Source organism: Mobula birostris, chromosome 11 (assembly GCF_030028105.1).
Source record: "Mobula birostris isolate sMobBir1 chromosome 11, sMobBir1.hap1, whole genome shotgun sequence".
Classification (NCBI taxonomy): domain Eukaryota; kingdom Metazoa; phylum Chordata; class Chondrichthyes; order Myliobatiformes; family Myliobatidae; genus Mobula; species Mobula birostris.
In genome coordinates this window covers 33941730-34002677 of record NC_092380.1, presented here as the reverse complement: position 1 = coordinate 34002677, position 60948 = coordinate 33941730, and the positions used below count along the sequence as shown (strand labels likewise).

The following is a 60948-nucleotide window of genomic DNA, read 5'->3' as shown; positions in this document are numbered from 1 at the left end:
AAACATCTTCTCCACATCCACTCTGTCTAGGCCGCTCAATGTTAGGTAGCTTCTAAACTCTGTTGTGCACCTTGGTCTGAAGGAGTGTGTTTGGTTTGGCATTATACATGTATATGGCTGAATTACTATACACCTGAACTTGAACTTCCTGGTTATACAACTTCTAATTATAATAGAACTGACTGGTTAGGGAAACGTCCCCTCAACAAGCTGCCTGAGGCAAAGGGACTGCAATCCCAGTGTTTCAAAGCAATTTGTTTGTAAGAAGTTGTTACTATCTTTGAAAAGGTAGCAAGAATGAGTAGGTAAGGAATTCAGCTTAGGTCCCACCAAATGCTGGACATATCTTAGGGAGGGGAATAAATACAGCATCAGCATGTGCTACATCTGACATCTGCTGGCCAGCTGGAAAACTGCAGCAGGAAAGCCGTGGAAGTCATTGGGCTACATAGAAGTCAAGAATAACGCACACAAAATGCTGGAGGGCCTCACCTGGTCCAGCAGCGTCTGTGGAAGGGAACAACAAGTTGACATTTCCGGCCAACATCCTTCATCAGGACCAGAAGGGATGGGGGAAGAATACAGATGCACTGTATTGGAGTTGGAATTGGTTTATTATTGTCACCTACCGAGAAGCAGTGAAACTCTAGTTTGAATGTCATCTGTATGGACCATCCAATTCATCCTAACTTCAAGACAGTACCAAAGGAAATCAAAGTAAAAACAAATTTATTATCAAAGAGTGCAGATGTTCAGGATTCAAGATTCAAGAATGTTCTATGTCAGTACACACTTATACAAAATTCAAAGTTTAAGGTAACTTTATTATTAAAGTACATATCGTGTATGTTATCATATACAACCCTGAGATTCATTTTTTGTGGGCATACTCAATTAAACTTTTGATCTACCTTTTGATTGCTCTGCTATGGAGAGGGGAGACTGCCTTTTGATCACCGATGGGATCACTCTGCTACAAAGAGGGGAGACTGACTTTTGAGCACTGGGGGATTGCTCCACTATGGAGAGGGGAGACTGGATCATTGGTGGGATCGCTCTGCTACTGGAGGGGGGAACTGGACTTTTGATCACTGGTGGAATCACTCTGCTATGGAGAGGGAAAGGCTCCATGGAACCAGTTGAATCCTGACATCATGCTTTCTGTCTGCACTTTGCATGTTCTCCCTATGACCATGTGGGTGCTCTTCTTTCCTCCCACATCCACAGATGCACCACCCTCTGGCTAAAGAACTTCCTCCTCATCTCCATTCTAAATGGATGTCCCTCTATTTTGAGGCTGGGCCCTCTGGTCTTAGACTCCCCCACCATAGGAAGATCTTCCCTACATCTACTCTACCTAGGCCTTTCAGCATTTGATAAGTTTCAATGAAATACCCCCTCACAAGTTCCAACAAGTACAGGCCATCAAACACTCCTCATATGATAAGCCTTTCAATCCCAGAATCATTCTCATGAACTTCTTTTGAACCCTCTCCAGTGTCAGCACATCCTTTCTAAGATAAGAGGCCCAAATCTGCTCACAATACTCCAAGTGAGGCCTCACCAGTGCTTTATAAAGTCACATCATTATATCCTTGCTTTATATTCTAGTCCTCTTGAAATGAATACTAACATTGTATTTGCCTTCCTTACTGCTGACTCAACCTGCAAATTAACCTTCAGGGAATCCTGCACAAGAACTCCCAAGTCCCCTTGCACTTCAGATTTTTGAATTTTGTCCCCGTTTAGAAAATAGTCTATGCTTTTGTTCCTTCTACCAAATGCATGACCATGCACTTCCCAATACTGTATTCCATCTGTATCTTCTTTGCCATTCTTCTAATCTGTCTAAGTCCTTCTGTAGCCTCTCCACTTCCTCAAAACTACCTGCCCCTCCACCTATCTTCATATCGTCTGCAAACTTTGCAATAAAGCTATCAATTCCATCATCCAAATCATTGACATATAACATAAAAAGAATCGGTCCCAACACAGACTCCTGTGGAACACCACTAGTCACCGGCAGCCAGCCAGAAAAGGCTCCCTTTGTTCCCACTCTTTACCTCCTGCTAATCAACCAATCTTTTATCCATGCTTGTATCTTTCTTTCCAGTAATACTTTGGGCTCTTATCTTGTTAAGCAACCTGATGTGCAGCCCCTTGTCAAAGGCCTTCTGAAAATCCAAGTACACAACATCCACCAATTCTCCTTTGTCTATCCTGTTTGTTATTTCCTCAAAGAATTCCATTAGGTCTGTCAGGCAAGATTTTCCCTTAAGGAAACCATGCTGACTTTGGCCTATGTTATCAACTTGCCTCCGAGTAGGCTGAGATTTCATTCTTAATAATTGACTCCAACATCTTCCCAACCACTGAGGTCAGGCTAACAGGCCTATAATTTCCTTTCTTCTGTCTCCCTCCCTTCTTTAAGAGTGGAGTGACATTTACAATTTTCCAGTCCTCCAGCATTTTGTGTGTGTTTCTTCTGTTCAGAACCTGGGCTCAAACTACGAAAGGTTAATTAAAATCACAGAAAGGTACAGCATGAAACAGACCCTTCAGCTCATCGAGCTTGTACCAGTTGTCAAAAACATATTCGCACCAAGCCTACATTAATCCCACATACTCATCAGCATCTGCCAGATTCTGCCACTCATCTACACACACAAGGCCACTTAACCCAATGATCTGCAGGTCTCTGGGATGTGGGAGGAAGCATGGCAGCCTGGAGGAAAGCCACATGGTCACAGGGAGAATGTGCAAACTCCACACAGACAGCTCTGGGCTCACCAGGGCCGTGAAACAGCAGCTCTACTGGCTTTCGCACTGCGGCTGCAACCCATATTTATTTATTAGTTTTTAATTTGGTGGTACAGCACAGTAACGGGCTATTTCGTCCCAGTGAGTCTGTGCTGCCCAATTACACCCATGTGACCAATTAACTTACTAACCTGTACGTCTTTGGACCACGGGAGGAAACTGGAGCGCCCAGACGGTCACGGGGGTTGGGGAGAGATGTATAAACTCCTACGAGAGTGCTGGGAACTGAATCCTGTTGCTGGTGCTGTAAAACTGTTACACGTTCAGAGCTCTCAGAGGAGGTGGAGAGAGGGAGAACTTATTCCTGACAGTCAAAGCTGCAACACAAAATGCAAAGTCTCCAACTAAAATCACAAGGGGATTGTAGATATCAAAGTGGTTCTCCTCAACATCCGATACCTGAGCAGCTAATCGGGAGGCGGCGCGGTAGTGTAGCGGTTAACGTAATGTTATTACAGTGCCGATGACCTGGGTTCATTCCCCTGCTGTCTGCATGGAATGTGTACGTTCTCCCTGTGACTGTGTGGGCTTCTTCCAGCAGCTCCAGTTTCCTCCCACGTTCCACAGGTTAATAGTTAATTAGACAACACGGGCTCGCTGGGCTGTTAAGGCCTGTTACTATGCTGTATCTTGTAATAAAATAAAACTACTTAGAAAGACAACGTGGCTTGTAATATATCAGTGGACTAAAAGTTCAAAGTAAGTCTATTATCAAAGCACATCTTTGTCACCATATACAACCCGGAGATTCCTTTTCTTGTAGGCATACGCAGTAAATGCAAGAAACATAAAAGAATAATGAAAGATCACACCCAACAGAGCAGAGAAACAGACCATGTACAAAAGACAACAAGCTGAAAATATACAAGAAAAAAGAATAACAATAAATAAATAAGCAGTAAGTATCGAGAACATAAGATGAAGAGTCCTTGAAAGTGAGTCCATAGGTTGTGGGAACATTTCAGTGATGGGGGCAAGTGAAGTTGAGTGAAGTTATCCCCTTTGGTTCAGGAGCCTGATAACTGAGGGGAAATAACTGTTCCTGAATCTGGTGGTGTGGGTCCTGAGGCTCCTGTATCTTCTTCCTGATGGCAGCAGCAAGAAGAGAGCATGGCCTGGGTAGCGGGAGTCCCTGATATTGGATACTGCGCTCTGTGTAAATGAGCTTGATGATGGGTGGGGGGAAGACTTTACCCGTGTCCTGTACTGGGAATGCCAGAAAGTGTTTACGGCAATGAAAACTTAAAGGAGCTCAGGAACTTGGAGCAACGCTGTTCATTTTATTGTGCAGCACCAGTGCCCAGGAAAGTGTGTGACCCTCTGCTCTATGGAGGCTTGCTGGGGACACTGAGACAAACAGCAACTGCTGCGTGGCAGTCATCGAAAGGAGCCCGTCATCGAGTGACACGGCACAGAAACAGCGCAACTGCCCCATGCTGACCACAGCATTCTCCCCGAGAGTCCAGATTGCCCGTGTTCAGCCCATAAACCTTCAACCTTTTCCCTACCGTGTACCTAGCCAAATACCTCTTAAATGTTGCAACTGTGCCTACTTCGACCACTTCCTCATTCCAGCTACTCTGTGTATAGAACTCTCCTCTCAGGCTTCTTTTAAATATCTCCCCTCCTGTAGCCATGAGCATCTGGTTTTGGATGCCCAAACCTTGGGGAGAGGACTATGACTATCATCCTTATCCACACCCCTCATGATTTTATAAACTACTATGAAGTCACTATGACTACTATGAAGGGGTGTATGGGGTGTCAAGGAGGGTTAGCACCTCTGGTGGGGGAACATGTCGTGTCCTTTTCAAGGTGGTTAGTCCACCTTTGGTCCCCACCTGGCACTCTGCTCTCACCTGTGGCTCCCCGTAGCTGTTTGCATGTGACAGTGGCCACACCCCAGGCAAGGGCTTTGACAAGCCGGCTAAACTGGGTGAAGGTAGCCGACAGGTCTCAAACACTCAGTGAGATAGGGAGCTGTCTATCCCAGCATGTGAAGACAGACTCCGGCAGATTGAGCGGACGAGACCAATGGAAGGTCCAACGGTCAAGAAGGCGGTCTCTGCAAGTGTTGTGGAACGTGTAGAGCAGGACAAGATACGGACGAAGTCCTGGTCATCCACTGCACCTAGTCCCATCTCCAGCCGTCTTGACTCTGTCTTGCCACTGGATCCAGATGGGAATTGAGGCTGACGCTGGGCAACTCTCCCTCACTTAAATCCAAACCACGCGCTAGTCTCAACACCATCATAGTGGTGTCAAGGTCCTCATCGACGTTGATGATGGACAATGGATGAACTCACCCCTCATTCTCATACACTCCAGGAAATAAAGATGCAGTGTGGCCCACTCTCCCTTCCAGTCCAGGGAATAGCCTCGTAGATCATGCCTGCACCTCTCCAGCTCGGCAAAGGGTGACTGAAACTGTAAACAATCTCGACCTGCAGCCTCGCCAGGCAGCCTGTATAACTGCAACACAATGTCCCAATCCCTGAACTCAGTGCCTTTAACTGACTGATCTTCCCATGTAAGGAGAGTGCCGCTGGCTGGCACATTCCGGGCTGCAGGAGTACATGCTGAGCGACGCACTGAAGCTCGGTGCAGTGGGAAAACCTGCAGTGCTGGGACTCAGCAGGCACTGAACACTGAGCGTAACCACTCTGAGCTGACTGAAAATTCAAAGTAAAGTTATTTTTAACTACATATATGTCACCATTTGCTACCTTGAGATTCTACGATATCCAGACTCATGTTCAAGGACGGTACAAGTCACCTTCTCAGTATTACCACCACTATACACACACGTTACCTCAGGTCAATTTATGTAGGTACAATCAGTCTATGTACGCATATAAATTATACACACTGGAGAAAATCTGCAGACGCTGGAAATTAAAGCTATTGTGCTTTTTAGGATTGCTTTTATATTTATTGTGTTTTTTTGGGTTTTTGCTTATTGTGTTCTTTACGCTAATTGCTTGTTTTAATGCTGCATCAGATCTGAAGTAACAATCATTTTGTTCTCCTTTACACTCGCGTTCTGCAGAATAACAAGGAACAAGCTCGAATCTTGAAACTCAATCTTGATTTTTTTTATTTACATAATTTGACTTCTTTCGCACATTGGCTGTCAGTCTTTTGTGATGTGTAGTCTTTCTGAAAATTCCATTGCATCTCTTTTTTTTGTAAATTGCCTGCAAGAAAATGAACCTCATGGTAGTACATGGCAACACATATGTACTTTAATAACAAATATTAATTTAACTTTAACAACCTCTCAAACACTTGAGGGGTGCAACATCTGGGAAACTTAAGTGGGAGTTCCTCATTGAAATTAACTTCAGCTGGAGAAGGCGGAGGGTGGAGGGGACTGATTCCATATGTTATTTTAAAAGGGATTGGACAGGAACTTATGGTAACATAGAAGAAGACCACTCTGTCCATTAGAACCAAGGCGTCTTCTGGGGTAAATCACCTTGCCCCTCTCCTTATTTCCCATAAGACAAAGGAGTAGAATTAGTCCATTCAGTCTATCACATCTGCTGCACCATTATCTCTCTAAACCCCATTATCCTGTCTTCGCCCAGTTACCTTTGACACCCTTACTAATCAAGAACCTATCGACCTCCACTTTAAATACACTCAGTGGCCACTTTGTTAGGTATATCTTGTGTGTATGAGTGAATGTTTGTAATCTTCTGCTGCTGTAAATTATCCACTACAAGGTTCAGAGATGCTTTTCTGCATACCATTGTTGTAACATGTGGTTATTCCAATTACAGTTGCCTTCCTGTCAGCTTGAACCAGTCTGGGCATTTTCCTCTGACCTCTCTTATTAACAAGGTGTTTTTGCCCACAGAACTGCTATGCACTGGATTTTTTTTTTGTTTTTTACACCATTCTGTTGTGTGTGAAAATCCCAGGAGGTCGGCAGTTTCTGAGATACTCAAACCACCTCACCTAGCACCAAGAATCATTCCACAGTCAAAGTCTTAATTCACATTTCTTCCCAATTCTGATGTTTGGTCTGAACAACAACTGAACCTCTTGACCATGTCTGCATGCTTTTACGCATTGAGTTGCTGCCACATGATTGGCTGAATAGATATCTGCATTAATGAGCAGGTAACAGGTGTACCGAAAGCAGCCGCTGAGTGTGTGCGTAATTTTATAATCCATTTTATTCATGGGTGCAATGTCTGGGAATATTGTGAGGGAATACATGCTGAATTCCTCATTCAATTGACTTTACTGGAAGAGGTGCAGGGGGCTGATTCCGTAAGTAACTTTAAAAGGGAGTTGGACAGGAATTTATGGCAACATAGTAGGAGTCCATTCAGCCCATTGGAACCATGGTGACTCCTGGGATACAATTCCCTAACAAATCTCTTCATTTTCCATAAGACATAAGAGCAGAATCAGGCTATTTGGCCCATCAGGTCTGTTCCACCATTCTATCATATCTGTTTTAATATCTCTCTCAACCCCATTCTCCTGCCTTCTCCTTTGATACCCTGACTAACTAAGAGCCTAAAAATCTCTGCTTTAAGTGCACTCAATGACCTGGCCTCTACAGTGCTCTTTGAATTGCAATGAGTTCCACAGATTCTCCTCCCTCCAGCTAAAGAAATTCCTTTTCATTTCTGTTCTAAAGGGATGCCCTGGTATTCTGAGGCTGTGCCCTCCGGACCTAGAGTCCCCCGATGTTGTCAAAGTACAGTAGTGTGCAAAGTCTTACGCATATAGATACAGCTAGAATGCTCAAGACCTTTGCACACTACTGTATTTGTCAGCATAGAGTGGAGAGTGAATTTGTAAATCTGGCGGGAGCAAAGGATGTGGGGATTGGCGAGGGTGGAGCGCCGTGGGACAGGTGGCAGAGAAAGAGTGCCAGGAGCAGGGGTGGCACGGGTGCAGACACACCCAGCCCTGAGATGCCAGGCAAGGTCACTTGATTCCAAACAATTGGTTTATTGATCATTACAGGATGTCTCTCTGGTGCTTCCTGCTCCTTCCCCTCTCCATTTCCCTTTTCCCAACCATGATTCCCCTCTCCCTGCACCCTTCTGACACTCAGCCCACAATAGAGACCTACCCATATCAGAATCAGGTTTGTCATCACTCACATTGCTGTGTATTTAATATTTAAGTATTTGAGTAATCTTGTATATGTGTGTGTGTGTATATATATATATATATATATATATATACATATATATATATATATAAAAATAGAAAGAGAAAGAGGTAGGTAGATATATACATATAGTTTGATTAACCATTTTTGTCCATTTAAATAATTATTTATGGATTATGTGTAAAAATACATGAATCGCATTCGTCATCACGCTACACATGATACATGCGCGCCTCGCTTAAAGTAAACTCAGAGTTAGACTCGCATTTCCAGACTCCTGAGTCTTCCTTTGAATTAATTTAATGTGTTGAAGTTATAAAACAAAACACTGGCGACAATATATTTTTAAAACAATTTGCCAGAAGATGTTGTGGATGAGGAAACCAAAAGGAGAGATCAGGTCATAATGAGAGCAAAAGAAGGATCAATAAGAGGATACTCCAGTGAACTAAATGCACCTTCCAAAGATCAAGATGCACAAACTAGAAGAAAAAGGAAGAAGAAGAAAGATGGCTGCTACTGATAGAATCACTTCCTGCAGTCTCAGAATCAATTCCTACAACCACCACGGAGAAGGCCCCAGAACCTGAGACTGTTTCACAGCCACAAATCTCATTTAAATATTTCATTATGGGTTATATATAATGTGACGAAAGAGGGTTACAAAAGTACACATAGACTAAGATGTTAACTGTCCTGTGCTAGCACCAGTGGGATCAACAGTTGATCTGCCACCTGTCTTCAGGAGAGAGAGATAAGTAAGACAATGGAGCAGCATTTGGAAATGTTAATGAAGAGACGAGAGAGTTTAACGGAAGGAGACACCGGTCTGAGTATTGTCAAGACCAGCTCCTTTTAAACCCTGAACTGTTTGAAGTGTGATGGACAGGCGATACCCCAGCAGGGGGATAAAAAGGGGCAGGTTCACTAAGACACCACACACGACACCACGAGGTAACGAGACCCTGGAAGCGGTGCGCCCCCACAAGTCGGTGGGAGTTTTGGAGGTCTGACGCGGGACCAGCCATAGACGCACAGGGTAGAAAGATACGGTCGGCGGGAACCTGGTGTGTGTCCGCTCTTGCCTGGGTGCTGGGTTCACCGCTGAAGAACGATTGTGTCTGGAACGGAGGGGTCACAGTCGGTGACCTCAGAAGACATTACAAAGGGCTCGCCCGAAAGCTAACTGCGAGGAATATCAAAGGTCTGTTGAATCCGATTTGAATATCAGCATTCGTTCTCTCTCTCTCCAACAGCATGACGGCGATTACTGCGAACTGAACTAAACTGAACTCTGTCACTTGTGATTGATCATCTTACCCCTAGACTGTGATAGAGCTTGATTGACCCTATTATCCTAGTTCTGTGTACGTGTGTTTATTCATTGCTAACCTGTTGCATTTATATCCTTACTATTAGAGTACTGTGTTGCTTATTTCTTTAATAAAACTTTCTTAGTTCCAGTAATCCAGACTCCAAATGAGTGGTCCATTTCTGCTGGTTTGGCAACCCAGTTACGGGGTACATAACAATAAAAATATGTGAATTACATACGTCATCATACTACCACATGATAAGTACACACCTCATGTAAGGTAAACTTGAAGTTAGACCCATATTCCTGACTCCCATGTTTTTCTTTGAATCAGTTTAATGTTTTGAAGTTGCTAAACATGACACAGATATGTCATGATTTTGTTTTCCAGCAGCAGTGCAGTACAATACGTGAAATTATTACAGTACTGTGAAGAAGTCTTAGGTATATATAGGTCTAAGATTTTTGCACAGTACTGTATGTATACTACATGCAAATTGAAGATTCACCTTCTTGCAGGCAGTCACCAAACAAAGAAACACGATAGAATCCACAAAAAAAACCCACAGAACAAAACCAAACAAACAGCCAATGTGCAAAAAAAGAACAAATCATGCCAACAGTAAAAAAGTAAGTAAATAATACACAGAACATGAACCACAACATCAATGAAAATGTTATAAACCACAGATTCTGTAAATTTGAAATAAATACAGAAAATTCTGGAAGTGCTCGGTAGTCAGGCAGCACCTGCTGAGAGAGAAAGAGTTCACATATCAGGTCTGAGAACCTAGAGTAGAACTAACAACGAGAAAACATGTTCATTTTTAATGGCAGGGGTGGGGAAGGGTAACTGAAGGGAATCTCTCTGATAGGGTGGGCAACATTGGTTAACTAGCAATTGAAAATGAACTTGTATTTCTGAGTGCGGGGTAAATATACTGTATGTCCTAGGGCAATTCCCTGCTCATTGATCTGAGGGAACAAATGGGATCTATGTTTCAAAGACAGCCCCTCTGCCAGTGCAGCACTCTCTCAGTACCAGATGCGTGACTTGGGCTGGACCTTTGCATTTAAGTCTGCAGAGAGCCTTGAACTTGCCATGTTTTGACAGAGCCTGGGAGTATCCTGTTGAGCCAGAATCTACACAATAACCTGTTGGTTGAAAGGACGTCCCAATTTATCTGCCAGTTTCCTGTTATTTGAGCTTTTATAGTCGTGAATCCCATTTCCCACCAGAAACTCATCCAATCTATAAGATTACGTAGGATACATTTCTACACCTGCACTATACAGAGTATTGCACCACTGTCTGGTGTGGAGGCTCCAATGCAGACGGTCAGACGAAGCTGCAGACAGTCAGACGAAGCTGCAGATGGTTGTAGACTGAGCTAGCTCCATCATGGGCACCATGGAGAACATCTCCAAAAGACAGTCCCACAAGAATTGATTTGATGCATGTTGCTGTATGTTTCAATGTACATGTGACAAATAAAGCTATTCTAATATACTGTATAGACTGAGTCAGCAGCCAAAGGTGAATTTCTTCCCCAACTCCTACTGACACAAAATAAAAACCAAAATAGAACTGAATTTTTACCCCAATTCCCAAACCATCCACAAGTTGAGCTTCCTCATCTCCAAGATGGGTCAATTCCTTACTTCCAACACAGGGTACACTCCCTAATCCCAACGGGCTGTCTCACCTCAAACCTGCTGAGACCCAGCACTGCCCCACTTGTCTCACCGTACTGGGGAGTGCACAGATCGAGTCCGTTTTTGCCAGGACACGAGCAGCTGCAGGGTTCTGATGTGTGAGTTGGTGAGCATGACTTTGTAAGAGTACGCAGCTAATTATGAGCTGGTGATTTATTCAGTGACCTAGTTCCTCTGTTTTCTTCCACAGCACCACATGAGCTGGGACCTCAGGGATGTGAGATGTGTGAAGCATTACCAGAATACTTTTCATAGTAAATTACCCAAGAGCAACAAAGGAATTACTCCCTAAACAGTCCCCTGCAGCTCCTAAGCCCAAGAGATTCTGCAGATGCTGGAAATCCTGAGCAACGTGCACAGATTGCTGGAGAAACTCAGCAAGTCAGGCAGTGTCTGTGGAGGGGAATACACAGTCAACGTTTCAGGACGAAGCCCTTCATCAGGACTGGAAAAGAAGGTTGTACAAGTTAAATTCCTAAATTTAGGGAAAGTTGATTTTGATGGCATTAAACAGAAATGCCAATTGGGCGAGATTGTTTGCAGGTAAAGGGAGATCTTGGCAGGTGGTAAGCACAAGAGATTCTACCGGTGCCGGAAATCTTGAGTAACACACACAAAATTCTGGAGCATTTCTTCTCTTCACCTGCCTGTCATCTCCCTCTTATGCCCCTCCTCCTTGCCTTTCTCCCATGGTGCACCATCCTCTCCTAAAATATAAAAAACAATGATGAAATGCTGTAAAAGGCACTGGTGGGGCCTCACTTGTGAGCAGTTTTGAGCCCCTTGTTTAAGAAAGGATGTGCTGGCGTTGGCGAGGCTTCTTAGGAAGATCAGGAGAATGATTCTAGGAATGAAAGGCTTATCGCATAAGGAGCAGTTGATGGCTGTGGGACTTACTGAGATTTAGAAGAAAAAGGATGTTTCCAATAATGGTAGAGTCTAGGGGATCTTAATGAAAACTATCAATTGTTGAAAGGCCTAGACAGAGTGGATGGGGAGAGGATGTTTCCTATAGTGGGGGAGTCGAGAAACAGAGGGAACAACCTCAGAATAGAGGGGCATCCATTTAGAATGAGATAAGGAGGAGTTTCTTTAGCCCGAGGGAGGTGCATCTGTGGAATTTGTTGCCAGGTCATTGGGTATATTTAAGGCAGAGCTTGATAGTGTCTTAATTGGTCAGGGTGTGGAAAGTTAAGGTGGCCATTCATGGGTCCAGGCAGCTGGAGGTCGAGTGTTCTGCCTGAGCTGACTGCAAACCCCTCTGACCCGTTGTACCATTGAGAGCATACTCACCAACTGCATCTCAGTGTGGTATGGCAATTGTCCCCTATCAGACCGCAAAGCACTCCAGCATGTGGTGAAAGCTGCCCAGCGGACTATTGGCACCCAATTGCACACCATTGAGAACAACTACCATAAACGCTGCCTGGGCAGGGCGAAAAGCATTATCAAGGATGCATCTCACCCTAACCATGGACTTTATACTCTCCTCCCATCTGGTAGGTGATACAGGAGCCTCCGTTCCCACACCAGCAGGCACAGGAAGAGCTTCTTCCCTGAGGCTGTGAACCTGCTGAACCTCACATCACAGCGCTAAGCAGTATTGCACCCATATTGTACTGTCTCAGTACTTTCATATTTGTGTGCTGTAGAACTTTCTTTTTATTCGTAGTTATTTTGTAAATAACACTATTCTTTGTATTTCTGGTCAGATGCTAACTGCATTTCATTGTCTTTGTATCTGTACTCGGCACAATGACAATAAAGTTGAATCTAATCTCATCTTCCAGGGTTATGTCAGTGCTAGTGTATCCCTGGAGAATGAGAATGAGCAGGCAATGTCCATGGGGGATTTCCGGGATCAATGGGCTCCAACGTGCAGAGATGTCGGTGTTGTAAGTTGAAACTAATGACTATAAACAGTGTGAATTGTGGAATACTGTAATATGGGGCAGTGCAGTAGCATAGCGGTCAGTGCAATGGCTTTACAGAGCCAGTGATCACCCATCGGGGTTCTGTTCCCAACGCTGCCTAGAAGGAGTTTGTACATTCTCCCCATGACCATGTAGGTTTCCTCCGGCTGCTTCAGTTTCCTCCTGCATTTCCTCCAGCACTGCGCATTACACTCCATAGAGAGGCATAGTTAGAGTAGACAGTGGCAATGGCCAAACATTTATGGCAGGCAGAGGAAAAGTTTAAGACAAATGTCAGAAGTAGGTTTTTCTTACACAGAGAGTGGTGAGTTCATGAGATGCACTGCCAGGGATGGTGGTGGATGCAACAGGGACACTTAAATTACTCTGAGATACATGGAAAAATACGGTTAGGGTTACAGTTTGGAAGTTGTGAGTATGCTCTGTTGCCACCAGAAGCGTGGTGACACTTGTGGGCTGCCCATAAGACCATGAGACATGAGCAGAATTAGGCCATTTTGCCCATCGAGCCTATTTGCACACTGTTTGTTGTCTTTTGCACGTTGGTTGTTTGTCAGTCTTTCTATACAAATGAAATCTTGGTTTACTCACTTGCAGGCCACAGTCAGTTCAGATGGCCAACAACATCTCCTCCACAATCACCGAAGTTTAAAGTTCAAAGTAAATACGTGTCACCATATACAACCCTGAGATTCATCTTCCTGAGAGCATTTACAGTAAGTACAAGAAGCACAATAGAAATTAATAGAAGATCTCACCCAACAGGACGTACAACCAGTGTGCAAAAGACAGCAAGCTGCAAATACAAAAAAATAAATAAATAAGCAATAAATAGTAAGAACTATTTACTGTGGATACAATGGGGTCTTTTAAGAGACTTTTGGATAGGTACATGGAGCTTAGAAAAATAGAGGGTTATAGGTAAGCCTAGTAATTTCTAAGGTAGGGACATGTTCGGCACAACTTTGTGGGCTGAAAGGCCTGTATTGTGCTGTAGGTTTTCTATGTTTCTATGTTTCTAACATGAGATGAAGAGTCCTTAAAGTGAGTCCATAGGTTGTGGGAACAGTTCAGTGATGAGGTGAGTGAAGTTATCCCTCGGATTCAAGAGCCTGATGGTTGAGGAGTAATAACTGTTCCTGAACCTGCTGGTATGAGTCCTGAAGATCCTGTATGTTCTTCTTAATGGCAGCAGGGAGAAGAGACCGTGGCTGGGTGGTAGGGGTACTTGATGATACAACTTTAGATACTATTGAGGGGGATGACCTGCCAGGGGGAGCCACAGTGACCGGGTCTCTGGCACTGTGTCTGGTGCTGTGGCTCAGAGGTGAAGAGGACTGCAGTGTTGATAGGAGATTCTTTAGTCAGAGGAACAGAGTCAAGATCCTGTGGAAGTAATAGAAACATACAGATGGTATGTTGCCTCCCAGGTGCCAGGATCAGGGATGTTTCGAATCAGGTCCATCGCATTCTCAAGGGTAAGGATGAGCAGCCAGAAGTCTTGATACATTTTGGCACCAATGACATAGATGGTCAAGGTGAGGAGTTCCTGAAGAGAGATTTTGGGGAGCTAGGTAGAAAGCTGAGAAACAGGACATTCAGAGTAGTAATCTCTGGATTGCTGCTTATGCCACATGCCAGTGAGGATAAGAATAGGATGATTTGGCAGGTAAATGTGTGGCTGAGGAACTGGTGCAGGGAGCAGGAGTTCAGATTTCTGGATCTTTGGGATCTCTTCTGAGGAAGATACAAAAGGGACAGGTTACACCTGAACACAGGGGATTCCAATATCCTTGAGGGCAGCTGGCTAGTTATTCAGGTGGGTTTAAATGAATTTGGCAGGGTGAAGGGAACTGGAGTGATAGTGCTGAAGATGAGGTAGTTGGTTTACAAACAGGCAGTGTGTAGTGAGACTCCTAGCAAGGAGAGGCTGATGATAGGGCAAAACTGCAGTCAACAGGATGAGTTGCAATGTAAAAGGTGGACAAAATTGAAAAGGATGAATACAAGACTGAAGGTGTTATATTTGAATGCACACAGTATAGGGACTAAGATTTGTTAGCACAGTTACAGATTGGCTAGATGTCACTGAATCATGGCTGAAAGAAGATTATAGCTGGGAGCCTAATATCCAAGGATACACATTGTATTGAAAGGACAGGCAGGAAGACAGAGGGGATGCCATTGCTCTGTTGGTAAAAAAATGAGATCAAATCGTTTGAATGAAGTGACATAGGGTCGAAACATGTTGAATCATTGTGGATGGAGCTAAGAAACTACAAGAGTAAAAAGATCCTGATGGGAATTGTATACAGACCTCCAAATGGTACTAAGGATGTGGTCTACAAATTACAATGGAAGAAAGAAAATGCATGCCAAAAGGGCAATGTTACAATAGTCATGGGGGATTTCAATATGCAGGTAGCTTAGGAAAATCAGGTTGTTGCTGGATTCCAATAGGGGGAATTTCTAGAGTGCCTATCAGATGGCTTTTTAGAGTAGCTCATGGCTAAGCCCACGAGGGGATCAGCTGTTTTGGATTGGGTGTTGTGCAATGAATCGGAATTGATTAGAGAGCTTAAGGTAAAAGAACACTTCTGACCAAGTGATCATAATATGATCAAATTTACCCTGAATTTTGAGAGGGAGAAGCTAATGTCAGATATATCAGTATTACAGTGGAGTGAAGGGAATTACAGTGGCATGAGAGAGGAGTTGGCCAGAATTGGCTGGAAAAGAACACTGGCAGGGATGACAGCAGAGCAGCAATGGCTGGAATTTCTAGAAGAAATTCGAAAGGTACAGGATATATACATCCCAAAGAGGAAGAAGTATACTAAAGGCAAGATGACACACCCATGACTAACAAGTGAAGTCAAAGCCAACATAAAAGCCAAAGAGAGGGCATATAATAGTACAAACATTAGTGGGAAGTTAGAGGATTGGGAAGTTTTGAAATACCAAAAGAAAGGAACTAAAAATATCATTAAGAAGGTAAAGATGGAACACAAAAGTTTTCCAGCCAATAATATTAAAGAAGGTATCAAAAGCTTCTTCAGATACATAAAGTGTAAAAGAGAGGCGAGAGTAGATATTGGACAGCTGGAAAACAATGCTGGAGAGGTAGTAATGGGGGACGACGAAATGGCGAACAAACTGAATAAGTATTTTGCATCAGTCTTCATTTGTGGAAGACACTAGCAGTATGGAGTTAGGGGTCAAGAAGTGTGTGAAATTACCATTACCAGGGAGAAGGTTCCTGGGAAACTGAGAGGTCTGAAGGTAGATACGTCACCTGGACCAGATGGTGTACTCCCCAGAGTTCTGAAAGAGGCTGTTGAAAAGATTGTGGAAGCACTAGTAATGATCTTTCAAGAACCACTAGATTCGGGAATGGTTCCAGAAGAATGGAAAATTGCAAATGTCACTCCACTCTTCAAGAAGGGAGAGAGACAGAGAAAGGAAACTATAGGCCAGTTAATCTGACCTCAGTGGTTGGGAAGATGTTGGAGTTGATTGGTAAGGATGAACGATGGAGGAACTTGATGAAATAGGCCATAGTCAGCATGGTTTCCTCAAGTGAAAATCTTGCCTGACAAATCTGTTCTTTGAAGAAATAACAAGCAAAATAGACAAAGGAGAATCAGTTGATGTTGTGTATTTTGATTTTCAGAAGGCCTTTGACAAGGTGCCACACATGAGGCTGCTTAACAAGCTACAAGCCTATGGTATTACAGGGAAGATTCTAGCATGGATAAAGCAGTGCCTGACTGGCAGGAGGCAAAGAGTGGGAATAAATGGAGCCTTTTCTAGTTGGCTGCTGGTGACTAGTGATGTTCCACAGGGGTCTGACTTGGGACCGATTCTTTTTACATTATATGTCAATGATCTGGATGATGGAATTGATGGCTTTGTTGCAAAGTTTGCAGATTATACAAAGATACGTGGAGGGGCTGATAGCTTTGAGGAAGTACAGAGGCTACAGAAAGACTTACATTCGGAGCAACACACATCAAAGTTGCTGGTGAACGCAGCAGGCCAGGCAGCATCTGTAGGAAGAGGTGCAGTCGACGTTTCAGGCCGAGACCCTTCGTCAGGACTAACTGAACGAAGAGTGAGTAAGGGATTTGAAAGTTGGATGGGGAGGGGGAGATCCAAAATGATAGGAGAAGACAGGAGGGGGAGGGATAGAGCCAAGAGCTGGACAGGTGATTGGCAAAGGGGATACGAGAGGATCACGGGACAGGAGGTCCGGGAAGAAAGACAAGGGGGGGGGGGACCCAGAGGATGGGCAAGAGGTATATTCAGAGGGACAGAGGGAGAAAAAGGAGAGTGAGAGAAAGAATGTGTGCATAAAAATGAGTAACAGATGGGATACGAGGGGGAGGTGGGGCCTTAGCGGAAGTTAGAGAAGTCGATGTTCATGCCATCAGGTTGGAGGCTACCCAGACAGAATATAAGGTGTTGTTCCTCCAACCTGAGTGTGGCTTCATCTTTACAGTAAAGGAGGCCGTGGATGGACATGTCAGAATGAGAATGGGATGTGGAATTAAAATGTGTGGCCACTGGGAGATCCTGCTTTCTCTGGCGGACAGAGCGTAGATGTTCAGCAAAGTGGTCTCCCAGTCTTCGTCGGGTCTCGCCAATATATAAAAGTTCACATCGGGAGCACCGGACGCAGTATATCACCCCAGTCGACTCACAGGTGAAGTGTTGCCTCACCTGGAAGGACTGTTTGGGGTCCTGAATGGTGGTAAGGGAGGAAGTGTAAGGGCATGTGTAGCACTTGTTCCGCTTACACGGATAAGTGCCAGGAGGGAGATCAGTGGGGAGGGATGGGGGGGACGAATGGACAAGGGAGTTGTGTAGGGAGCGATCCCTGCGGAATGCAGAGAGAGGGTGGGAGGGAAAGATGTGCTTAGTGGTGGGATCCCGTTGGAGGTGGCGGAAGTTACGGAGAATAATATGTTGGACCCGGAGGCTGGTGGGGTGGTAGGTGAGGACCAGGGGAACCCTATTCCTAGTGGGGTGGCGAGAGGATGGAGTGAGAGCAGATGTACGTGAAATGGGGGAGATGCGTTTAAGAGCAGAGTTGATAGTGGAGGGAGGGAAGCCCCTTTCTTTAAAAAAGGAAGACATCTCCCTCGTCCTAGAATGAAAAGCCTCATCCTGAGAGCAGATGCGTCGGAGACGGAGGAATTGCGAGAAGGGGATGGCGTTTTTGCAAGAGACAGGGTGAGAAGAGGAATAGTCCAGATAGCTGTGAGAGTCAGTAGGCTTATAGTAGACATCAGTGGATAAGCTGTCTCCAGAGACAGAGACAGAAAGATCTAGAAAGGGGAGGGAGGTGTCGGAAATGGACCAGGTAAACTTGAGGGCAGGGTGAAAGTTGGAGGCAAAGTTAATAAAGTCAACGAGTTCTGCATGCGTGCAGGAGGCAGCGCCAATGCAGTCGTCGATGTAGCGAAGGAAAAGTGGGGGACAGATACCAGAATAGGCACGGAACATAAATTGTTCCACAAACCCAACAAAAAGGCGGGCATAGCTAGGACCCATACGGGTGCCCATAGCTACACCTTTAGTTTGGAGGAAGTGGGAGGAGCCAAAGGAGAAATTATTAAGAGTAAGGACTAATTCCGCTAGACAGAGCAGAGTGGTGGTAGAGGGGAACTGATTAGGTCTGGAATCCAAAAAGAAGCGTAGAGCTTTAAGACCTTCCTGATGGGGGATGGAAGTATATAAGGACTGGACATCCATGGTGAAAATAAAGCGGTGGGGGCCAGGGAACTTAAAATCATCGAAAAGTTTAAGAGCGTGAGAAGTGTCACGAACATAGGTCGGAAGGGATTGAACAAGGGGTGATAAAACAGTGTCGAGCTATGCAGAGATGAGTTCGGTGGGGCAGGAGCAAGCTGAGACAATAGGTCGGCCAGGACAGGCAGGTTTGTGGATCTTGGGTAGGAGGTAGAAACGGGAAGTGCGGCGTGTGGGAACTATAAGGTTGGTAGCAGTGGATGGGAGATCCTCTGAACGGATAAAGTCGGTGATGGTGTGGGAGACAATGGCCTGGTGCTCCCCCATTCGCCCCCCCATTCCTCCCCACTGATCTCCCTCCTGGCACTTATCCGTGTAAGCGGAACAAGTGCTACACATACCCTTACACATCCTCCCTTACCACCATTCAGGGCCCCAAACAGTCCTTCCAGGTGAGGCAACACTTCACCTGTGAGTCGACTGGGGTGATATACTGCGTCCGGTGCTCCCGATGTGGACTTTTATATATTGGCGAGACCCGACGCAGACTGGGAGACCGCTTTGCTGAACATCTACGCTCTGTCCGCCGGAGAAAGCAGGATCTCCCAGCGGCCACACATTTTAATTCCACATCCCATTCCCATTCTGACATGTCCATCCACGGCCTCCTCTACTGTAAAGATGAAGCCACACTCAGGTTGGAGGAACAACACCTTATATTCTGTCTGGGTAGCCTCCAACCTGATGGCATGAACATCGACTTCTCTAACTTCCGCTAAGGCCCCACCTCCCCCTCGTATCCCATCTGTTACTCATTTTTATGCACACATTCTTTCTCTCACTCTCCTTTTTCTCCCTCTTTCCCTCTGAATATACCTCTTGCCCATCCTCTGGGTCCCTCCCCCTTGTCTTTCTTCCCGGACCTCCTGTCCCATGATCCTCTCGTATCCCCTTTTGCCAATCACCTGTCCAGCTCTTGGCTCCATCCCTCCCCCTCCTGTCTTCTCCTATCATTTTGGATCTCCCCCTCCCCCTCCAACTTTCAAATCCCTTACTCACTCTTCGTTCAGTTAGTCCTGACGAAGGGTCTCGGCCTGAAACATCGATTGCACCTCTTCCTACAGATGCTGCCTGGCCTGCTGCGTTCACCAGCAACTTTGATGTGTGTTGCTTGAATTTCCAGCATCTGCAGAATTCCTGTTGCTTACATTCGGAGAATGGGCAAAGAAGTGGCAGCTAGAATACAATGTTGGGAAGTGTATGGTCAGGCATTTTGGTGGAAGAAATGAAAGGGTTGACTATTTTTTAAATGGAGAGAAAATGCAAAAATCTGAGGTGCAAAGCGATTTGGGAGTCCTTGTGCAGGATTCCCTAAAGGTTAATTTGCAGGTTGAGTCTGTAGTGAGGAAGGCAAATGCAATGTTAGTATTCATTTCAAGAGGACTAGAATATAAAAGCAAGGATGTAATGTTGAAGCTTTATAAAGCACTGGTGAGGCCTCACTGGGAGTATTGAGAGCAGGTTTGGACCCCTTATCTTAGAAAGACTGTGCTGAAACTGGAGGGATTCAAAGGAGGTTCACAAAAAGGATTTAGGGTTTGAACAGCTTGTCATATGAAGAGTGTTTGTTGACTCTGGGCTTGTATTCACTGGAATTCAGAAGAATGAGGGATGACCTCACTGAGACACTGAAACCTAACAAGTGGTGTAAGGCCTTGATGGATTGGGAGAGCTCACAGCCTCAGAATAGAGGGGTGTCCTTTTAGAACGGAGATAAGCAGAAATTTCTTTAGGCAGAGAGTGGTGAATCTGTGGAATTCATTGCCACAGACAACTGTGGAGGCCACGTCTGTATGTATATTTAAGGCAGAGGTTGATAGATCCTTGATTGGTTAGGACATGAAGGGATATGGGGAGAAGGCAGGAGACTGAGGTTGAGAGGAAAAATAGTTCAGCCCTGATGAAATGGCAGAGCAGACTCGATGGGCCAAATGGCCTCATTCTGCTCCTATGTCTTATGGCCTTGTGGTCTAATGCTCTCCTCTGACAACACTCCGTGTAGATATGCTCAGTGATGGGAAGGGCTTTACCCATGATCGACTGGGCTTTTTGTATGATTTTCCATTCAAGAACATTGGAGTTTCCACACCAGGCTGGGATGCAGCCAGTCAATATACTCTCCAGCACACATAGATAGAACTTTGTTAATGTTTTACATGTCATGTCGAATATTTGCAAACTTTTAAAGAAGTAAAGGTAGTGTTGTACTTTTTTCATAGTGGTACTTATGTGCTAGACCCAGTCAGGAACCTTGAGATGATACTCAGAGGAACTTAAAGCTGCTGACCCTCTCTACCTCTGATCCCCTGATCAGGACTGGCTCATGACCTTTGGTTTCCTTCTCCTGAAGTCCTTGGTCTTCCTGACATTGAGTGATAGATTTCGTCCACCATCAACTCTGCTTTCACCCGCATCTCTTCCATTTTGCACAAATCTGCCCTTACCCCATCCTCCTGCCACCACACCAAGGTAGTCTTCCTCATCTGCCACCCTGCTAGCCTGCACGTCCAGCACATAATTCTCAGTAACCTCCGCCATCTCCAACAGGAATCGACTACCAAGCACATCTTTCCCACCCGCTGCCCCACTTTCTGCTTTCAGCAGGGATTGTTCCATATTCAACTCCCTTGCTCACTTGTCCCTCCCCACTGATCTCCCTCCTGGTACTTATGCTTACAAGCAGAGCATCTATGCTCCATCTGCCGGAAAAAGCGGGATTTCCTGGTGGCCACCCATTTTAATTCTACTTCCCATTCCCATTCCGACATGTCAGTCCATGGCCTCCTCTAATGTTGTGATGAGGCCACACTCAGGTTGGAGGAGAAACACCTTATATTCTGTCTGAGTAGCCTCCAAGGCATGAACATCAATTTCTTGAACTTCTGGTGATTACCTCCTCCAACCACCCTGATTAGAGTGGTGGGCTAAGCATGCATCCTTGAGGTGTGTCAGTGTTGATTGTCGGCAAGGAGATGTTATTTCCAATCTGCACAGACTGAGGAAATCAAGGATTCGGTTACAGAGGGAGGTACAGAGCTTGTACAGCTAGTACAAGCTCTGGTTTTGGAACGTGTTGATAGTGCTGAGAGTATGATAGTGCTGAACACTGAGTTGTAATCAATAAACGGCAGCCTGGAGTAGGTATTGCTATTGTCCAAGTGATCTAAGAAGATCTCTCTTAGATTTTTGCGAAGACTCAGCAAGTCATCCAAAACTCTGACAAACTTCTGTAGATGCACATTGACTGGTTGCAACATGGCCTGGTATGGAAACACCAATGCCCTTGAGCTGAAAGGCATTCAAAAAGTGGCAGTTCATCAAAGCTAAAGCCCTCCCCTGTAATGAGCTCTTCAGGCCTACTTGGGGAGCCAGAGAGTATTGGACTCCGAGGACTTTAGAGCACCTGAACTGGTTAGTTGTTGTTTAATGAGATTCATTATTCATTTAGAGTTCCTTGTGTTTTCCTGAGCGAATTTCCTGGTCTCCTTGTGCTTTCTGTATAAAGTTTATTTTGATAGGCTCAGAGATACCATGTTACTTGTATTATTTAAACAGGTGCACGATTAGGGAGTCCTAGTTTTCATAATCTTATGTCTCACGGTGTTGCTCAGCTGAACCACCAATGTTCGGTTAGAATTCTTATGAATAAACTTTGTTTGCCATCTCTTCATCGGAGTCTGTCTTTCCTCTGCCTTTGGGTTGACATTGCCGGTGCAGATCATGACACTCCCCATTATTTAGCACATCTATGATGAGTGCTGTCACAGGAAAGCAGCATCCATCAGCAATGACCCCCATGCTCTCTTCTTGCTGCTACCATCGGGAAGGTGGCACAGGGGCCTTGGGTCCCACACCACCAGGGTCAGGAACAGTTATTACCCTTCAGCCATCAGGCTCCTGAACCAGCATGGACAACTTCACTCACCCCAACACTGAACTGGTTTCCACAACCTCTAGACTCATTTTCCAAGGCTCTGCAGCTCATGTTCTCCGTTTTTAATTATTATTATTCTGAATGTTTCTGTTCAGTATTTGCACACTTTGTTGTCTTTCACAAATGAGTTGTTTCTCCATCTTGTTATGTGAGGTCTTTCATTGATTCTACTGTGCTTCTTTGTATTTACTATGAATGCCAACAAGAAAATGAATCTCAGGTACTTTGTACATCTTTATTTTGAGCTTTGCACATTTCCTGGAAGCTATTGCTTTAACTGCACATAATACAAAGGTTCTTAGCTTCAAGCCTGCCATTCAGTAAAATCACGGAAGGTCTTTCATCTCAGCGTCACTTTTGCTATCTTTTAATATCCAAAAGACGATCGTCTGTGGGATCTTGCTGAGTACGTACCCGCCGCTCCCAGGACAGTGGCCGCTCTCAGCGCCTCATTGTTTCTGGAGCGCTTTGGGGTGCCCTTGGTGGCACGCAGAGAGGAGAACGAGAATGACATCATTACCTAAGCGATGTTTACAGATCATTTGACGGCAGGCAACGCAAAACAGCGGCAATCCGCCAGTAATTTTGTGCAGCAAATAGCAAAATATCTCAACCTTCAGTCCAACAGAAGGCTAACGTTTAATGAACAGCACGGAGAAATGTGTGAGATATATTTCTTTTTCCTTTACATCCATCTGCTGTTTGGATGCACTTGTGTTTTGAATGCATGTTGCCCCGGTTATCCCAGGGAGAAGGGTCGGCACACACACACACAAAAAAAACCCTGACATCAGTGAGAAGAGAAACAACGCAAGGGGAGAGCCTGTGATTGGTTAGAGATGACATATTTGCCGTACCTGGGCTATTTTTAACAGCATTACCTCATTGGATTGATTGGAGGAGAGGCAGGCTGTTTTATACCAGTGTCAGTTACAGAGAGAGAGGGGGAGAGAGAGAGAGAGAGAGAGAGAGAGAGAGAGAGAGAGAGAGAGAGAGCATCCTTCATACACAGAACAACACTCACTTCAACAGCACCAACACCGCTCATCAAAGCAACTGCTGCCGCCAAGATATTTATCTGACCAGCAATTCGAACGCAACGCAAAAGGTGAGACCATCCTTTAAAAGAGTTTTTTTTTAATTTTGAGCTGACAGGTTTTCTTTAACGGGTAAAAATCCCTATTAATCCGAGTTGTGGCTGGTCTCACTTTGCGGGCAGGCAACCAGTCTATGTATATGTGTATAAGCAATCTTATACAGTTATATTTATTATGTTCTTCGTCTTTTCGAGTCTTGTTTTGCGTGCTGCATCGGATCCGGAGTAACAATTATTTCACACAGTACTGGAAATGACATTAAACGATCTCGAATCTTGTGATGCACACATAAAATTCTACCGTAGTTATAGCATGCAAACTGAGCAGATAATACACAAAAAGTCGAGGGATACATTTTACAGGGACTGTGTGACACCACGGTGTTATGCATTACGTCAATGTTAAATCATAATTCACAAATCGTTTTGCCTTTGTGGTCAGAGTGTTTTAAATATTTAATCGATGTTATGAAACGATGTATGTAACCTGCGCATCTTTCAGGTGTAGGAGAAGGCAGGGTCTGGAAGGATTGTTTTATTATGCCTCACTGGCAGTGTAGTGAAATGAACGACGCGGTACAGAATATTTGCTATCTCTCGCTGCAACCGAACGCAGGGAGATCCACGTCTTTTACTTGCGAAGGTGAAGCGGGGACGCGGTGTTGCATCTCCGCACGATGACAGTCGTGCAGAGTTGTGGATGTTGTGGCGAGAGGCTGCGGTACCAACAAGCTCGCATAATAACTGCTAAAGGAACGCTCTCCGAAGAGACCAGGTTTTGGAAACAGTGGCTGTATTCGCTGGAACAGAGCTGTGTAAGGGGACAGATTAAAAGGCATTCAAATTCACAGAAGGTTCGGAAATGGTAAATGGGTTACGTGTCGCAATAGTGCATAAATTTAGGATAAGTACTTGTCTCATCTTTTGAAGAGATTAGAAGTTAACGCATCCATGCCAACAGTAGAGCCTCGCACAGTGAGAGGGGGATGTGGGCGCATTGTTCAGAATCAGAATCGGGTTTAATATCACCGGCACTTGTCGTTAAACGTGTTGTTTACATTGCAATGCATCGTAAAAAAAACTAAAAATTACATTAATAAATATATTTTTAAATTAAATTAAATAAGTATTGCAAGAAGAGCAAAATCAGTATTGAAGTAGTCTAGCTGGGTTCATTGTCCATTCAGAAATCTGATGACTGTGGGACGAAAGCTTTGAGTGTGTGTCCTGTTCCATCTCCTCCTCCTTGAGCAGAGGGCATGTCCTGGAGGTGCTCCCGGAGGTGCTGGAGGTCAAATGACATGATAAATCCATGTCCTGATATTCCTGTGAGGTCAAAGTAAAAAGCTCCATCAGCAGCTTCTTCTAGGATGATCAAGGCGGGGGGAGGGAGGGATGTTCTCCCTGGCGTCCTGGCCAATATCTCTCCCTTGGCTAATATCACCAAAATAGACGCTCTGGTCATTGTCAGAGGGCTATTTTTATGGAAGTCTGCTGTGTGTAAGCCTGCCGCACTGTTGCCTATAAACAGTGATTACCTTTCAGATGTGTGTGCTGTAGCGGGAAGGTGGCAGAGATTGTGACAGGCACTTCGAAATGTTTTGGATTTTATGAATAAAGAAACTATTGAATACACAAGGGAAGGAGAGTAGGGAAATATTAGCAGGCGTGGAGAGAGGGCAGAGAATTGTGATTGAACTGGAAATCCTAGAGCAAAACCATACGTCATTGGGACAGCGCTGGAAGTGCCTTACATTTGATGGCGAATTGCTTCAATTACATTAATTCAGCCTAATCCCATTTTGCAGATCATCAAGCAATTACAATGCAGAGGTTAGAACCCTGATACTAAAACAGCGAAGGTTACAAGCACTTATCAGGTCAGGCAGCATCTGTGGAGGGAGAAGCAATGTAAATATTTCAGCTCATCCATGGAGTATACCTCATCACCCATAACTGGGGCATTGGTCACCGACAGCAGCTCACCAGAGTCCTCTTTCCTGGGCCAATCTTTCAAGTTGTCCCCAGGTGTAGCCCACCAAAGCTCCTTCCTCTCCCAGGGATGAAGTTCAAAGAGTTTCTGTTAACGTGTCTGAAGTTCTGGATTTTTACAGGATGGGGTTGCTAGTCCTGTCCTCAACCTTTTTCCCTTCAGAGCCAGGCTTGGGACCATCCATGGTGGAGTCCATCGGACTATTGTCCTGGATCATTAACCTGGTTTCTCTTTCCACTAATCTGTGCATTTGTCAGTCTGTGAGCCATGGAGCTAGTGGAAGATGGTTCTCCAGACTGGAATGAATGCCAACCCCAGCGTAAAGACAAAGTTTAGAAGAATGGGGAGCGGGTCTCATTGAATATTGAAAGGCCTAAAGTGGACGTGGAGAGGATGTTTCCTATAGTGGGGGAGTCTGGGACCATAGGGTAATGACTCAGAATACAAGGACGCTCCTTGTATTCTGAGGAGCAATTTCTTTAGCCAGAGGAAGGTGAATCTGTGGAATTCATTGTCACAGATGGCTGTAGAGGCCAAGTCTTTGGGTATATTTAAAGTGGAAGTTGATAGCTACTTGATTAATAAGAGTATCAAAAGTTATGGAAAAAGGGCAGGAGAATGGAGTCCAGAGGGATAATAAATCAGCCACAATGGAATGGCAGAGCAGACTTGATGGGCTGAATGGCCTAATTCTGCTTCTATGTCTTATGGTCTAGATGCTGCCTGACTTGCCGAGGATTTCCACCAGTCTCTGTCAAATGGTTTGTAAGAAATGCAATGCCGTGAGCTCTGAGGAGATAGCCTCTGGAGGGGGAAGGAGGAGAATTCGCTGGACGTTAAAACCTAATGTTCATGCTCTTCATCGCTGCAGAAGAGGAGGCCGGGGATTGACATGTCAGAATAGGCATGGGAAGTTGAATTCAAATGAATGGCTATCGGGATATCCCACACTTAGGAACAATATGCATCTATAAATTTGCTGATGATACACTCATTGTTGGTAGAATCTCAGATGGAGATGAGAGGGCATACAGGAGTGAGATATACCAGCTAGTTGGTGGTGGTGTAGTAACAACAGTTCAGGAAAGGTAAGACAAAGGAACATGAATCAATGCTCCCAGAGGGATCGGAAGTGGTAAGAGTGAGCAATTTCAAGTTCCTGGGTGTCAAGATCACCGAGGATCTAACCTGCTCTCAATAAAGAGGCAAGGCTATATTTCATTAGGAATTCAAGGAGATTTGATTTGTCACCTAAAATACTCGTAAAATTCTACAGATGTACTACGGAGAGCATCCTGAAAGGCTGCATCACTGTCTGGTATGGCGGGGGGGGGGGGGGCTATAGGGCCAAAAGAAGCTACAGAAAATTGTAAAGCTATTCAGATCCATCTTGGACACTAGCCTCTGTAGTATCCAAGGCAGCTTTAAGGACCGGTGCCTCAAAAAGCCGATGTCCATTATTAAGCAACCCGTCGCCAAGAACATACCTTCTTCTCATTGTTACCATCAGGAAGGAGGCACAGAGGTCTGAAGGCACACACTCAGTGATTCTGCCCCTCTGCCATCTGATTCCTAAATGGGGACACTGAACCCATGAACAATAACTCACTTTTTTATATTATTTCTGTTTTTGCACTATTTTTAATTTAACTATTTAAAATACATATATATACTTACTTTAATTGATTTACTTATTTTTTCTGTATTATCATGTATTGTATTGTTGCTGCTAAGTTAACAAATTTCACGACATTTGCTGGTGATATTAAATCTGATTCTGATTCTGATTCTGAAATATGCAAACTGGAGTGCAGTAAACATATAAAACAGGGGCTGGAATATACTTAATTCAGAACAACGTTCTATGCAGATTATATATCAGACATAGCACAGAAGCTAGAGTACATTCAAAAGCGATTAACCCAGCTGACTGTACACCCGGCCCCTCATTCCCAGGCTGGAGTACTTTATATGCCAAATAATACACTGGCTGGTATATTTTAGCCCACAGTAATACATAGGTTGAATATATTACAACACATATTGGTGTAATCTTATCTGCATACTCATCTGTTTGTTTAAAGTGATATCTACTTAAAAGATACTTACTAATTTTTCTGGAAGAAGAGTTTGGTTGAGAAGTTCATGTATCCTACCCTGGTCCACAATCTATATTGTTCCTCTCACATCGACAGTTCCCCAGTGCTTAATTCTGCCAGAGTAAGAAGGGGTTGGGGGATGGGGAGGCAGGAGCACAAGATGGCCAGTAATCTTATTCTGGCTTCTTCCCCCTTTTTTCCCAGTCCTGATGAAGGGTCTTGGCCGGAAACATCGACAGTTTATTCCTCTTCATTGATGTTGCCTGACCTGCTGAGCTCCGCCAGCATTTTGTGTGTGCTGCTCACATCTGCAGATTCTCTTGTACCCGGGCTACAGTGTCAGCAGCTATCTTTTTACTGTGTCCCCTTCAGGGACAACTATAGCCATCAGAAAACACAGGGGCGTGGTTCTCCATGTTCAGAAAGCAGACAGGAAGAGAGAGGCATGAGCAAAATTCATCATACCTTACACTATCCCATCCCTGACATCTATGGACTGAGGACTGACAATGTTTCGCTCAGTCAAATAGTCTTCACTTTTCTTTTTCAGTCAGGAATATTCTTGATAAGATCTCCTTCTCTGAGGGTCATGGTCATCTCTGAGCCAGGGAGGTGGGGTTATAGGTGCCAATCATTCAGTTTTATTTTCCCAGTTGCCATGGTGAGACTTGAGTCATTTCATCGGCCCAGAAGTTTAAGTGATTAGCCCACAATATGTGGCTATCCATTGGCTAGATTCGCACCTGCTAAGTCAATATGGTAACCGCACTGCCTAAGACTGCAAGGAATTGCAGAGAGGTCTGAACACCCAAACTAGCATCCTCTCCATCTGTCTGTCTACAGTTCCCGCTGCCTTAGGAAAGCAGTCAACATAAACAAAGGTGCCCCCCGTTATTAAAAACGCAAACACAAGGAAATCTGCAGATGCTGGAAGTTCAAGCAACACACACAAAAAATGATGGTGAACCAGCATTTTTTGTATGTGTTGCGCCCTTGTTATACTCTCTTCTCTCCTCTCCCATTGAATAGAAGATGCTACAGCCTGAGAACACGTCCCACCAGGCTCGAGGACAGTTTCTATCCCACTGTTATCAGCCCCTTGAATGGACTTCTTATACAATAAAGATGAACTCAGTCTACCTTGTCATGACCCCTGTGTTCCACCAGCAATGCACTTGCTCTGTAAATGTAACACTCTGTTTCTGCATTCCTTTATTAGTCTTCTTTTGGACCACCTCAATGTCCTGATGTGTGGATGGCATACGAACTAAAGCTTTTCACTGTATCTATTTACGTGTCACAATATCAATTAGGATGGATCCACAGCCCAACTCAGGAATGGGTAATGGGGAAATGAGGGACCGATAAACATGAAGGTAACTGAGTTCTTTGTACCTTGCCAGGATCCAATGGCGGGAGACAAGCAGCCGGTGAAGGCCATCAAGGCTGATGAGCTGGCGGCCATGCTGGAGGGCAAGACGGAGAAGGTGCTGGTCATCGACTGTCGTCCTGTAGCCGACTACAGCATCCTACATGTGCTCAATGCCATCAATATCTGCATGTCGATGATGGCAGAGGGCAGAGAGTGGCTCATCGACCTCCTGCAGCCTCACTCACTGGTAACAATGTGCTCTTGCTGATCTTGTTTCTGGTTCTCCTCACTTCCTGCAGGGGCTACCTTCTCACTGGAGGACAGAGGTCAGAGTAAAGGGATTACTGGGTTGTTAACCACCCTGAAGTCAGATGGAATATGCCAGGGACATGGGACAGCCCAATGAGTCTGCACCCACCATTAACCACCCATTTAGACCAATCCCATATTAACCTACTTTTTTATTTTTCCCACGTTCTGCTCAAACCCTCTCCCCCGAGGTACAACCCTTCACCCACATACTAGGGGCAATTTCCAGCAGCCAATTAACCCATCGACCCACACATTTCTCAGATGTGGGAGGAAACCGTAGCATCTGGAGGAAACTAACATGATCACAGGGAGAACATGAAAACTCCACACAGTCAGCAACCAAGGTCAGCATAAAGCCCGGGTCTCTGGCACTGTGAGGTTGTGCCACTAGAAGTAATCCATGGAGATCACGTGCAGAAATTATTTTCACAAGAAGGATCTTTTTCCAGTTGCCTTGGCTAGTTCTCTTTGTTTTAAGGAACTGGAGATGCACATCCTGCTGCTAGGAGCAATCCAATCAAACGCAGCGGACAATCTTTCTCCTTTCTGATTGGTTGTGAGGATATGGGACTCCTAGGGGATGGACCAATGATTTGAGATGGGAAGGTCATATGATCCAACCTCCATGAATCTACCCAGTGGTGCTGGCTCACAACTGCAATTTGATCCTCACCCATCTGTTTGGAGTCTGCACATTTGTCCCAGGACAGCAGGTGTGTTCTGGTTTCCTCTCAAATCCTGAAGACAGGTGTAGGTTAACTGGCTGCTCGTAAATTACTCCTGGTCTATAGAGTAGGTGAGTGGCCCGAGAGTCCGTGGGGTATTAGTAAGCAAGTAAGAGGCAATCAGTTGAAGGGTGCTAAGGAGGGGAAAGGGATTGATGCAATAACTCTGGAGCCAACATAGATTCAACAGACCAAAAGGACTATTATGAAACAGCATGAATAACTTTCATTCACCTGTTGATTCCACAATCATAAACACAGGAAGTTCTGCAGATGCTGGAGATCCAGAGCAACACACACAAAAAATCTGGGGGAACTCAACAGGTCAGGCAGCATCTATGGAAATGAATGAACAGTTGACGTTTCAGGCTGAGACCCTTCTTCATTCCTGATGCTGCATGACCTGCTCAGTTCCTCCAGCATTTTGTGTCTGTTGCTTCGATTTCCAGCATTTGCAGATTTTCTCTTGTTTGTGAAATGGGGACATATACATACTTTGAACTTTTAAATATAGAAATAAGAGTTTGGTGGGTGTTGTCTACCGAGAACAAGCCATTGAGGGCAAGTTAATCAAGACTTACTTTATCGCTTGATAACATGTGATTGATCATTCTGCAGACGGAGGGACAGGAACTGGTGCTGTACGACCAAGAAGCAGAAGGTGCCCAGACTCCAGTGTCCATTGGCAACCTCACCACCCTTCTCAGAGAAGTGGAGGACCACTTCAGCAACGTGTATTTCCTAAAAGGTACAGGCTGTGATTTCAAGGGAAAGTCTCACATGCTAAGCAAGCTATCAGAAATATCTTCTGCATTGCCCCCTCATCACTTAAAGGCATAGTCATAGAACACCACAGCAGAGAAACAGGCCCTTCGGTCTGTCTATTCTGTGCCAAACTATTACTCTGCTTGGTCCCATCATATAGCCCTCCATACCCCTCCCATCTATGTACTTATCCAAATTTCTTTTAAATTTTGAAATCAAACTCACATTCATCATTTCCACTGGCAGCTCATTCCATACTTTTGCCACCCTCTGAGTGAAGAATTTCCCCCTCGCGTTCCCCTTAAACATTTCACCTTTCACCCTTAACCAAACAACTCAGTTCTCAGTGGAAAAAGCCTGCTTACATTTGCCCTATCTCTATTCATAATTTTGTATACCTATATCAAATCTCCCCTCATTCTCCTACACTCCTATCCTAAGTTATTGAACTTTTCCTTATAACTCAGGTCCTCAAGTCCTGGCAACATCCTCGTAAATTTTCTCTGCACTATATTCTTTCAATCTTATTGATATCTTCCAGTAGGTAGGGGACCAGAACTGCACACAATGCTCCAAATCTGGCCTCACCAATGCCTTATACAACATCAACATAACATCCCAACTCCTGTACTCAATACTCTGATTTATGAAGGCCAACGTGCCAAAAGCTCTCTTTACAACCCTATCTATTGTGACACCACTTTCAAGAAATTATGGACCTGTATTCACAGATCTCTCTGTTCTACCACACTCCTCTTTCTCCTACCCTGGTTTGTCCTCCCAAGGTGCAATACCTCACACCTGTCTCCACTAAACTTGTTCTCACCTGACATGAGCTTGGGTGCAAATCCAAAGGTCATTCTCCAGGTGGCATGGGTCAGCTGTCTCTGTGTGCTTCATGCTCAGGGTTTAGTGCCTGAAAGTATCTGAGCAAGGAGACGTACTTATTTTCCAGCAGAGACATCTGCTTGGTGGTCAGCACTGTGGATAATTGTTGCATTGGTTTTCCACTTTGTAGTTGAGGACAATACCTGGAAAGTAGCATCATAGGTAGACAGAGAGCGTTGAGGCACATCGGCCTTCATAAATCAGAGTATTGAGTACAGGAATTGGGATTCATGTTGTGTTGAAGTTGTATAAGACACTGGTGAAACCAAATTTGGGGTATTTTGTGTGGTTCTGGTCACCTAACTACAGGATAGATATGAATAAGATTGAAAAAGTACAGGCAAAATTTACAAAGATTCTCTTGTTTTGTAGCAATAAAGTCACAGGCCTTCCACCACCCTGTCTGTAACTCTGTACTATGATTTCGTTCACAGGAGGCTTTGTGGAATTTTCCTCATGCTTCCCAAGCTTATGTGAAGGGAGGTGTCCTGGTTTCCTCAGTTCAAGCCTCTCGCAGCCTTGCCTGTCCACGTGCGATGTGGGACCCACACAGATCCTCCCGTGTTTCTACCTGGGCTCACAGAGTGACGTCCTTAACAAGGTTAGTACATCACAGAATCACATCAGATCCAGGGCCCAGGAACTGAGAGAAAACAAAACTGGAAATTGGAGCATCTGGGGGATTCTTCTGAAACCTTTTCAAGAGATTGGTGAGATTCTTTGAAAGGGGTGAATATAATCCAGGGGCCTTGGATATCTTGGTGTCTCAGGTAGACAGGGCAGTGAAGAAGACATGTGAACAATGGCCTTCATCAGTCAGGGCAATGAGTATAGGAATTGGGACATTATGTTGCAGTTGTACAAGATGTGGGTGTGACCAAACCTGGAGTATTATGTACTGTTATCGAGAAAAGTCTTCAAGCAGAAAGAGTGCAAAGATTTACGTACTGGGACTTGAATGCCTAAGTTATAAAGAGAGGTTGGGCAGGCTGAGACTTTATTATTTGGAGCATAAGAGACTTGACAAAAAAGTATAAAATTACGAGGAGCATAGATAGGGTGAATGCACACAGTCTTTTTCCCAGGGAAAGTGAATCAGGAATTAGGGGATATAAGATTAAGGTGAAAGGGGAAAGATTTAACAGGGGCCTGAGGGGCAGGGGGGTGGTGCACACATGGGCAAAAGCTGCCAGAGGAAGTGGATCAGGCAAGTACAATTATAACATTGAAAAGGCAATTGGACAGGTATATGAATAGGAAAGGTTTAGAGGGATATGGGCCAGAGGCTGTGGTCATGCTATATATGTTTTGACGCTTATCCAACAAATAAAGCTGATCTTAATTCACTTTAATCTTAAATGTGGGCAATGGGATTAGATGAGTGGCATGGAGAATTGGGTTGACAGGCCTGTTTATTTGCTGGATTACTCTTTGACTCGGGGACTAGGAATCTGCTGATCATTGGAGATCTCTCAGTGAATCTAGGAGAGGGGTTAGGAACAGCTGGGATGGGACAAAACTTGATATATGGATCTCCTGGGAGTGAATGGAATCTGTTTTATTTCATTAAGCTTTGGAATTATATATCTATGTTGTATAGGATCCTTGGAGGGGCAATTCTTGGGGATTTAAGGCAACAGTGGAGATAACTGTTTAAGAAACCACAATGCACTGTTCATGAACACTAGGAATTCTGCAGTTGCTGGAAATCCAGAGCAACGCGCACAAAATGCTGGAGAATCTCAGTAATTCAGGCAGCATCTACAGACGTGAATAAACAGTCAATATTCATGCCATCAGGTTGAAGGCTACCCAGACATTTTGTGTGTGATGCTCAGTTCATTGACAGATATGGGGCATATGCTATTGGCCACCCCTAACAACCCTTTGAACTGTTGGCTGATGGGCCACTTCAGATGGTATTTAAGAGCCATTGTATTGGGCAAATTTGGAAAGGATAGCAAAATCTCCAAACTGCAGATGTGTTCGGAAGGTAGATCAGAAGATTATTGAAATCTGTCAGGCCTCCTACAATAGAGTGGCAGCTATGTGGAGTTACGAGAGGAGGTGGGAGGAGGAGGAAATGGGCCATGCTGGATGGTGAATGTTTTTTGATTAGAGTGGCACTGTTTTCTTCCAGGATTTAATGGTTCAGAACAGGATTACTCACATCCTGAACGTGAGCAGCAATTGCCCGAAGCCGGCCTTTATCCCTGACAGTCACTTCCTGAGGATCCCTGTCAATGACAGCTACTGTGACAGCCTCCTCCCCTGGCTCAACAAGTCAGTGGAATTCATAGGTAGGTTGAAGGCATCAATCAGGATAGAGAGTTACATCGTTGTGTGAGCAAGGACATCAGCAAATGGCACCATGAATTGTCGTTCCCATTCTTGCTAAATGCTGGAGCCTCATGAGCTCCCTCATGAAAAGTAAACCATCTGAGATGCCTCCAAACTGATACCATCAACATCTATTTCTCTAACTTCCGGTAATTTCCCCCCCTCTTCCTCTCTTCTTCTATTTCCCATCTGGCTCCCCTCTTACCCCTTCTCTTCTTCTCAGCTGCCAATCACCTTCCTCTGGTCCTCCTCCTCCTTTCCTTTCTCCCTTCAGCCCTTTACCTTCTCCACCTGTCACCTCCCAGCTTCTTACTACATCCCACCTCCCTCACTCACCCACCATCTCCCTCACTTACCCACCATCTCCCTCACTCACCCACCTTCTCCCTCACTTACCATCTCCCTCAGGCACCCACCTTCTCCCTCACTTACCCACCATCTCCCTCACTTACCCATCATCTCCCTCACGCACCCACCTTCTCCCTGACTCACCCACCATCTCCCTCACTTACCCACCTTCTCCCTCACGCACCCACCTTCTCCCTCACTCACCTACCGTCTCCCTCACTCACCTACCTTCTCCCTCACTCACCCACCTTCTCCCTCATTCACCCATCATCTCCTTCACTCACCCACCATCTCCCTCACTCACCCACCTTCTCCCTCATTCACCCATCATCTCCCTCACTTACCCACCATCTCCCTCACTTACCCACCATCTTCCTCACTCACCCACCTTCTCCCTCACTCACCCACCATCTCCCTCACTTACCCACCATCTCCCTCACTTACCCATCATCTCCCTCACTCACCCATCATCTCCCTCACTCACCCACCATCTCCCTCACTCACCCACCATCTCCCTCACTTACCCATCATCTCCCTCACTCACCCACCATCTCCCTCACTTACCCATCATCTCCCTCACTCACCCACCATCTCCCTCACTCACCCACCATCTCCCTCACTTACCCACCATCTCCCTCACTTACCCATCATCTCCCTCACTCACCCATCATCTCCCTCACTCACTCACCATCTCCTTCACTCACCCACCATCTCCCTCACTTACCCACCATCTCCCTCACTTACCCACCATCTCCCTCACTTACCCACCATTTCCCTCACGCACCCACCTTCTCCCTCACTCACCCACCTTCTCCCTCACTTACCTACCTTCTCCCTCACCTGGTCTCATCTATCACCTGCCAGCTTGTACTCTTTCACCTCCCCCTCACCTTCTTATTCTGCCTTATACCCCCTTCATTTCCAATCCTGATGAAAGATCTCAGCCCAAAGCATAGGTTGTGTATTCCTCTCCATAGGCACTGCCTGACCATAAAAGACAGGAGCAGAGTTAGGCATTTCGACCCAACAAGTCCGCTACACCATTTCATCATGGCTGATCTATTTTCCATTCTCCTGCCTTCTTCCAATACCCTTTCACACCCTGACTAACAACAGACCTATCAACCTTTGCCTTAAATACACCCCATGACCTGGCCTGCACAACCATCTGTGGCAACAAATTCCACAGATTCACAACCCCCTGGCTACAGAAGTTCCGTCTCATCTCTGTTCTAGATGAACATCTCTAAAGGGAAGTCCTTCTATTCTGAGACTGTGCCCTCTGGTCCTAGACTCCCCTACTATAGAAAACATCCTCTCCACATTCACTCTATCTAGGCCTTTCAACATCGATAGGTTTCAATGAGATCCCCCTCATTCTTATAAATTTCAGCGAATACAGGTCCAGAGTCATCAAATGTTCCTCATACGATAAGCCTTTCATTTCTGGATTCCTTCTCATCAACCCTTTCCAATGTCAGCATCTCCAAGGTAAGGAGCCAAAAACTGCTGACAATAGTCCAAGTGAGGCCTCACCAGTGCCTTATAAAGCCTCAGGCATCACATCCTTCTTTTACATTCTAGTCTTCGCAAAATGAATGCTAACATTATATTTGCCTTCCTCACCACTGACTCAACCTGCAAACTAATCTTTAGGGAATTCTGCATGAGGACTCCCAAGTCCTTTTGCACCTCAGATTTTTGAAGTCTTTTGCCCTTTTAGCAAATAGGCGATGCTTTTGTTCCTTCTACCAAAGTGCATGACCATAAACTTCCCAGCACTGTATTCTATTTGTAAGTTTTTTGCTTATTCTCCTAATTTGTCTGAGTGTTTCTGCTTCCTCAACACTCCATGCCCCTCCACCTATCTTCATATCATCTGCAAACATGGCCACAAATTCATCAATTTCATCATCCAAATCATATAACGTAAACATATAACGTAAAAAGAAGCAATCACAAAAGCCCTGTGATACATCACTAGTCACCGGTAGCCAACCAGAAAAGGCTCCCTTTACTCCTACTCTTTGCCTCCTGCCAATCAGCCAATGCTTTATCCATCCTAGTATCTTTCCCATAATACCATGAGCTCTTAGCTTGTTTAGCAGCGTCATGTGTGGCACCCTTCTGAAAATCCAAGTACACAAGATCCACCGATTCTCCTTTGTCTATCCTGCTTGTTATTTCCTCAAAGAATTCCAACAGATTTGTCAGGCAAGATTTCCACTTAAGGAAACCATGCTGATTTTGGCCTGTTTTATCATGAGCCTCCAAGTACTCTGAGACCTCATTCTTAACTATCTACTCCAACATCTTCCCAATCACTGAGGTCAGGCTAACTGGCCTATAATTTCCTTTCTTCTGCCTCCCTCCTTTCTTGAAGAGTGGAGTGACATTTTCAATCTTCCATTCTTCCAGAACCATGCCAGAATCTAGTGTTTCTTGAAAGATCACTACTACTGCCTCTGCAATCTCTTTACCTACCTTTTTCAGAAGGCTGGGGTGTACACCATCTGGTGCAGGTGACTTATTTACCTTCTCCCTAGTAATAGTAATTGCACGATGAAGATAGATGCAAAATATTTGTTTAGTTCACCTTTGTCCCTTATTACTACTGCTCCAGCATTATTTCCCAGCAGTTCAATATCTACTGTCACCTCTCTTTTACTCTTCATATATCTTTAAAAACATTTGGTTACCTCTTTGATATTATTGGCTAGCTGACCTTTATATTTCATCTTTTCCCTCCTTATAACTTTTTAGTGGCTTTTGTTGGTTTTTAAAAGCTTCCCAATCTAACCCTGTTAATCCTTGCTCAATTGTATTTCCTGTCTTTTGCTTTATGTTGGCTTTGATTTCCCTTGTCAGCCTTGGTTATGTCATCCTGTCTTTAGAATCCCTTTTCTTTGAGATGTCTCTATCCCACACCTTGCACATCCCTCCCAGAAATTCCAATCATTGCTGCTCTGCTGTCATCCCTGCCAGTGTCCCCTTCCAATCAAGCTTAGCTAGCTCCTCTCTCGTGCCTCTGTAATTCCCTTTATTCCACTGTAATACTGATTCATCTGACTTTAGCTTCTCCCTCTCAAATTGTGGGTTGAGGTCTATTATATTATGATCACTGATTCTTTCCCAAGTGCTCCTTTACAAAAATCCACCCTGTAGGCGTTCTACATCTTCTGATCCTATGCCACTTCTTTCTAAGAAATAGATTTAATTTTTTACCAACTGAGCCATCTTACCCCCTCTGCCTGTCTTTTCGATACAATGTGTATCCTTGGATGTTAAGCTTCCAGCTATGATCTTCTTTCAGCCACAACTCAGTGATGCCCACAAAGTCGTACCTGCCAATCTCCAACTGCACTACAAGATCATCTACTTTATTCTGTGTACTGCATGCATCCAGCTATAGCGCCTTCAGCCCTGTATTTGTCACCCTCTTCAATACTGTCTCCATGTTAAACTGCAACTGCAATTTTGCCCTATCGCCTGTCTGTTCTTCCTGACAGTCTTACTAATCACTGCATCTACTTGTATACCAACTGCTCTATCCTCAGCCCTATTACTCTGGTTCCCATACCCCTGCCAAATTAGTAGAAACCCTCCCCAACAGCTCTAGTAAACCCGTTCTCAAAGAAATTTGTCCCCTTCAGGTTCGGTTGTAACCTGACCTGCTGAGATCCTCCAGCATTTTGTGTGTGTTGCTCACTAAAAGTATGCTCTTTATTTATTTGTTCATGGACATTGTCCATCCTTAAATTCCCTTGAACCGAGGAAGCAGCTGAGATTCAACCAAACTGATAGCTCTGTGGGCAAAAATGCCGTGTTAATGACAGAAGCCGCAGGAGAATGGCCAGTCTGGTTCAAGCTGACAGGAAGGCGACAGTAACTCAAATAAGCACACAGTACGGAAGAGCATCTCTGAACTCATAACATGTCAAACCTTGAAGTGATTACAGCAGTAGAAGACTGCGAACGTACACTCAGTCATCACTTTATTAGGTACAGGAGGTTCATAATGAAGTGGTCACTGAGTATACATTTCTGGGATTTGATCTCACACCTCTAGACCAATAGTCCAGACCTATAGCTGTGAAGTCAAAGTGCCAGGGTCCGTATAACGTGAGGTCAGCGCCACACACCATAGCATAGTGAGTATCGCCTCACTTTACACTGCGCTAGCTGCATGATGGGGTTCAATTCCTGTGCTCTGTTAGGAGTTTGTACAGCTTCCTCTGGCTGCTCTGGTTTCTCCTTATTCTTCACTGCTGACCTGTTGTGTGGTCTTTGCTTTACACAGACACAGTGCGCTCCATGCAATGCCGGGTCTTGGTTCACTGCCTGGCTGGGATCTCACGATCTGCGGCGATTGCAATCGCTTATGTCATGAGGACAATGGATCTCTCCCTGGATGATGCCTACAGGTATGAATGGGGTGAAACAGATCCTACATGGGTCATGGGAATTGGCCAACAGGCTTGAGGAACACAATCCATTCTGCATCAAGTTCTTTCTGCAGAGCTGGGGTATGGAGATGAGATTGTATATATCACATCTTCTCTTATGATCGTCACCTTGTTGTGGTGGAGAGGCTTGTAAGTTCCCGAGATCCCAAGAGTGATGCTGCCTGGTAGTAGATCATTGCCTCTCTGACTGAAGGTCTGTGACTACTGGAGTCCCACAGGGGTGGATGCTGAGTCTTGTTGTTTGTTGTCTATATCAACAATCTGGATGATAATGTGGTTATTTGGATCAGCAAGTTTGCAGATGGCACCAAGATTGAGAGTGAAATTGGCCAGCTGGAAAAATGGACTGAAAAATGGCAGATAGAATTTAATGCAGACAAGTGTGAGGTGCTGCACCTCAGTAGGACCAACCAGGGTAGGTCTTGCACAGTGAGTGGTAGGGAACTGAAGAGTGTAGTAGAACAAAGGGATCAGAGAATACAGGTCCATAATGCATCAATAGTGTCGGCATGGGTAGATAGGATTGTGAAGAAGGCTTTTGGCATATTGGCCTTTATAAATCAAAGTACTGGGTACAGGAGATGGGATGTTATGTTGAAGTTGTATAAGACATTGGTGAGGCCTAATTTGGAGTTTTGTGTGCAGTTTTGGTCACCTACATACAGGAAAGATGTAAACAAGGTTGAAAGAGTACAGAGAAAATTTACAAGGATGATGCCGGGACTGGAGGACCTGAGTTATAAGGAAAGATTGAATAGGTTAGGAATTTTGGATTGTAGAAGATTGAGGGGAGATTTGATAGAGGTATACAAATTATCAAGGGTATAGACAGGGTAATGCAAGCAGGCTATTTCCACTGAGGTTGGGTGCGACTACAACTAGGGGTCATGGGTTAAGGGTGAAAGGTGAAAAGTTCGTAAGGAACATAAGGAGAAACGTCTTCACTCAGAGGGCAGTGAGAGTGTGGAACAAGCTACCAGCACAATTGCTACATGCCAGTTCTATTTCAACATTTAAGAAGTTTGGATAGGTACATGGATGGTAGGGGTTTGGAGGGCTATGATCCTGGTGCAAGAAGATGGGAGAAGGTAGTTTAAATGATTCAGCATAGACTAGATGGACCGAAGGGCCTGTTTCTGTGCTGTATGTTTCCATGGCTCTATGACTCCTAATAAAATACAGCTGCTGTTTTGCCTTGTTTGTAATTGCATCAACATGTTGGACCTAGGATAAGCTGCCTTTTAAGTTGCTTCCATAAAAATTGGTAAGGATTGATGGCAAGATGCCAAATTTCTTTAGCGTCCTGAAGGAATAGAGGTGTTGATAAACTTTTTTGGCCGTGGCATCTATATGATTGGACCAGCACGAGCTATTGGTGATGTTCACTCCCAGGGATTAGAAGTTCTCAACCCTCTCAGCCTCAGCTGATGTAGGCAGGAGCATGTGACTTGCCCCACCCTTTATGGGAGTCAGTAACCAGCTCTTTAGTTTTTCTGACATTCAGGGACACCATGACATTCGGTTCTCTGTGTCTATCCTGTACTCTATCTCGGTGCTATTTGAGAAGTGGTCCACCATGTGGTGTCATCTGTCAACTTATAGAGGGAGTTTGGGCAGAATCTAGCCACACGTTCATGAGTGTGCAGCGGGTAGCGTAGGGGGATGAAAATGCAGCCTTGCAGGGCACCAGGGTTGAGGATCATCATGATGGGGGTGTCCTCAGTTGTAAATTGGCTGCTGTAAATGACCCCTGGCGTGGGGAGGCGGGGAGTTGGGTGGGGAAGATCAGGAGATGTTTATCGGCATGCATGGGTAAGAGGGGCAATGGGTTGGCATGATCAAGCTAGGGCTTTTCTCTTTGGATTGAAGGAGGATCAGAGGTGACGGTAGAGGTGCACAAGATGATAAGTGGTAGAGACCAATTAGATACCCAGGGACTTTTTTCCAGGGTGTAAATGGCTAATACAAGGGAGCATAATTTTAAAGTGATTAGAGGAGCTTGTAAGGGGGATGTCAGAAGTAGATTATTTACACAGAGATCGATGAGTGCACGGGCACCCTGCCAGGACTGGTGGTAGAGTTCGACACATTAGAACCATTCAAGAAATTCTTAGATAGGCACATGGATGAAAGGAAAATGGAGGGCAATATAGGAGGGAAGGGTTAGATTAGGATCTTAGAGTGGGTTAAAAGGTCAGCACAATATTTTGGGCCAAAGGGCCTATACTGTAATGTTCTATGTTCCATGTTCTATGAGCTTAATTGGTTGATTGGCCTTGAAAAAGAAATATGAAATATAAAATAATTGCCTTGCATAGATTGATAGTAGTCTGCCTCTTGTAGGTATGTGAAGGACCGAAGGCCCACCATCTCTCCAAACTTCAACTTCTTGGGGCAGCTGGTGGAGTATGAGAAAGCCATCCAAATTCAAGGTTCTGCCTACGCGGATAATGGAGTCCTCCTTCCTGGCGATGCCTCGCGAGACATTGGAACCCCCAAGCCTGACACCAGCGAGGAGCCAACTGATGAAAGTCCAATGGTTGCCACCCAAAACGTTCCAGACCAATGCACAGCTCACCCAGACAATGACACAAGCAACCATTCCGAGAAATCTGCGGAGGGCACCTCCGAGATGGCAGCTTTGCACCTAGGGCTTACCAACCTCCGACTCTCACCAGAGCGCGCCGCGCAAGCGACCTGCATGAAGCGGTCCTTCTCGTTGGATGTGAAGTCTGCCTACCCTCCGAGCCCACCTGTCAGCTGCTTCCAGACCCCAGAGAGAGGTACTGTCCCGAAACTGCTCGGCCTAGGGAGCAAGCTGGCAGCCGGCGCCTTCAACCCCTTCACCCTGTTGTTCGGGAATGTCAGGAAAGCCCGCGGAAAAGAAGTCACTGCACCCAAAGGAGCCATGCGGACGCTCAAGCCTCAGCAGAAATGTGGCGGCCTCCAAGTGCCTCCTCTTCCCACCAGCCTTGACCAAGGACTGACTCAGCCATCTTGCCTGGTTCACAAGAAAGATGGTGGTTCAGATACTTCCAGAAGGCGACTGCCTCTGACCTTGCCCATTCCCAAGCAGGCAAGCTCGCCCCTTCTCAATTGCAGCTCGTGCCTAATTACTGTGCACACAAAGAGGACAGAGCTATCGTTGTTCGATCACCCATACAGCGATCCCATTAAATCTGGCCACGTCACGGGGAATGCAGCTCTGTACACTGAAAACATGGTGAAATCATAATACCACCTAACAAAATGGACAAATTCAACTCATACTGAAATCTATCCAAGCTGGGTGAGCTCCTCTTAAGAGGAAGATCGAAGAGGTCAAAGAGCTGCCGTCTGACCTTTCACCTGCCTCACTTTGTTGACTTTGCTGTTGGTTGTGGGCTCCCCAGACCATATTGGGTTGGCTGTCAGTCAAATCTCACTGGAATCATCATTATGCTGGAGCACAGTTACACGCAGAAGCTGGTGTGCACCTCCATAATAAACGGTCCGTGCAGGAACTTGGTGAACATGCCTGAAGGCTGGAGATCCTCATTTCTTTTGTTAGTCAAATTTAAAACTTGAAATTTGAGAATTTTTGGAAGTAGGACCAAAAATTCTTGGGAAAAAAATGGGCTCAAAGCTCTTTTGAAGAAGAGCTTAAGGCTAAAACTATTTCCGGGGGTATGCTGATACTGGATCACAGCAATCCAATTCTACTCAGACCTCCAGTGTTGGTGGCTGTTAATAGTGAAGGTTTCTGGACTTTAGTTATACTGCATGAAAGGCAGCAAAGCCCACACTGCTGAGGTGATGGGCATGTTATTTTTGGAACTGAAATGGACAGCAGTGAATCACTGAAATGGATGGAAACTTTGAGTTTTAGACAATACTCTGTGTGTGTATTGAGTGGAATTATGTATTGCACAGTGAAGCACGATTTGCACTGCACTCTCTCCGGAAGCTAAGCGAAGAGACTGAAATGCTAATTTGTACATGATTTTTGAAGGGGTGAATGGCCTCTGTAGGATTCTTTTGTCTTTATACAGGAGAAGTGGGTGGGTGGAGGGCGATGTATCGAGAGGAAGCCATGAACAGTATGTGTTAGTTCAGAGTGGTTGTGTTATTTGATTGGGTGTTAGGTTAGGTTTCTTACTCCATGTTCTCAAAGGGTTAAATGGATCTCTGTCTGAAGAGGGTTCATCATTTTCTTACTGACTCCCAAATGAAAGTCGATGGGTGAGGTTTAAGCAGCCAAATTCTTCTGGTGGTAGGGCAAGGTCCAAGTCTGAAATATTTATTGTGAGGTCTGTTGATTTATTTGCATTGGTTCATGGGATGTGGAAGTGACTGTCAAAGCCAACATTTGTTATGCATCCCTGTGGCTTGTTGGGCTATTTCACAGGTTCAGTTAAGATCCAATTCTGTTGGCAGGTCTGGAGTCACACACAGGCCAGAGCACAGAAGGACAGCAGAATAACTCCTCTGAGATTTACCCTGTGAACAAAGTTCTCCCCACGTCTGTGCCAGTAACTTTCCCATTTGTCTGTAACTTGAGTGAATGGTGAATTGTGGCTGATAGGATCAACACGTGTAGTAGAACGCATCACAATGTGTCAACATTGGGCTGGATTTTTATGACAAAGGATTTCATGTGGTGTCCAACGATAACAAGAAGATATACACTTATTTCAATGTCTTGGTACCTTAAGTAGCCAATCTCAAGATCAGGTGGTTCTAACAGTGAGATATTGGCCTCGTGTTTATAGGGCCCAGTGGTTTTACTGACCAAGAGCAATGATTTTTTATTCAGAAACTCTGATCTGAATTACATGGTCTATCTGTAGCTGGGAGTACAGAAGAATGTTGGCCAAGTGCTGAAAAACAGGATAAGCATAGAGAGGTATCAATGACCAGCGTCGGTATGGTGCCTCTCACTCAAAGGTAGGGTTCAAATAAAACAGTTCAGGGGCAGGCAGATATCCTGGCAGCCCACAACAGTCTGTCATTGAAACTTGGGATGAGAAGGAAATAGACAGTTAAAAATAGTAAATTTTATTTTAATTTAGAGATACAGCATGGTAACAGGCTCTTTTGGCCCAATGCGCCCACGCCATTCAATTACACCCCTGCGACTAACTAACGTACTAAGTTGTACATTTTTGGACTGTGGGAGGAAACCAGAGCAGCTGGAGGAAAGGCATGCACTCACAGGGCGGTGGCAGGAATTGAACCCAGGTATAATGGTATTACACTACCGTGCCACCCCTAAAAGTCGGGACCCCAGCGTTATAAATCTTCTTCATCATGAGAAATATCTTTCATTTACAATATCCATTTCTGGGCAAGTCTTTTAAACCATCCCCATTAAACAGTCGGAGCATTTAATTTTAAGACACTTGTTTTAGTCTCGAAGTATATCTGGAATTTTAATGTTATGATCATTATTCTCTACTTTCCTTCAGCCTAACTTTTAGCATTTTCGCTTGGTGTGAACTGAAGACCAGGATGGCTAGAATCTTGTGTAACTAAAATTAAGCTCAGCAGAGACAAAAGGCCAAAACTATCTTCAGTGAGGTGAAAAGGAAGTAAGATGCAGATTATTAGGGTGACGTCAAAGAACTAAGCGCCAGCAACCCAGGTCCAATTTCTGCCGCTGCTTGAAAGGAGTTTATATGCGCTCCCCCATGACCATATGGGTGTCCTCTGAGAGCTCTGGTTTCCTCCCACATTCCAAAGGTGTACAGGTTAGGAGATTAATTGGTCTCATGAGTGTAATTGGGCAGCACAGACTCATTGGGCTGGAAGGACCCGTTACCAGCTTTACCTCTAAATAAAATGATTCCCCTTGCTCCTGGAGCTGTCTGACATTGGAATTGGAAAGAATATACTATCAATCTTACAGAGGAGACAGCACATTCTCAAAGTAAGTGCTGAGGGAGGTTTGCTTTGCATCCGTCTTGTTGTCTTCACCCTGAGGTTTACCCTGTGTTTAAATGACCTACAATGCATTGGAGCAGCATGTGTGGGATTTTGTGCATGATGATTGTTGTCATGGTTTTGTACTTAAATGTTGATTAAAGATGTTCTTGTTTTGTATTGGTCAGTTTATTTTTCTGTTTTTGATTTCATTCTGGGGATGAAGAACAGGACCTGAACATACACTCAGTGGCCACTTTATTAGGTACACCTGTACACCCACTCATTAATACAAATATCTAATCAGCCAGTCATGTGGCAGCAACTCAATGCATAAAAGCATGCAGACATGGTCAAGAGGTTCAGTTACTTTTCAGAACAAACATCAGAATGGACAAGAAATATGAACTGAATGATTTTGATTGTTGCTGCCCGACAGGGTTGTTTGAGTATCTCAGAAACTGCAAATCTCCTGGGATTTTCATACACAACAGTCTCTAGAGTTTACAGAGAATGGTGCAAAAATCAAAAAAAAGATCATCCAGTGAGCAGCAGTTCTGTGAGTGAAAATGCCTGGTTATTGAGAAAGATCGGAGGAGAATGGCCAGACTGGTTTAAGCTGACAGGAAGGCAACACGAACTCAAATAACCACACATCACAACAGTGGTGTGTAGAAGAGCATCCCTAGATGCACAACACATCGACTCTTGAAGTGGATGGGCTACAGCAGCAGAAAGCCACACCCGGTTCCTCTCCTGTACCTAATAAAGTGGCCACTGAGTGTATTTCCTCAATGTAATTTCTTGGAATTAATTCTTCAATGTTTTCCCTCTGCAAAGAAGGTGTTTCTTATGACCTGTGGGGATCTTTTGGCCAACTTTGTATATCTAGTTGTCTAGTCTCTGAATCCAACCTGCTCTGCCTATCTTCACCGAGATGCAGCACAGAGTGACAGAGTGTCATAGGAAGTCAGTCCAGTCTGTGGCCATCAAACTTTACAACTCCTCCCTTGGAGGGTCAGACACCCTGAGCCAATAGGCTGGTCCTGGACTTATTTCCTGGCATAATTTACATATTACTATTTAACTATTTATGGTTTTATTACTATTTAATTATTTATGGTGCAACTGTAACGAAAACCAATTTCCCCCGGGATCAATAAAGTATGACTATGACTATGAATATGACGTTAGGTCAATACTAGGAGCTGTCTGAGTAGCCTCTCTCCAAAATTTTAATTCAGAATTAGAATCAGATTAAACATCACTCACATATTTCATAATATTTGCTGTTTTGCAGTGGCAGTACATTGCTATACAAAGTAATGAAAAAAACTAACATAATATATATATAGTGCAAAAAGAGAGCAAAATGGTGGGTTCATTGTCCCTTCAGAAATCTGATGGTGGAGGGGAAGTATCTGCTCCTAAAATGTTTAGTCTGGCTCCTGTACCTCCTCCCTGATGGTAGCAATGAGAAGTGGGTGATGGGGCCCCGTTAATGATGGATGCTGCCGTCATGAGGCATCGCCCTTTGAAGATGTCCTCGATCCTGGGGAGGCTCGTGCCCATATTAGAGGTAGTTGAGTTTGCAACTTTCTGCAGCTTTTTCCAATCCTGTGCAGTGCCCCCTCCATAGCAGATGGTAATTTGATTTTGTGATAATATTATTCCATGGGAGGGAGAGTCACTTGCTAAACCGACAGTTCAACGATTCTTTAGCCAGAGGATGTTAAATCTGTGGAATTCATTGCCACGGATGGCTGTGGAGGCCAAGTCATTGAGTTTACTTAAAGCGGAGTTAATAGGTTCTTGATTAGTAAAAGGGGTCAAAGGTCATAGGGAGAAGAGGACAATGGGGTTGAGAAGGATAATAAATCAGCCATGTTCAAATGGTGGAGCAGACTCAATGGGCTAAATGGTGTAATTCTGTTCCTATGTATTATGGTCTTATTAATGCCCAAACCGCTGGTTCATTTTAGATGACAGTTGAAGGACAATTCTATTACAAACAAGAAAAAAATTCTGCAGGTGCTGGAAATCAAAGCAACACACACAGAATTCTGGAGGATCTCATCAGGTCAGGCAGCATCTCTGGAAATAAGTACAGTCGCTATTTCAGGCTGAGACCCTTCAGCAGGACAATTCTACTGTTGGGTCTGGAATCACATGTAAACCAGTCTGACTATGGATGGTAGACTTTTTCTCCTGAGAGAACTTAGTGAACCAAACGGATTACCCAGGCATTTTAATATTACCACCACAGCATATTTAACTTTAGATTTATTTAACTACTTGAATTCCCCAGGGTAGGATTTGAACTGGTATCATGATCTAATAATTTAACAAGTGTACTAAATATGAAGAGCTTTGCCTCTCTTGAAATCGCCCTTTTAGATCCTACAGGCATTTGCAAACCCATCATTACCTAGTTCCCGCTCTTTCCTGACTTCTCTTGGAATCGGTCCAAAGCTTGGTGCATCTCACCCCAGAGAAAGGTTACAGGGAAACTTCACTGATAATAATAATAACTATAATAAACTTATTTATAACATACAGATGATGTGGTTCACAGTGCTTAATGGTGGGATAAAGTGCAAACATGAAAATAAAAGATAAAAAGATGTAGTTAAAAGCAAGGTTAAATAAATAGTTAATGTTCAAAAGCATTAACTGAGTCTGCATCCCTCATAGCTTTAGGATTGATTCCACAGTACCTAAAGTTATAAGATTTAGTACCTGTTTTGAGTGTAGTTCAAAAAAGCTGACCTGCCAATTCCCTTCTGAGGGAGAGTTTAAATTTAAGAGACCAGCTGAAGAAGACCTGAGAGCTTGAGTTCTGGTCCCACAACATTGAGAGCTTTAAAAAACAAGTAAGACAACTTTAAAATCAATTCTAAGAGATACAGGATCTGAGTAAAATGATCAGAGTAGCTGGAATGGGAGTGATATGTTCCTTCATCTGGGTTTTGGTTAAAAGTCCAGCAGTGGCATTCTGAATGAGTTGAAGTTTGTCAATAGATTGCTTTGGAAAGCCAGTAGAAAGTGAATTGCAGTAATCTAATATATTGAATATAAAGATGTGACTTCATTTTTTCAGCATCATTATGTTCCAGAAATAAATGTACCTTTGCAATATTTCTTAAGTGTAGAAATGCTGTTCTGGTCACTTCCTTAAAATTCAAATCTGAATCATGGATGACACCCAGGCTAGTTCTGACTTTACAAGAGGTGCCAAGTTTCCAAATTTATCAAGAAATTTATCTCTTTTGGTTTTAGGACCAACCAGAAGTATTTCAGTTCTATCTTCTTTTAGTTTTAGGAAATCCTTGCTCATCCATTTGTTCATTGCAGCCATACCAGAGTCAGGGAAGACAGGGTGTCAGCATCATCAGGCTCAGCCGAGATGTACAATCGTGTGTCACCTGCGTAACTGGAAATCAAGTTTATGCTCTCTAATGACGTCCCTGAGCAACACCAAAGGTACGTTGTATCTTAGAAAATTAGTATCCAAGACAACAAAAAAAAAATTCTCTGTAAGACATATGAATGAAACCAATTAAGGGCGCTTCGAGAGAGGCCAACTCAGTTCTTAAGGCAATCTAAGAGAAAGTTGAAGGCAGCACTTACACTGTAGATCTCGGAGAATTAGAACTGACATCAGCTCTGAGCCTAAGGTCGCTGACAATTTTGGTAAAGTCCGTTTCCGTGCTGTGGTTTGCTCTAAATTATGACTGAAACTTTTCTAGAAAATTGTTCTCATTCAGAAAGTTGGTAGAAAATGACTTCCTCAAGAATCTTGCCCGGAAGGGAAGATTTGATACAGGCCTGTAGTTAGCTAGTACCTCACTTTCAAGGTTTGGCGTTTTAAGGGGGTTTGACAGTCGCAATTTTGAAGGCATCTGGAAAAACTCCTGTTTCAAGTAACGTGTTAATAATTTTCCTAACAGAATTGAGAACACTATTAATAGACTGTCTCTATAGTGATCAGATTTGACAGTGCATTAAGGTGCATTCCCTCAACAAAGAATGGATTTCTTATTGATATTTTGTATTTGGTATTGAAGGTCTCCAGTATTTTTTTAACTTCTATTTAAGTATTCAAATAAAGTGAATTTGTCTGAAGCTGTGTCATTTTCCTTTTTAACGTCAAACACATCTGGGTTATAGGCATCCTTATATTTCAATGAAAAAAGGGTTTGGACAGCTCTGATTGTTACCCCCACCCCAACAATATTTCCCCTGATTTGGTTGCATGGGGCTACAATTACAAATGCTGACATTGGCTTTAAATGTTGCTATAAAAATCAAGATCGCCCTCTCTATAAATGATGCTGGCCCTGCAGGGTTCTTCCAGTATTTTATGTTTCTTCCTCTAAGATTTACAGCGTCTGCAGAATCTCTTATGTACTTGATTTTTTTCTGTCCTCTCGCGGTAGAAAATGGAGGATAAATGTAACCCAACCAATAACTGATTCACCTCCCTATTCAAAATAACTGCGTTCACTTCCCTATTTACAATAACTGTGTTCACCTCCCTGTTCACAATAACTGTGTTCACCTCCCTGTTCACAAAACCTGTGTTCATCTCCCTACTTACAATAACTGTGTTCACCTCCCTGTTCACAATAACTGTGTTCACCTTCCTGTTCACAGTAACTGTTCACCTCCCTACTTACAATAACTGTGTTCACTCCTACTCACAATAACTGCATTCACCCCTACTCACAATAACTGTTCACTTCCCTACTCACAATAACTGTGTATACTTCCCTACACAAAATAACTGTTAACCTCCCTATGCACAATAACTGTGTCAATCTCCCTACTCACAATAACTGTTTATCTCCCTACCCACAATAACTGTTTATCTCCCTACTCACAATAACTGTGTTCACTCCCTACTCACAATAACTATGTTCACCTCCCTGCAAGATGAAATTCAGTATAGAATTACACGTCATTTCAGCCGAGCTGTTCCATACTACTCAAGATGCCCTGTCCAAGCTAGTCCCATTTGTAAGCACCTTGGCTCATAAGCTTCTAGGCCTCTACAACCCATGTACTTGCCTTGTCTGGAGGCTCCAATGCACAGGATCACTGCAGAGGGCTGTAGACTCAGACAGCTCATGGGCACAAGCCTCTCCATCATCACGGACATCTTGAAGAGGCCATGCCTCAAGAAGGCAGCATCCATCGTTAAAGACCCTCACCGTCCAGGACTTGCTTTCCTCTCATTACTACCAAGGAGATACAAGATGCTCTCTCATCATTTTATGTACAGATTACCATCAGATTTCTGAACAGACCATGAACCCATGAGCACCAGCTTGCTTTTGTCCTCTTTATTTATTTATTTTATTCCAATTAATAGCAATTTTTTATGTCTCACACTGTACTTCTACCACAAAGCAACAAAGTTCACAACACACACTGTGTCAATGATAATAAACCTGATTCTGATTCTGAACTGTCTGGTAAATGTTGTCATTGTACCTGCCTCAGCCTCTTCCTCTCATCCCATATATGTACCACACTTTGTGCAAAAACAATTTCCCCCTCAAGTTGCTATTAAATCTCTTCATCTCACCTTAAACCAAAGCCCTCTAGTTCTTGATTTCCCAACCCTGGAAAAAGAGAGAGTGCCTTCATCCCATCTATGCCTCCTCATGATATTACACACCTGTAAAAGGTCACTTCTCAGTCTCCTACACTCTAAGGAACAAAGTCCCAGTCTATCGAACCTCCCTCAAGTCCTGGCAGTATCCTTGTAAATCTTCCCAGTTTAATAGCATCTTTCCTATAGCAGGGTGACCAAAACTGAACCGCCTCAGCAGCGATCTGTACGACTGTACCGTGACCTCCCGAAGGTTATGTTCAGTGTCCTGATTTATGAAGGCCACTGTGCCACTGTACCTCTTCACCCCCTGCTGTCTACCTGTGACTCCAGTGCGGGAGCTGTGATGCCAGTTCCATCGAGTGCAACTTGCCTTTGCCCAGGTTCTCTCAAAGCTCATTCATCTACTAATGCGGCAGTCCCGCGGGATTCAGATTTATTGATCACACGTACAGCGAGACAAACAGTGAAATGTGTCATTTGTATTAACAAGTAATACACCGACGATGTGCTGGGGGCAGACTGCAAGTGTCACCACACATTCCAGTGCCAACATAGCATGTCGACAATGCTCAGCAGAACGTCACAGAAAACAACAAAACAGAACTGGACAAGTGACAAAGGAACAACAAAACAAGCTCAGTTCCTCCCTGCCTTCCAGCACACATCTTCTCCTTCGGTTGTCCATCGAAATCCAATGACAACGTCCACTCCTTTAACGGTGAGATCTTTGACGACTATACAGTCCTATCCTGGACTCACAAGCTCTGTTGCAGGTGGGACATGTATATGTGGTAGTGGTGGCAACCATGGCTGCATTTCTCCTGGCTCTCTTCTGCTGTCTTCTGGTTGTTCTTTCCATCTCCAGAATATGAACCCCGTCCCTACACAGCTGTCGCCAAGTGGTACGGTCAGCAGCAACACCCTCCAGGTCCTCGGGTCTGATCTTGCACTTCCTTAAAGCATTCTTCATCTGATCCTTATAGCGCTTCTTCGGCCCTCCAGCTGAGCGTCGACCATGATGTAGCTGGCCATATAACACTCTGCGGGGTAGCCGACATGGGGGCATCCTTATCACGTGCCCCAGCCACTGCAGCTGACTCTGGGTGATCATGGCCTCAATACTTCTGCAGTTGGTCTTTACAAGTATTTCAGTGTGAGGTACCCGCCCACGCCAGGTAATTCCCAGGATGCGCTGGAGGCAGCTTATAGAAACATAGAAAATAGGTGCAGGAGTAGGCCATTCGGCCCTTCGAGCCTGCACCGCCATTCAGTATGATCATGGCTGATCATCCAACTCAGAACCCTGTGGAAGCACTCCAAGGACTTGCACACATACCCACCCCTACACATCTTCTAGCCCAACGGCATGCCACTTTCAACCTCCAGTCTCCAGCAGACCCGAGGATCTGCAGTCACTGTGCACCAACTTTCCCAGCAGACCAGCAGAGATTCACAGAAGACCACCTGCAGCCTCTCCAGTTCAGTGAAGTAGAAGGTGCCTGTGTCTGAATGATTTAATTTGAGGGGTTGGCCCAGATAGAGTGGATAAATAGAGGATGTTTAAAATAATGATGGGGTCTAGGGGTTGAAAAGTGAAAGGCCTAAATAGAATGGGTGTGGGGAGGGTATTTCCAATCATGGGGCAGTCTAGTGTTACATACTTCATGGATATCTTGTGATTGTCTTATGAGGATGATGGAATGGTCTTGCGGAGGTCACATAGAAACATAGAAACATAGAAACATAGAAAATAGGTACAGGAGTAGGCCATTCGGCCCTTCGAGCCTGCACCGCCATTCAGTATGATCATGGCTGATCATCCAACTCAGAACCCTGCACCAGCCTTCCCTCCATACCCCCTGATCCCTTTAGCCACAAGGGCCATATCTAACTCCCTCTTAAATATAGCCAATGAACTGGCCTCAACTGTTTCCTGTGGCAGAGAATTCCACTGATTCACCACTCTCTGTGTGAAGAAGTTTTTCCTAATCTTGGTCCTAAAAGACTTCCCCTTTATCCTCAAACTGTGACCCCTTGTTCTGGACTTCCCCAACATCGGGAACAATCTTCCTGCATCTAGCCTGTCCATCCCTTTAGGATTTTATACGTTTCAATCAGATCCCCCCTCAATCTTCTAAATTCCAATGAGTATAAGCCCAGTTCATCCAGTCTTTCATCATATGAAAGTCCTGCCATCCCAGAAATCAATCTGGTGAACCTTCTCTGTACTCCCTCTATGGCAAGGATGTCTTTCCTCAGATTAGGGGACCAAAACTGCACACTATACTCCAGGTGTGGTCTCACCAAGGCCTTGTACAACTGCAGTAGTACCTCCTTGCTCCTGTACTCGAATCCTCTTGCTATGAATGCCAGCATACCGTTCGCCTTTTTCACCACCTGCTGTACCTGCATGCCCACTTTCAATGACTGGTGTATAATGACACCCAGGTCTCGTTGCACCTCCCCTTTTCCTAATCGGCCACCATTCAGATAATAATCTGTTTTCCTGTTTTTGCCACCAAAGTGGATAACTTCACATTTATCCACATTAAATTGCATCTGCCATGAATTTGCCCACTCACCCAACCTATCCAAGTCACTCTGCATCCTCTTAGCATCCTCCTCACAGCTAACACTGCTGCCCAGCTTCGTGACATCCACAAACTTGGAGATGCTGCATTTAATTCCCTCATCTAAGTCATTAATATATATTGTAAACAACTGGGGTCCCAGCACTGAGCCTTGCGGTACCCCACTAGTCACTGCCTGCCATTCTGAAAAGGTCCCGTTTATTCCCACTCTTTGCTTCCTGTCTGCCAACCAATTCTCTATCCACATCAATACCTTACCCCCAATACCGTGTGCTTTAAATTTGCACACTAATCTCCTGTGTGGGACCTTGTTAAAAGCCTTTTGAAAATCCAAATATACCACATCCACTGGTTCTCCCCTATCCACTCTACTAGTTACATAAGACCATAAGACCATAAGACAAAGGAGCAGAAGTAGGCCATTCGGCCCATCGAGTCTGCTCCGCCATTTTATCATGAGCTGATCCATTTTCTCCTATATAGTCCCACTCCCCTGCCTTCTCACCATAACCTTTGATGCCCTGGCTACTCAGATACCTATCAATCTCTGCCTTAAGTACACCCAATGACTTGGCCTCCACTGCTGCCCGTGGCAACAAATTCCATAGATTCACCACCCTCTGACTAAAAAAATTTCTTTGCATTTCTGTTCTGAAAGGGCGCCCTTCAATCCTGAAGTCATGCCCTCTCATACTAGACTCCCCCATCACGGGAAACAACTTTGCCACATCCACTCTGTCCATGCCTTTTAACATTTGAAATGTTTCTATGAGGTCTCCCCTCATTCTTCTAAACTCCAAGGAATACAGTCCAAGAGCGGACAAACGTTCCTCATATGTTAACCCTCTCATTCCCGGAATTATTCTAGTGAATCTTCTCTGTACCCTCTCCAACGTCAGCACATCCTTTCTTAAATATGGAGACCAAAACTGCCCACAGTACTCCAAGTGAGGTCTCACCAGTGTCTTATAGAGCCTCAACATCACATCCCTGCTCCTATCCTCTATTCTTCTAGAAATGAATATCAACATTGCATTCACCTTCTTCACTACTGACTCAACCTTAAGTTAACTTTAAGGGTATCCTGTACGAGGACTCCCAAGTCCCGTTGCATCTCAGAACTTTGAATTCTTTCCCCATTTAAATAATAGTCTGCCCGTTTATTTTTTCTGCCAAAGTGCATAACCATACACTTTCCAACATTGTACTTCATTTGCCACTTCTCTGCCCATTCTTCCAATCTATCCAAGTCTCTCTGCAGACTCTCCGTTTCCTCAGCACTACCGGCCCCTCCACCTATCTTCATATCGTCAGCAAACTTAGCCACAAAGCCATCTATTCCATAATCTAAATCGTTGATGTACAATGTAAAAAGAAGCCGCCCCAACACTGATCCCTGCGGAACACCACTGGTAACCAGCAGCCAACCAGAATAGGATCCCTTTATTCCCACTCTCTGTTTCCTGCCAATCAGCCAACGCTCTATCCACGTATGTAACTTTCCCGTAATTCCATGGGCTCTTATCTTGTTAAGTAGCCTCATGTGTGGCACCTTGTCAAAGGCCTTCTGAAAATCCAAATATACAAAATCCACTGCATCTCCCTTGTCTAGCCTACTGGTAATTTCCTCAAAAAATTGTAATAGGTTTGTCAGGCAGGATTTTCCTTTAAGGAATCCATGCTGAGTTCTGCCTATCTTGTCATATGCCTCCAGGTACTCTGTAACCTCATCCTTGACAATCGACTCCAACAACTTCCCAACCACGGATGTCAAGCTAACAGGTCTATAATTTCCTTTTTGCTTCCTTGCCCCCTTCTTAAATAGCGGAGTGACATTTGCAATCTTCCAGTCCTCCGGAACCATGCCAGAATCTATCGACTTTTGAAAGATCATCGTTAATGCCTCCACAATCTCCACAGCTACTTCCTTCAGAACACGAGGGTGCATTCCATCTGGTCCAGGAGATTTATCTACCTTTAGCCTATTCAGCTTCCTGAGTACTTTCTCTGTCGTAATTGTGACTGCACACACTTCTCTTCCCTGCCAGCCTTGAGTGTCCGGTATACTGCTGTCTTCCTCAGTGAAGACTGATGCAAAATACTTGTTCAGTTCCTCTGCCATCTCCTCATCTCCCATTACAATTTCTCCAGCATCATTTTCTATCCGTCCTATATCTACTCTCACCTGTCTTTTACTCTTTATATACTTGAAAAAGCTTTTAGTATCCTCTTCGATATTATTTGCTAGCTTCCTTTCATAGTTAATCTTTTCTCTCTGAATGACCTTCTTGGTTTCCTTTTGTAAGGTTTTAAAAACTTTCCAATCTTCTCTCTTCCCACTATTTTTTGCTTCCTTGTATGCCCTCTCTTTTGCTTTAACTTTTACATCCTCAAAAAATTCTATGAGATTCGTCAGACATGATTTTCCTTTCACAAATCCATGCTGACTTTGTCCAATGATTTCACCGCTTTCCAAATGTGCTGTTATCACATCTTTGATAACTGACTCTAGCAGTTTCCCCACCACCGATGTTAGGCTAACCGGTCTATAATTCCCTGGTTTCTCTCTCCCTCCTTTTTTAAAAAGTGGGGTTACATTAGCCACCCTCCAATCCTCAGGGACTAATCCAGAATCTAAAGAGTTTTGAAAAATTATCACTAATGCATCCACTATTTCTTGGGCTACTTCCTTAAGCACTCTGGGATGCAGACCATCTGGCTCTGGGGATTTATCTGCCTTTAATCCCTTCAATTTACCTAACACCACTTCCCTACTAACATGTATTTCCCTCAGTTCCTCCATTTCACTGGACCCTCTGTCCCCTACTATTTCCGGAAGATTATTTATGTCCTCCTTAGTGAAGACAGAACCAAAGTAATTATTCAATTGGTCTGCCATGTCCTTGCTCCCCATAATCAATTCACCTGTTTCTGTCTGTAGGGGACCTGTCTTAACCAATCTTTTTCTTTTCACATATCTATAAAAGCTTTTACAGTCAGTTTTTATGTTCCCTGCCAGTTTTCTCTCATAATCTTTTTTCCCTTTCCTAATTAAGCCCTTTGTCCTCCTCTGCTGAACTCTGAATTTCTCCCAGTCCTCAGGTGAGCCACTTTTTCTCGCTAATTTGTATGCTTCTTCTTTGGAATTGATACTATCCCTAATTTCCCTTGTCAGCCACGGGTGCACTACCTTCCTTGATTTATTCTTTTGCCAAACTGGGATGAACAATTGTTGTAGATCATCCATGCGATCTTTCCCGCTGATGTGAGGTCACGTGATGACCTGTTTTCACCAGGTATATAAGTGTAGACCCTGGTGACGCAGTTAGTTTTCAGTTAGATCATCAGTCAAATACACCACTCCACTGCTTATTAATCTCATGATGCAGTATAGTTTTAAAACGGCGCATTACTTTCTATTGTAAGGTAGAGAAGTGTTGGGCCGGCAGTTTTACCAATAGTTGCCAGATTTGTTGATGTACCTTTTCAGTAATATTGGAGAGTGAAGACGGGAACCTGAAGGAGTCATTCGACGGTTTTGGAGAGGATTGACCATTATTAAATTCGTTCAAGTAAGATTGATCTATATGAGATAACCTCTGCTGAAAGCAGCAGAAAAGGTTGTGCAGTATGTAGTCTACAGAGGAAAAAAGGTCAGTGCCTTTAAATCATTTTATTTCCGTCGTCATGAATCCTGCAGACAAGGCAGGATCTGGCTGGGATTGGCAGTGACGTCAAGTCTTCCAGGAATTCTTTACTTCAGGAAAGTCTCTCCTAATTGACTGTTTAAATCTCTTGGACTTTCAAATTTACCATTCTAAGAACTGTGTTTGAATATACCACTTTAAGACTGTTTTCACATTTACCGCTTTAAGAACTAGTACTGAGTTTGGCGGTCTGTTAAATGGCCGCATAGCAGTTTACTTCCGGTTAAGGTTTTTCGTTTGTTTATCATTTTTGCTAATTTTGAGCTGAGTTTAATAAATGTTTATTTGTTTATAGAACTTGACTCAGTTCTATGTTCATTGCTGCCAGCCACGTGACACTAGGACCAGAGGGCACAGCCTCAGAACAGAAGGACATCTCTTCAGAACAGAGAAGAGGAGGAACTTCTTTAGCCAGTGGGTGGTGAATCTGTGGAATTCATTGCCACAGACAGCATTGGAGACCAAGTCATTGGGTATATTTAAAGTGGATATCGATAGGATCTTGATTAGTAAAGGTGTCAAAAGTAATAGGGCAAGAGAATGGAGATGCGAGGGAATTCAAATCAGTTATGATCAAATGGCAGAGAAGACTCAATGGGCCAAATGGCCAACTCTGCTTCTATGTCTGATGGTCTACAGTCTTATAAAAGCACCTTCAATACATTGAGTGTATGGTCACATTGCAGGGTAACGTGATTGGGAGAAGCGTACAGTATGTACGTAATTCACTACCACTGACACTGAGTTGGGGCTTCCATCTAAGGCGCTGGTGATGACATTATTACATTAAGATTTTTAGTGCTTTTTTGCATTTAGGTTTTGGTGTTCACTAAAATGTGTCGCGGGTTTCATTAAACATTAAACACTTCACTTTGTTTTAATTGTGACCCCAATGCTCTAGGATGATTCCAGAGTTATTGAATATGTCAGGCAACACAGTCACCTTGAAACCACGGTTTTGGGAGCAAAATGCCTTTGCTTGGTTTGTATAAGCTGAGGCCCAATTCGCACTGCGAGAAATCACTGTCAATGACACCAAATTCTACTAGGTGTTAGCGTCGCTCAGCAATGCCATGGCTGCAAGAATGGTGAGTCTGCTTGAACACCTGCCTGAACACAATAAATATTGATCGTTGAAAATTCACTTTTTACAAACTGGTTGACTGTCAGAGTCTGAGTGTGCCAAACAGTTGCTCTCCTTGCCCAGCCTCAGTGATGCTAGCCCTACGGAGCTAATGGATCACATACTGTCTCTCCTGGGAAATCACCATCCTTGTTTAATTTTTAAAGAACTCTTCATGCAGCAAGTGCCTAATCAAGTTCACATAGCCCTCACTAATACACACGTGAAGGACTATAGGGAGCTTGCTGAAATGGTTGATAGTCTCCACTCAGCCAGGCAGTGGTGCAACATACCTCCTCCTTTCTCTACCTCAATAAGCCTGGTCAGCAAGGCCCCCAGTACATACATGAGCATATTTGCAAACCAGACAATGCTGGGCCTGTGTTTTTACCACACTCATTTTGCTACAAGTGCTTGGAAGTAGTGACCGCCTAGCAGCTTTGACAGTGCCAGCACATTGGGACATCTGAGGTCTGTGAACACTGAGGGTTCCTGCTGCCAGAGTTGTATATCGTTCAGGGCGACACTTCCTGTGTGACATGGGTTCTCAAGTGTCAGCATCGCCTATTGATCAGAAGGCAAAGAGTGATAGAAACTTACAGGAGGTCGCCAATGGCAGCAGGATCCAGGGCACGACGGGGGACATCCTGTTTCAGTGGGCAGCACTACACATGGGACTTCATCCTGGCTGAAGTGGCTAGATCTCTGATTGCTGCATATTTCCTGTGGGCCCAAGGACTGCTGATCGATCCTGAGAACTGCCGGCTTGAGGATGTCAAGGACTTTGGGTCATTACCCTGCTCCCCCAGTAAGTTCCCCACAACGACTCTGTCAAGCACATGCTCTACCGCATGGGAGTTTACTGGACTGCTGGGTGAATTCCCAAACTTCATCAAGCCCACATTCTCCACTACCTGGGGTTGAATACCACATTCTCACAGCTGACCCGTCAGTCCATCCCCGCATGTGTAGACTGGACCCACAAAAGCTGGCAACTCAGTTTCCCAACATGGAAAGTCTTGGCGTTGTACACCAGTTGAATAGCCCCTGGGCTTCACCTCCGTATAGTCCCTAAGTCTGATGGTGGTTGCCGCCCATGTAGTGATTACTGATGCCTTAATGAGGCCAGTAATCAATTGTTGCCTAGTCACACACATTCAAGACTTTTTAGCACGTTCAGCTGGTAAGTTAATTTTTTCCCAAAGTCAATCTAGTTAGCAGCTACCATCAGGTGCTTGTGTGCTCAGAAGACATTTCCAAAATGGCTGTGATAACCCCGTTTGGTCTCTCTGAGTTTCTGCACATGCCATTTGCACTGAAAAATGCAGCACAGACTTTCTAATGGCTATGGACTCTGTATTAATAGACCTAGATTTTTTTTTGTTGGCCGGGATGATATACTTGTCACCAGTGCATCCATATCCAAACACACATCTCATCTACGCACACCTTTTGTGCACTTACAAGTTGATTATTAACCCTGCTAAATGCCAGTTTGTGTTGTCAACCATGACTTTATCAGCCATCGCATCTCCATAGAAGGTACAAAACCCCTCCCAATAAAGTAGCCACTATTATGGATTTCCCACCACCCTGCACTACAAAAAACTACAGGAGTTTTTAGGCATGGTAAGCTTCTATCAGCACTTCATTCCGCGAGCTGCTCTTAAAGGTTGTCTAGGGTAATGTAATTGAGAGAAAAGTACAGTCCATAGTTCACAGCCACTGACATTAATTTGGGTCATTAACTTTGAGAGGTTGGTCTGACATGAGGATGAATCATATAAAGATTTTTAGTGCGTTTTCGTGTTTAGGCTTTGGAGTGTGTTATGGGTTTCATTTAACATAAAACGTCTCACTTCGTTTTATTTGCAAAAACATACAAAATCATAGTACAGTTTTGAGCACAGTGGCTTGTACAATCTTCCTTTTATTTCTGGTTGCCCGTTGTACCCAGGGTGTCACTACTCTCCTCATTACAGCCTCCAGAGTCATACCCTCCAGTTGGGAAATAGCTCACCCTCTGGTGAGAATGTGTCTTTACAATGCACTGAAAGTCACTGTTTTCAATATCAGCTTAGGAATTTTAAACAGCAAAAGCACAAAAAGATATTTAAATACAGTATACTCCATTTACACAGGTTACACCCCTACAATTCCAAACAATCCTTCATTGGTGGTTAGAGAACAGAGTCTTGGTTGTCCTGAGTTCAGAAAAAAGGGTGTAACTATTCAGAATTAAGGCACTTCAAGCCCTTTTGAAGATCCAGTGAAGTGTGTAAACAGAATTTTATCCTTAATTCTGTCACAACTCTTCCTGCTTACTCAGAAAGATATACACAAGACCAAAAGACCATAAGACATGGGACAAACAAGAGAAAATCTGCAGATGCTGGAAAACCAAGCAACACACACAAAATGATGGAGGAACTCAGCAGACCAGGCAGCATCTATGGAAAAGAGTGCAGTTGATGTTTTGGGCCGAAACCCTTCGGCAGGACATGAGAGCAGAATCTGGCACATTGAATATCCGCATTCCATCATGGCTAATTTATTATCCCTTGCAACCCCATTCCCATAGACTTTAATGCCCTATTAGTTAAGAGACTATCAACCTCCTCTTCAAATACACCCAATGACTTGGCCTCAAAAGCAGTCCATGGCAATACCCCTAGTCCTCATTCCTGTCAATTACCTACTCAGCTGAATGTAAAGTGTGTTGGAGCATTTACAGAGCAGTGGCAGGTACCAGAACTGAGCACAGTACTCCAAGTGGGGTCTGACCAGGGTTCTATATAGCTGCAACATTACCCCTCGGCTCTTAAACTCAATCCCATGATTGATGAAGACCAATGCACCGTATGCCTTCTTAACCACAGAGTCAACCTGCACAGCAGCTTTGAGTGTCCTATGGACTCGGACCCCAAGT

General features: G+C 44.3%; 1 protein-coding gene across 1 annotated transcript; it reads left to right on the top strand.

Moving 5' to 3' along the window:
• The first annotated feature begins 23633 nt into the window (after positions 1–23633).
• LOC140205016 (dual specificity protein phosphatase 8-like) lies at positions 23634–45158 on the top strand. Its single transcript, XM_072272076.1, has 7 exons — positions 23634–23781; positions 29265–29480; positions 30889–31018; positions 32358–32524; positions 34064–34223; positions 38912–39035; positions 41421–45158. Exons 2-7 carry the CDS (start codon positions 29271–29273, stop codon positions 42310–42312), a joined length of 1683 nt encoding a protein of 560 aa, XP_072128177.1. The 5' UTR covers positions 23634–23781; positions 29265–29270; the 3' UTR covers positions 42313–45158.
• The last annotated feature ends 15790 nt before the right edge of the window (positions 45159–60948 follow it).

Coding starts and splice junctions, on each gene's coding strand:
- LOC140205016 (XM_072272076.1), top strand. CDS start 29,271: ATGGCGGGAGACAAGCAGCCGGTGAAGGCCATCAAGGCTGATGAGCTG. Junction 32,525..34,063: donor AGAGTGACGTCCTTAACAAG/GTTAGTACATCA, acceptor GTTTTCTTCCAG/GATTTAATGGTTCAGAACAG. Junction 39,036..41,420: donor TCCCTGGATGATGCCTACAG/GTATGAATGGGG, acceptor TGCCTCTTGTAG/GTATGTGAAGGACCGAAGGC.